The 71,957-nt window shown below is 44.5% G+C and overlaps 2 protein-coding genes and 1 pseudogene across 3 annotated transcripts in view; 1 reads left to right on the forward strand and 2 right to left on the reverse strand.

The window, feature by feature from the left end:
* The first annotated feature begins 10,309 nt into the window (after window positions 1–10,309).
* Window positions 10,310–10,960, forward strand: LOC135549119 (claudin-4-like; annotated as a pseudogene).
* A 31,231-nt stretch (window positions 10,961–42,191) lies between these two features.
* Window positions 42,192–56,313, reverse strand: LOC135550225 (uncharacterized). The gene is made up of 6 exons (XM_064980836.1): window positions 55,551–56,313; window positions 53,247–53,366; window positions 50,115–50,267; window positions 45,470–45,561; window positions 45,169–45,289; window positions 42,192–43,774 (listed from the first exon to the last, which is right to left on the reverse strand). Exons 1-6 carry the CDS (start codon window positions 56,109–56,111, stop codon window positions 43,424–43,426), a joined length of 1,398 nt encoding a protein of 465 aa, XP_064836908.1. The 5' UTR covers window positions 56,112–56,313; the 3' UTR covers window positions 42,192–43,423.
* An 11,840-nt stretch (window positions 56,314–68,153) lies between these two features.
* The window catches only part of LOC135550226 (RAC-beta serine/threonine-protein kinase-like), a 21,213-nt gene continuing 17,409 nt past the window's right edge, over window positions 68,154–71,957 (reverse strand). For both annotated transcript variants that reach the window (XM_064980837.1, XM_064980838.1), the window contains 2 exons: window positions 70,670–70,772; window positions 68,154–69,880 (listed from right to left, as the gene is read on the reverse strand). In XM_064980837.1, coding sequence (XP_064836909.1) covers window positions 69,801–69,880; window positions 70,670–70,772 — 183 coding nt within the window. In that variant the 3' untranslated portion in view covers window positions 68,154–69,800. The remainder of the gene's footprint in view (window positions 69,881–70,669; window positions 70,773–71,957) is intronic.

Raw genomic sequence — 71,957 nt, forward strand, 5'->3', positions numbered from 1 at the left:
GGGGGCAGTCCAGGAATTGGTAGGGGGGGGCAGTCACCAGTGCTAAGCTACGCTTCATCTCTTCTCCGGCCTGGGTCTGGCCACAATACTGTGTCCACATCACAAGATACGTTTTCTCTTGCCAAACATCGAGGGAAGTATCTCCTAGCATGGCGTATCCATCCTTGGACAGAGGCAACCATTGCCTGGAGAAGCGGCATGCGGGCATGGGGTTGGCGATCATACACTTTCCAGCGCCAGGCTGAGAAGAAGTCCTCTATGGGATTTAGAAAAGGTGAATATGGGGGTAGGTACAAAACTATACAAAATTGTGGATGGGTGGCAAACCAGTTTTGGACCAGAACAGCCTGGTGAAAACTAACATTGGCCCATAAAACCACAAATCTAGCAGGCTCCTGATCTGGATCAGGGACAAACATTGTGTCAGGATTTGGCCAGGGTTGTTCCGGTTTTTGGTCACTAGATGCCCCCATTGTGCTTTTTGACCTTTTGCTTTCCCTTGATCCCCATTATTATTTGCACCTGTGCCTCGTTTCCCCTGATTGTATTTAAACCCTTAGTTTCCCTCAGTTCTTTGCTCTGTGTTTGTATGTTAGCACCCAGCCCTAGTATTCTGTGTACTCTTGTTGATCCCGGTGGACGCTCTTGTGGAATTCTGTTTTTTGTTCTTGTTTATTTATTTTTGAGTATCTTTTGAGGCTTTTTATGCTTTACCTACCACCTTGTGGATTTACCTTTTTGTCTTGGAGGATTACCTTGTGGATTACCTTGTTCTTGTGGAATTCCTTTTGAGGTTGTGGAGTTACATGTTTTCCTGAAGGACTTCACTTTTTACTTTATTAAATACACCGTCTCAAGTACTGCTGTGTCTGCCTCATCTTCTGGGTTCTGCTGACTATTCGTGGCTCAGTTGGTTAAGTGACTGTTTCTCACTCCGGAGACCCGGGTTCGTAACCGGGTCCTGACAGAAACACAGAGCCAAAAATGAGCCCAGAGGCAGCCAGTTCCCAGGACCTTGTTGCCATGCTGTCCCACCACCAGGAGACTGTCCAACGCCACGAAGCCGCCCTGGTTCAGCAAGAGGCCTTAATGGCTAGACATTCTCATCTTCTGTCGGAGATGCTGACTTCCATAAAGCAGATATCTGATCGACTTACCCCGGCAACAGTTCCCGTCCCAGTACCTCAGATTCACGTACCCATGGCAGTTAACCCCCTGGCTGAACCTCATCTTCCACCTCCCCAACGGTTCTCAGGTGATCCAAGTGCTTGTAAAGGGTTTCTCACCTAATGTTCTCTCTCCTTCGAGCTGCAACCCTCGTCTTTTCCCACCGACCGGTCTAAGATCGCATATATCATCACCCTGCTGTCAGAAAAAGCACTGGCCTGGGCTACTGCTGTGTGGGATGCCCATAGTTCCTGCTGTGCCAGCTACTCTGCCTTTGCTGAGGAATTCAAACGAGTGTTTCAAGGCCCAAGCAGTGGTCCTGACTCAGCCAAACAGCTCCTGACTCTCCACCAAGGTCGGCGCAGCGTGACGGACTATGCCATCCAGTTCCGCACGGTGGCAGCAGCAAGTGGCTGGAACAACGAGGCGCTCACGGTGTGCTTTCTGAAAGGCCTTTCTGACACTATCCAAGATGAACTGGCCACTCGGGAACCACCGGACAATCTCGAGTCCCTGATCAAGTTGGCCTCACGCATTGACCAGCGTCTGAGAGAGAGAACTCAACCGTAGACCTCTAGCCCCTATCAGTCCCAGCTCCGAGTCCCCACCTTTATCCTCGCTGGCTCCACCGGAACCCATGCAGATTGGACGCATCTCCCAGGCTGAGAGAGACCGCCGGATGAGGGAGCGACGCTGTCTATATTGCGGCAAACCGGGCCATTTCCGTTCCACGTGTCCCGGGCTCCAGGGAAACGCTCTGTCCCGTACAGACCGGGAGGAACTGTAACGGGAAACATAACCTCCTCCCATCCGTCCAACTCCCGTCTGCTCATTCCAGTCACCCTTTGCTGGGACAACCACAAGCTTCACCTTCAAGCCTTGGTAGACTCTGGAGCCGCAGGTAACTTCATGGATGGTGTCTGGGCGAAGGAGAATGGCGTTCCCTCTGAACCTCTAAGTGACCCCATGAGGGTTACCACATTGGATGGAAGCCCTTTGGGATCTGGACTTGTCACTCATGTCACTACCTCCTTGCGACTTTCAGTTTCACAACACCAGGAATTGATGAACTTTCATTTGATCTCCTGTTCCGAGTTCCCTCTCGTCCTTGGATACCCCTGGCTTCACAGCCATAACCCTCACATCGACTGGTCTGTGGGCACTATCAAGCAGTGGGGTCCTACGTGCCAAGCTACTTGTATTTTCCCGAATTCCCCGAGTTCTACTCCCGAGTCTTTAGAATCCATCGACCTGACCCGAGTTCCCGAGTGTTACCATGACCTCAAACTGGTGTTTTGCAAACAGAGGGCCACCATGCTACCACCCCATAGACCTTATGATTGCCCCATCGACCTGTTTCCGGGCACTTGCCCCCCAGGGGTCGGATCTTTTCCCTATCTCCACCCGAACGAGCTGCTATGGATACCTACATCAAGGACGCTCTGGAAGCAGGCCTCATGCGTCCATCCACCTCCCCGGCGGGAGCAGGGTTTTTCTTTGTGGCCAAGAAAGACGGTGGATTACGTCCCTGCATCGACTACCGGGGACTCAATGCCATAACCGTCCGTAACCGTTACCCGCTACCCCTTATGGCCACAGCCTTCGAGCTGCTCCAGGAAGCAGTTGTTTTCACTAAGCTTGACCTGCGGAACGCATACCATCTTGTGCGGATCAGACCTGGTGACGAGTGGAAGACCGCTTTCAACACGCCTACTGGTCACTATGAATACTTGGTGATGCCCTTCGGCCTGACCAACGCCCCAGCGGTGTTCCAAGCGCTCATAAACGATGTGCTTAGGGATATGCTTAACATATTTGTTTTCGTTTACTTGGATGACATCCTCATCTTTTCGAGCTCCCTTCAAGAACACACAAAGCATGTCAGACAAGTACTCAAACGCCTCCTAGACAGCCATCTGTACGTTAACCTCTTACACTTATGGTGGCGCTATTTCATTTTTGGAAGAAAAACGTTCCCGTTTTAAACAAGATATTTTGTCACAAAAAGATGCTCGACTATGCATATAATTGCTACTGTTCGAAAGAAAACACTCTGACGTGTCCAGAAATACAAATATCTTCTCTGTGCGTGCCCTTTAACGTGAGCTTCAGGCAAAACCAAGATGACTTGGCATCCAGGAAATGACAAGGATTTTTGAGGCTCTGTCTTTCATGATCTCCTTATATGGCTGTGAACGCAAGTGGAATGAGTCTGCCCTTTCTGTCGTTTCCCCAAGGTGTCTGCAGCATTGTGACGTATTTGTAGGCAGATCGTTGGAAGATTGACCATAAGAGACCACATTTACCACGTGTCCGCCCGGTGTCCTGCGCCGAAATTGGTGCGCAAAAGTCACCTGCCAGTATTTTTCCATGGGAGAAAAGAGAGAGAAGCAAGCTTCCACGAACTGCATGTCAATGAAGAGATATGTGAAAAAACACCTTGAGGATTGATTCCAAACAACGTTTGCCATGTTTCGGTCGATATTATGTAGTTAATCCGGAAAAAGTTTCACGTTGTAGGTGACTGCATTTTCGGTTCGTTTCGGTAGCCAGGCGCAATGTAGAAAACGGAACGATTTCTCCTACACACAGACGCTTTCAGGAAACACTGCGCATCTGGTATGTGGCTGGGAGTCTCCTCATTGAAAACATCAGAAGCTCTTCAAAGGTAAATGATTTTATTTATTTGGTTATCTGGCTTTTGTGAAAATGTTGCGTGCTACATGCTACACAAAATGCTATGCTAGCTTTGCATACTCTTACACAAATTAGTCAATTTCTATGGTTCAAAAGCATATTTTGAAAATCTGAGATGACAGTGTTGTTAAGAAAAGGCTAAGCTTGAGAGCAAACGCATTATTTTAATTTCATTTGCGATTTTCAGAAATCGTTAACGTTGCGTTATGCTAATGAGCCTGAGGCTTAGTCACAATCCCGGATCCGGGATGGGGAGTTTCAAGAGGTTTAAGCCGGAAAAATGTGAATTCCATTCATCCCGAGTACAATTCCTGGGATTTGTAGTGGAACCCGGTCGAGTCCAAATGGACCCCAGGAAGGTAGGGGCGGTAGCGGATTGGCCCACTCCCAAATCCATTAAGGAAGTTCAGCATTTCCTGGGCTTCACAAACTTTTACCGCAAGTTCATCAAGAACTTCAGCTTGGTGGCAGCCCCTCTCTCAGCTTTAACCAAGGGTGGCAATGCAAGGTTTTTGTGGGGAAGAGAAGCTGAGACGGCCTTCCAAGGACTCAAGCAGCGCGTCCTCTCTGCTCCCATCCTGATACTACCGACTACGGATGAACCGTTTGTGGTGGAGGTAGACGCATCAGAGGTTGGTGTTGGAGCTGTCCTGTCTCAGAGGGGTGAAGACAAGAAGCTTCATCCGTGCTCTTTCTTCTCACACCGGCTTACCCCGGCTGAGAGGAACTACGATGTGGAGGATCGTGAACTCCTAGCGGTTAAGATGGCATTGAAGGAATGGAGACACTGGCTCGAGGGGGCTTCTCACCCGTTTCAAGTGCTTACGGACCACAAAAATCTGGAGTATATCCAGCAGGCGAAGCGGTTGAACTCTAGACAAGCTAGATGGTCTCTCTTCTTCAGTCGATTCCAGTTTATCCTCACCTATCGGCCCGGGTCGAAGAATCTCAAACCGGATGCCCTGTCCCGAGTCTACGCTCCTGCCATTCGAGATGACACGGACATGCCTGTCCTTCCTGCTGCTAAGATCGTCGCTCCGATCTCGTGGCAAGTTGAGGATACCGTGAGACGAGCTCAAGCTATCGAACCGGACCCGAAAGGAGGTCCTGCCAATCGGTTGTTTGTCCCCAAGGCAGTGAGGACTCAGGTCCTTCTGTGGGGGCACTCCTCTCGCCTCACCTGTCACCCGGGCGTAGGTCACACCTTGGAGTTCATCCAGCGTAAGTTCTGGTGGCCTACCATAAGAGAAGACGTTGCCACTTTCGTCAATGCCTGCCCCGTGTGCTGCCAGGGCAAATCTTCTCACCTCCGCCCTCAAGGACTCCTTCACCCTTTACCTGTTCCCCACAGACCCTGGTCCCATATCTCATTGGACTTTATTACTGGCCTTCCTCCATCCCATGGCAATACTACTATCCTAGTCATAATCGACAGGTTTTCAAAGGCGGCCAGGTTCGTCCCTCTGACTAAGTTACCTTCTGCCAAGGAAACGGCTGAGTTGGTAATTAATCATGTGTTTCGAGTCTTCGGCATTCCTCAAGATATGGTTTCTGACAGAGGTCCCCAGTTCGCCTCAAGGTTTTGGAAGGCCTTCTGCCAACTCATGGGAGCTTCTGCCAGTCTATCTTCAGGGTACCATCCGGAGTCCAACGGCCAAACAGAGAGGATGAATCAAGAGCTGGAAACCACCCTCCGATGTATGACTCGTAACAACCCGTCCACATGGTCGTCCTTTATTGTTTGGGCCGAATACGCGCACAACACCTTGCGCTCCTCCTCCACTGGTATGTCCCCGCACGAGTGTCAGTTTGGATATGCCCCTCCATTGTTCCCGGACCAGGAGGCAGAAGTCAGAGTGCCTTCAGCCTTGAAGTTCGTCAGATGCTGTCGGCTTATGTGGAGGAAGACCCGTCTTAATCTTATGTTCCTCACAGAGGTACCAACAACAAGCCAACAGACGTCGCCGTCCCGGGCCTACCCTGCGCCCGGCCAGAGAGTCTGGCTCTCCACAAGAGACTTACCACTACGGGTGGAGTCTCGCAAGTTGTCCCAAAGATACATCGGTCCCTTTAAGGTTGCCAGGAGAGTTAACCCAGTTTCTTATCGCCTACACTTACCCAGATCCCTTAAGATTAATCCCACGTTTCACATTTCCTTATTAAAACCTGTTGTTTTTTCTCCCTTGTCCCGGCAGACAGACCTCCCCCTCCGCCTCGTGTCATTGGAGGCCAGCCGGCTTATACCGTCCATCGGATACTGGATTCCCGCCGGGTGCAGCGGTCCTGGCAGTATCTGGTGGACTGGGAAGGCTACGGTCCCGAGGAGCGCTCCTGGGTTCCTGCCAAAGACATACTGGACCCTGACCTCATTCGTCAGTTCAGGGCCCTCCACCCCGAGAGAGCTGGTAGGAACGTCAGGAGCCGTTCCTAGGGGGGATTCTGTCAGGATTTGGCCAGGGTTGTTCCGGTTTTTGGTCACTAGATGCCCCCATTGTGCTTTTTGACCTTTTGCTTTCCCTTGATCCCCATTATTATTTGCACCTGTGCCTCGTTTCCCCTGATTGTATTTAAACCCTTAGTTTCCCTCAGTTCTTTGCTCTGTGTTTGTATGTTAGCACCCAGCCCTAGTATTCTGTGTACTCTTGTTGATCCCGGTGGACGCTCTTGTGGAATTCTGTTTTTTGTTATTGTTTATTTATTTTTGAGTATCTTTTGAGGCTTTTTATGCTTTACCTACCACCTTGTGGATTTACCTTTTTGTCTTGGAGGATTACCTTGTGGATTACCTTGTTCTTGTGGAATTCCTTTTGAGGTTGTGGAGTTACATGTTTTCCTGAAGGACTTCACTTTTTACTTTATTAAATACACCGTCTCAAGTACTGCTGTGTCTGCCTCATCTTCTGGGTTCTGCTGACTATTCGTGGCTCAGTTGGTTAAGTGACTGTTTCTCACTCCGGAGACCCGGGTTCGTAACCGGGTCCTGACACATTGTGTAAATTTCATCCAGAAAAGTGAGCATATGGCCGGTGTTGTACAGACGCAGTGTGGCATTGTGATGGAGGACCCCGTTTTGAGTGATGGCAGCACACATAGTTATATTACCCCCACGCTGTCCAGGGACATTGGTAATTGCCCTCTGTCCTATTACATTTCTTCCGCGGCGCCTGGTTTTGGTGAGGTTGAAGTCATCCACATAAATAAATTCATGACGAATTACATGGGCATCCAGCTCCAATACTCTCTGTAACAGACAAAAGAATAAAACAGATGAGTAAATATGGTATGTCTGAAGTACTGGAAGTAGTGTTGCATACATACCTCTACAAAGTCATGTCGAATATTCTTGACTCTGTCAGAGTTTTTCTCAAATGGCACCTTGTAAAGTTGTTTCATCGTCACTCGGTGCCGTTGGAGGATGCATTGTATGGTCGACAGGCGTACAGCATTGATGTTGTTAAATATGGTGTCATTATTCAAGATATGCTCTCTTATCTCTCGAATCCTAATTGCATTGTTGGCCAAAACCATATGTATAATTGCAGTCTCTTGTACATCTGTAAACAAGCGTCCTCATCCTCCATGACGTCTTTGCTTTTCCACTCTGTACAGAATTCAAGCACAGTATGTGTTCAGCATAGGAACTGTAAACAATGTACAAAAAAATGTAGTACAGCATGATAACCAACCTCATTCATTCAATGCAGTGCAGTAAATGGGTGGCTTAGAGTTACAAATGTTTATGCAATACTATGCAGTCATACGTATTTTACAGTACATTACTGTAATGCTAAAATAGTCATTAGATAGTTGCATACCTGTTCTCATTTCTGAATGTTTGAATTATGGACGCCACTGTAAATCGACTCAAGTTGGGCTGGACTCTCAGTCCAGCCTCTCTCATTGTCAAACCGTGGTTGATCACATGATCAACAAGTGTTGCCCTAATCTCATCAGAGATGGCTCTCCTTCCTTCTCTTCTTTGCCCTTGTCCTCTTCTTCCTCTTCCTCTTCCTCTCCCTCATACTCATCTTGCTCTCTGTCCATTGTTGGCATCCATTGTTCAAAACAGGTAATCTGACCTTTGACCTATTTATAGGCCTATACTACAGTAAAGCAGTGATTGGTTAGTGATCAGTTAAGCTATTAGTGTTTGGACATGTGAGGAGTGTGTGTGTGACCTGGTGAATAAGTGTAGCATTTTGATTGGTTGTGTTTGGAAAAGGAAAGCAAGTCACTTCCTGTTAGATTTTTGTGTTTTAGGTAGAGAATTGTGTGTAGTGTTTTGAAAAAAGTGTTTTATTCAATTGACAACTGAGTCAAAGGCTGAGAAATAGCTTATGGTTTTGGATATTTGGTGTGTAGTTTTGCACTTTGAGTGAGAGGTTTCAAAAATCGTGTGACATGAAAAGATTTTGTGTGTAAGCACTTGGAAAAAACTGTAATACAATCTAATTGGAATACAAACTAAGGAAGAATTATACAAACTATGGAATAATTACCATTAGAGTCAAGGGACCAAGAGACCGCTGTCAGAAATCACTATCATAAAATGTAATTGTGTACTTCGCTATATGTCTAGGGGGATCACAATGTAAGGCTTATTACTCTGTGTGTGTGTGTGTGCATGTTTGTGTGAGCGTGGCTATGACTGAGTGTATCTGCCTGCCTGTGTATTTGTGTGTCTGCCTAAGTGTGTTCGTGTGTGTGTGTATGTGTGTGTGTGTGTGTGTGTGTCTGTGTCTGTGTGTGTGTGTTTCCATGCAAATAAGTAGCCACAGGCCCAACCCAATTGACTGGCTGCCTAATGTTTGTCGCCAAACCAACATAACTGGTTTCCCCTCCTCCATGCTTTTTTTGTGTGAAATACACCTGTATTCAAACCATTATATGACACTTCCTGACTTGTTCCGCCAATTTGGTGCCTTTTGAGACAAAAAAATTATAATAAGAAATCCTTTTACTTAATTTGAACATGTTTAACTTCATAAAAATATGTTTTCTCGTCTCAAAAATGTTTAAAAATATAGTAACATTTTTGACCGTGCGAAGGTTGATGATTTCATTCTAAATCAGCAATCAATCCCCCTGTGACAGGAGAATGGAAGCTTGTTCTGTGCACCAAGAAGTGGCAATTTAATGCAAGCTTCACAAACAAAATGTAATTTGTTCAAACATTTCAAGCCTGTATATCTCTGAGTAACAGGATAACAGGGTTGACGTGTTAATGTATGCATGACCCACTCAGTTTTTATCCACACTATGATTTTACTTTCAGATGTTGAATGTTTCTTTTGAATTTGTATTTATTTAAATGAATAGTTTCACCATATTAAAATGAGAGTTCAGTTCACATAAAAGGGGTGATCTTAAAATGAGGGACAGACTTAAATGAATTGTTAATCACATGAAATAAATGATAATCTTCAGAAATGACTATGTCAAAGCCACAAAATAACTAGTGCTTTACAATGATGGTAAAAACTTGGATAAAGTGTGCGGTTAAGTGTGTTAAAATATTCCTAGAAGTCACAGAGGGTGCAAGGAGGGACATGTCAAATGCAGAATCTTGGCACGTTAGCAAGTCTTTATTCATAATAAAAAGGCACTCATTACGCAAAAGGAACTCATTTTGTGGAACGTCCCACCTATACCAGCCTGTACCTCAAATATACAGTGTAAATCCAGTCAGAAGACATGATTCAGCATACTTTCCCCCAACATTTAGAGGGCATTATTTCTTCTGAAAGGCATGAAAAAAGAGAGCAGGCAAGGCCAGGGTAATTGTCATTGTCCTTATGTTCCTGTAAGAAACAGTCAAATTACAGGTGAAACCCTCCCCTCTAGCTCCCTCCCTCCCTCCCTCCCTCCCTCCCTCCCTCCCTCCCCCTCCCTCCCTCCCTCCCTCCCTCCCTCCCTCCCTCCCTCCCTCCCTCCCTCACTTCTCTTCTCTTCTCTCATCTCTCCTGCTTCTCCTCCCTCCTCCATCCATCCACATCTCTCAGTAGCCTCTATGGGCAGGTCATTGTTTTTGTGAAGAGCTTGAAGACACCTGTTCTACCATACGGAGACATCATCACCAGGTGACTGCTCCCTTCCTTCTCTCCTGCCTACCCTGGGGTATAAAGGATCTCTGATTATGTGGCAGCATCACTTAGCTACATCACACCCCCACACACAGAGCGAGAAAGAGAGCGAGAGAGCGAGAGAGGAGTACAAGGAAGAACACTGAACACAAAGAACCACAAAGAAGCTCCAGTTTTGGAACAGAATCTTCTGTCTTTTATTAGAATCTCAGCTTGACTGAATCCTCTGTTAGTTCTAGAATTTGTGCGCTGGATTCTGGAAGTTGAGAATCTCAGCAGGTTCGAAGAACTTCTTAGTTAAGTCACTTCCTCGTTCCTCCAGGAAGGGCAGGTGTTGGAGAGAGCCAGTCCAGGGAGCCAGCATGTCGATGGGCATGGAGATTGTGGGGATTGCCCTGGGCGTCATAGGATTCATCCTGGGCATCGTGGTCTGTGCTTTTCCCTTGTGGAAGGTGACGGCCTATATCGGAGCCAACATTATCACATCCCAGACCATATGGGAGGGCCTGTGGATGAACTGTGTGATCCAGAGTACGGGCCAGATGCAGTGTAAGGTCTACGACTCCCTCCTGGCCTTGCCCCAGGACCTGCAGGCCGCCAGAGCCATGACAATCATCGCAATCATCCTGGGGATTCTAGGGGTGATGGTCTCCATCGTCGGAGCCAAGTGCACCAACTGCATCAATGATGAACCCTCCAAAGCTAAAGTCATGATCATCTCCCCGGAATTTTGTTCATCCTGGCCCGGGATCCTAGTTCTCATCCCTGTCTCCTGGTCGGCCAGCACCATCATCCAAGACTTCTACAACCCCCTTCTGATCAACGCACAGAAGAGGGAGCTGGGGCCTCTCTCTACATTGGCTGGGGGCTGCAGCCCTGCTACTGATCGGAGGGGCTATGCTGTGCAGCTCCTGCCCCCCAGAGAGGAGAAGAGGTACAAGCCCCCCGGCATGGCCTACTCCGCCCCTCACAGCGGGGGCACAGCGGGATACGTCAGGAAGGACTACGTCTGAGAGAGATTTCTTCACCTGCCTGATTGAATGGAGGGCAGAAAGAAATGAAGAAAAGAAGAGGAGAGGTATCGCTATCCTGAACATTAGCATGTTTGTTTGCTGTCTGACAAAAACTAGGAGAGGAATCTCCTAGAAAGACTCCAAGATGAAGAAATGTGTGCTTTGATGTTACTTCTTGGCTTTTCCTCCCCTGCGTATTTCTATTTAGTTTCGTTGTTTGGCTTTATAGTGTGCAGGCTTGTGTGACGTCTGGTAGAGGCTGTCAAGACCTAGATACTGTACATATAATTCCAAATGGCTAGGTTGACAACTGTTAATTATTTCACAACAGTTTCAATTATTCAGTTTTTATTCATTCACTTCAAGCTTGAGATGACAAACCAATGCCCTTTTGTTTCAGCACCGTACTGTAAATTTAAACTTGAAGGGTCTTGGTTTTCAAGTACTTGAGAAAAAAATCTATAGTTGCACAGTAAGTGGGCTCATATTTGTAGTGCAGTACTGAGGGCCTTATTGTTTCCATAGTATGCTATTGGCAAGGTAGGATTTTGTTACATTGAAACTTTTAGTTAAAATGTTGCACTGACACAGAGGAGTAACTAGCTCTCTCTGTTTTTACATGGATTTGATCATGAGATTCAGTTATATGTAGTGATGAGATTGAAAATGTTAATTTTGAAAATGTTGAAAATGTTAATTTTGTCTTTGTGTCTTAAAAGCAATCCTTGGTTCCTGCCAGTGCTGGGTAAAGATATGAGGGAGTCATGACCCTTTCCTTAGGACCATCTGGCAGAACGCCCAGAATATGTTCTATGAATTAAGATAGGAGATGGCGCCAGTCACATGCTGGAATCAATCCGATGAATCATGTTTATGTTGGTTTTTATGTGGCCGCATATAAGTCACTATGTATAGAGCTCACTTCAGACTGGTAATCTCTGCATCCAACTGACTGACCTCTCCAGCTTGCTGACAATGAAGAGTGATTCATGTAAAATTGACTTCAAGTGTATCGCGTTTCAGGTAAGACCCAAATGCAGTCAGTGTCAAAGTAATAAAAGTTTATTACTAGTACAGGGGCAGGCAAAATGACAGGTCAAGGGCAGGCAGAGGTCAGTAATCCAGATAGGGTGCAAAAGGTCCAGAACAGCAGGCAGTCTCAGGGGCAGTGTAGGCAGGGGTCAATAATCCTGTGTTGTGTGGCAAGGTACAGAACGGCAGGCAGGCAGGCTCAGGGTCAGGGTAGGCAGAATGGTCAAAACTGGGAAAAACTAGAAAACAGGAACTTGAACAAGACAAGAGCAAGGGGAAAAACTCTGGTAGGTTTCACGAAACAAAATTAACTGGCAATAGACAAACAGACAACACAGGTATAAATACACTGGGGATAATAGGGAAGATTGGCGACACCTGGATGGGGGTGAAGACAAGCACAAACACAGGTGAAACAGATCAGGGTGTGACAATACCCCTGCCCCTCTCTAGGGGTGTCACCTGGTGTCCTACCTGGGTGCATACCTGGCTGACCAATAGTGCCGGCTTTGGAAATCCGCGATGAGGCCTGGGTCCAGGATGTCCCTAGCGTGGACCCAGCACCTCTCCTCCAAGACATTACCCCCCCAGTCAACCAGGTACTGGAACCCCTGCCCCAAGGTTGAACTTTCATTAGACGGCTCACCGTGTACGCCAGTTGGCCGTCGATGAGACCGGGCAGAGGGGTGGTTCTGGAAACAGGAGACAAAGAGCTGTGAGACATTGGTTTAATTCTGGAAACATGAAAAGTGGGATGTATACGGAGGGTACATGGCAACAGAAGACAAACAGCAGAGGGTCTAATGACCTTGGAGATGGGGAAAGGGATGATAAACCAGGGGGAGTTTGCAGGATTCCACCCGTAGGGGTAGATCCCGGGTGGACAGCCATACTTTCTGCCCAAGACGATACCGGGGAGCCCGGGGTCCGGTGGCGGTGGAGGTGAACTTGAGAAGGGACGACCGGGCTCTCTTCCAGGTACGATGACAGTGGCGGACAAACATTTTGGCCGGCCGAAGGTATGCCAACCTCTTCCTCCTGCTCAGGGAAGAGTGGAGGCTGATACCCCAGGGAACATTCACAGGGCGATAGACCAGTGGCAGAGCAAGGAAGGGTGTTGTGGGCGCAGGCAGTGCAGAGTTGTCTCCAGGTCCTGGTTGGCTCGCTCCGACTAGCAGTTGAAATGGGGTGGAACCCAGAGGACAGGCTGGCTGATGACCCAAGAGTGGCAAGATTGCCTTCCAGAACCAGAACTGAGGACCCGGTTGAAGACCATGCCCACAGGCAGTCCATGTATCCGGAAGACAAGCTGCACCATGAGCTGGGCCACCTCTTTGGCAGAGTGAAGCTTGGGGAGAGGAATGAAGTGGGCAGATTTGGAAAACCGATCCACTATGGTCAGGATGCTGTCATCAGACGGGGGAGAAACATGTGACAAAGTCCAGTGATATATGAGACCAGGGACGGTAAGGGACAGGCAGAGGTTGAAGGAGACCAGCCGGAGCTTGCCGAGGAGTCTTGTTTTGTGCACAGATCGTGCATGCGGCGACGAACGCGGAGACGTCAGGAACCACCAAATGCTTTGTCGCACAAAGGCCAGGGTCCGCTGGGAGCCTTGGTGGCAGGCAAGCCTGGAGGAGTGGGCCAACTCCAGGATGAGGAGCAGACCCTGTCAGGGAACGAGACATCCGGTTATCTCCACTTCTCCAATGCTATCTTCACCGCGAGAAACTCACGATTCCCCACATCATAGTTCCTCTCTGTGGAGTTGAGGCGGTAGGAGAAGAAGGGCGCAGGGATGTAACTTGAGGTCCAGGGCAGAACGCTGGTACAAGACAGCCCCCACTCCGACATCTGAAGAATTGGCATCCACCACGAACTGGCGTGATGAACCAAGATGGGAGCTGTGCTGAAGCGGTGTTTGAGATTCCGGAATGTCCAGTCAGCAGCTTGGGACCACATGAACTGAGCCTTCGCAAAGGTGAGTGCAGACAGGGGAGAAACCAGGGTCCTGTAACCCCGGATAAAGCGGCAATAAAAATGGGTGAATCCCAGGAAACGTTACAGCTGCACTCTGGATGTAAGCTGGGGCCAATCCACCACCGCTCTCACCTTTTCGGGATCCATCTGTACACTCCCTGCAGCGATGATGTAACACATAAAGGAGATGGTGGAGCGATGGGCAATTAAAGTGTTGCCAAAAAACCTGGTACCAAGCAACACATGATGTCTGTGTAAGGTGTGGCTGGTTACTGTCGTCCATGGTTGAAATACTATGCAGAGATAGTTCAACTACTGCAGGATTGTATTTATGGGACATATTATCATTGCGTTTACCTGATAGCTACCTACACAAATAGCTAGCTAGAACAGTGTTAATAAGATAAATTCATTAAAAAGATTAAAAGCAATACAAATAAGTTCTCCAGTAGGCATCTACTGAAGTTGTGGTCTGGTCCGATGAGGCTTAGGTAGCATTGATAAAATTGAAACCAATTCTGATGTCCAACCCTTGCCTGGGCCTATCCGACCATAGGAAACCTTTTCATCTGTTTGTTTCTGAGACTGGTGAGTTTATGTCAGCACTTTTGACGGAGTATCATGGATCTGATCTGTTATAATTCTAAACGATTGGATAGTGTGATCAGAGGAATGGTTTCCTTTTTGAGATCGGTAGCGGCTGCTACTGAGGCTGTTTTGGCATGTTCTGATATTGTGGCTGTGTCTCCTCTAGCCCTCCATGTGCCCCATGCTGTGCACACAATTATAACACATGCAAGAACGGCTCATTTAAAGCCTGCGAGACTGCTAGACGATCAGAACATTCTGTTGACAATGTCCCATGTTACTCTGAAACGGTGTACAATTCCTTACCCTTTAACTGAACTCTCCCAATAGCAGATGCTGTTGAAGACCATGGCTGTGACTTAGCTATTGAAATTGACTGTAGCCCTAGGTTGGACATGAGCTACCCTGTTAGGAAATCCGGATTTGTAGATGGGTTTGCTCAGCGTAATGATAAAGGAGAGCTTTAAGTTGGTTATGTTGTTGTGACTAATTTGGAGACTGTGGAGAGTGCAAGGTTCCCATCTCACTTGTCAGCTCAATGAGCATAATTATATTTTGACTAGAGCTGGTATTTTGGATAAAGACAGCTCTGTTAACATCTACACCGACAGTAGGTATTCATTTGGTGTCGTGCATGATTTGGAACATTGTAGAAGAATAGAGGGTTTTTGACCTCCTCTGGAAAACAAATTACTCATGGTAAGCTTGTGTCCTCTCTGTTGGAGGCTGTTCAACTCCCTCGTCAATCTTGGTGATAAAGTGTCAGGCCCATACTCTAAAGATAACATTTCTCTGGGGAATGCCAAGGCTAACTGTGCAGCTAAACTGGCTACTACTTCTTCTGTTCCCTCCCTCCTACAGAGGGCAGCATTTCCAGCTCCCACCAACCCTTTCTCTGTTAATGATATTGTTGCTTTACAGGCCAAGGCTGACGCTTTAGAGACACCTCAAGTGGGCGGGGTGCTGTCATAAGGACATCTCGGTGTATGGCTTAACCTGTTGAAACTCTAGGGGTGCAATTTCATTTTTGGATGAAAAACGTTCCCGTTTTAAACAAGATATTTTGTCACAAAAAGATGCTCGACTATGCATATAATTGGTAGCTTTGGAAAGAAAACACTCTGACGTTTCCAGAACTGCAAAGATATTTTCTGTGCGTGCCCTAGAACGTGAGCTTCAGGCAAAACCAAGATGAGACAGCATCCAGGAAATGAGCAGGATTTTTGAGGCTCTGTTTTCCATTGTCTCCTTATATGGCTGTGAATGCGAGAGGAGTAAGTCTGCCCTTTCTGTCGTTTCCACAAGGTGTCTGCAGCATTGTGACGTATTTGTAGGCATATCATTGGAAGATTGACCATAAGAGACCACATTTACCAGGTGTCCGCCCGGTGTCCTGCGCCGAAATTGGTGCGCAAAAGTCAGCTGCAAGTATTTTTCCATAGAATTTATAGAAGAATGCAGGCTTCCACGAACGATATATCAATGAAGAGATATGTGAAAAAACACCTTGAGGATTGATTCCAAAAAACGTTTGCCATGTTTCGGTCGATATTATGGAGTTAATTCGGAAAAAGTTTGACGTTGTAGGTGACTGAATTTTCGGTTCGTTTCGGTAGCCAAATGTGATGTACAAAACGGAGCAATTTCTCCTACACACAGACGCTTTCAGGAAAAACTGCGCATTTGGTATGTAACTGAGAGTCTCCTCATTGAAAACATCCGAAGCTCTTCAAAGGTAAATGATTTTATTTATTTGGTTATCTGGTTTTTGTGAAAATGTTGCGTGCTAAATGCTACTCAAAATGCTAAGCTAGCTTAGCATACTCTTACACAAATTAGTCAATTGCTATGGTTCAAAAGCATATTTTGAAAATCTGAGATGACAGTGTTGTTAAGAAAAGGCTAAGCTTGAGAGCAGGCGCATTATTTTCATTTTATTTGCGATTTTCAGAAATCGTTAACGTTGCGTTATGCTAATGAGCCTGAGGCTTTAGTCACGATCCCGGATCCGGGATGGGGAGTTTCAAGAAGTTAATGAGCGGAGCAGACTTGCCATGTCCCATTGTACTTTCCAGTTCCTTGCAAAATTGTCAAAGGAGGGATGGTGGATATTGTAAATAAATGTTGGTGTAGAATACTGTGTTTGCAGATAATTTCTGCAAGAAATGTTTGATTTGCATGACTGACCAACATTTCAGTCAATCCAAGGCCCGAAGGAACTTTTGAGCGCTTAATGATGGACTTCATTGAGTTGACCCCTAGCAAGGGGAATAAGTATTGTATCGTGAGTGTTGACATGTTTTCTAAATGGATTGAATCTTTCCCTTGCAGGAGAGACACACAGGTTGCTGTGGCGAAAGCACTTGTGATAGAGATCATACCTAGAACAGCTTGTCCCTTCAAGGAATGGAGGAGGTCATATTGTGTCACCCTTAACAGTGTTCTTAAGACTCTTTTCCCCCAGGTGAAGGTGTCTTTGCCAAATTTAGCAGGTGGAGCTGAACACTGTTTGAACCAGGTGATTTCGTGGTGGTGAAACACTTCAGGAGAAAGAGTTGGAAGAGGCACTAACTGTTGGAGAGGCACTAAGCTCTTCTGACTTACTAATTAAATTAAACTGAAATTTCAATTCAAGAATTGACAAAATAGCATCTATTTTCAATGACAAACTGAAAAAGTAAAAAAATATATATTTAAAAAACTATTTTAAAAAGTTGTAAAAAAAATTGAAATTCAAATCATTCCTGATTCGACTGACTTGAATTCGGATTTACCAAAACCATGTATTGAAGTGTGCTGTAATGTGCTCTGGAGTGACCCTCTACGTATTTTTGCCTCAAAATGAGCATTGCCCCACCCCACCTCACCTGTAACACTGACACAGCTAAACCAGGGATAGCTATCTCTAGCTGGTATCAAACTGTCAACAGTTGGTTACTTCTCAAGGCTAGTGCGCACAGCATGTTACTGACATTTCAATTCATTACAACTCGTTTATCCCATTACGGACAATTAAGTGTTGTGAAATATTAGAAACATTTAATGAGTAATTGGACCGAAACATTTGGATTGGGTTTTGTGTGGTAAGCTAGACATACACAATAGTTTCCTTATGACACCTTCTTCTCCTCTTACATAATGACATATTATTATGGTTCTTATCTGAGGGAACATTTCATGTTAAAAGTTCAAAGACAGAGAGACAGAGGGACAGAGAGAAAAAAAAAGAGGGTGAGAGAGAGAGAGAGAGAGCAGGACATTTTTATTTACTGCGATTACAAATTGGGACTACAAATTATCATTTACAGGGAAAGTAGTTGCATAATTTGCATTCTGAAAAGTGACGGACTTTAAAGAAATATCATGTCACCAAAATGACTAGAAAAAAGGAACACAGCAGGTAGTTTGTCATTTACTCTAGGTTAGTGTGCCATTCACAGTCAATTAGTAACGATCCTTTAATTTCTTTATGGTGTTACAGCACTTTAATTGACTGCAGCCATTAGTGTGTATGTCATACTGTATGTGTGTCACTGTGTGCATGCTTGCCTTCTTTTTTAACAGGCTACCACTGTGTAAGCAGTTTGTGTTGTGTCCAGATATTGTATCTAATTCATTTCCATGTAAAAGGGCCGATGAGCACCAACGTGAAGTTCGTAGGACCATGTCAAAGCTGGTGTCACAATCAAATCAAATCAAATCACATTCTATTTGTCACATGCGCCGAATACAACAGGTGTACCCCTTACTGTGAAATGCTTAACTTGTTGAAGATGAACGGGTCTGTAGGGGAACGCATCCCCCAAGCTCAACTCAAAAGATGACGCACACAATTCAAAAATATTCTTACCAATATTTAACCTCCACACATTAACAAGTCCAATAGATTAAATGAAAGATAAACACCTTGTTCATCTACCCAGTGAGTCAGATTTCTAAAATGTTTTACGGTGAAAACATAGCACCTATGTATATCAAACCACCACTAGGAAAACATACAATATGTAGCCACATTGTGCTATTTGCATAGCAATCACAAACGCAGGATTATAAGAAAAATAATTCACTATCCTTTTGAAAATCTTCATCAGATGACAGTAATAGCACATGTTACACAGTACATTTATGTTTTTTTCAATAATATGCCATTTATATCCATAAATCTCCATTTACATTGAGCCATGTTCAAAAAATGCAACAGAAATGTCCGGAGAAATTATAAATAGCTCCGGCAGCTAACGCCAGATAACAGCAATAAACATCATAAACTTTGACTAAATATACATGTTCTACATATATTTAGAAAGATACACTTCTTCTTAATGCAAACGCTGTGTTACATTTATTTTTAACGTTACAGAATTCGTTCACTATTCAATAATCTAAGACGGCGCTCAGACATCAGTGAGCGTTTCATGGCATTCTGAGAATTTGATTTGATGAGTCTATATATATATACTTTAATTAAGGCATATATACATTTTCCAAACATTTTTCTCCTAAATACTAGGAATAAGCAATTGCTGTGATTTCTGGTCAAACAGATATAAAACAGGTCTTAGAAAACATTTACAAGAAATAAGTATTAAAATGTATTAGACATACATCAAAATACAATAATGTTGAAGTAAAGGACTCTGCCTATTAATATTAACACTTACACTACCATTCAAAAGTGTGGGGTCACAGAAATGTCCTTGTTTTTGAAAGAAAGCAAATGTTTTGTCCATTAAAATAACTTCAAATTGATCAGAAATACAGTGTGGATATTGTTAATGTTGTAAATGACTATTGTAGCTGGAAAGGCAGATTTTTTATTGACTATCTACATGGCGTACAGAGGCCCATTATCAGCAACAATCACTCCTGTGTTCCAATGGAACGTTGTGTTAGCTAATCAAAGTTTATCATTTTAATGTTGCTAATTGATCATTATAAAACCCTTTTTGCAATTATGTTAGCACAGCTGAAAACTGTTGTTCTGATTAAAGAAGCAATAAAACTGGCCTTTTTTAGACGTGTTGAGTATCTTGAGTATCAGCATTTGTGGGTTTGATTACAAGCTCAAAATGGCCAGAAACAAAGGATTAAAATTATAGCCAGTGTGTAGACTAATACCAAATTAGGAAAGGAGGATATTGCATCACCATGAAGAGAATGACATTCATATCCATAATTATGCAATTCTGTGTAGTACAGATCAAGGACCCATGATGAAATTACGTTACTGTAATTCCGTTACTGGGTGTAAATCCACTTCACTTACTGTAGTTCAATAATCATCTGAACACCCCATTATTTCTGCAGACATCTTAATTCGCAGCAGATATTTAGGGCTAGGCCGCGCAATTCAAATAGATAATTATAAAAATGATGGATATTAAACATTTAGGTATATATATATATGTATCTTAAATTGGTTGAAAACGTACATTTTTGTTAATCTAACTGCACTGATCGATTTACAGTAGCTATTACAGCGAAAACATGCCATGTGATTGTTTGAGGACGGCGCCCCACATCAAAATATTTTTCCACCGGCACAGGTTTCATAAATTCACAAAGAGCGATTAAATATTCAATTACTGTTTGAAACTCTTCCTCTGATTTGTCATCCAAAGGCACCCATCTATAAAATGTAGTGTTGTTTTGTTAGATAAAATCCTTCTTTATATCCCAAAAAGTTTGTTTAGTTGGCGCCATCAATTTTAGTAATCCATTCGTTCAACATGCAGAGAAAGGAATCCGAAACTCTACCCCTGAACTTTGTTTCAACAAGTCAAAATATGCTTCTGTTAACTCCTCAGATACCCTAAAATGTAATCAAACTATAATATTTCTTATGGAAAGAAGTATGTTTAATAGGAAACCGATTTTAGCAGGTGCGCCCTGTCTTCATAGGCCGCACAAACACGAGTTTCCAAGACACGAGTTTCCAACATAGACTGCTGACACCCTGTGGAAGCCATGGGAATTGCATCCTGGGAGCTAATTTCCAGTATGCCCTTATACTTGCCATTGTAAGAGCATGGTCTCCCCCCAAAAAAGTCTGGTTGGTTTTTCTTTGGATTTTCTCCTACCATATCTATTGTGTTATATTCTACTACATTATTTTAACATTTCTACAAACCTCAAAGTGTTTTCTTTCCAATGGTACCAATTATATGCATATCCTGGCTTCAGGGCTTGAGCAACAGGTAGTTTACTTTGGGCACGTCATTCTTTCGGAAATTGAGAAGAAAAAAAGGGGCCTAGCCCTAACAGAGTTTTTGGAAAATGTGAGGGAGATTTTATTGTAATTCTGTTACCATAATTTGCATGTGCACAGTTCTTCCAGTAAATGTGTTTTGTAAGATGTTCTGCATAAAGAGTGCATAGATTTGTATGGTTTGTTACTCTTTGAAATCATTGGTTTTTGTTTGGCATACATTTTAAAGTGAAAAATCTCAGTGCAATTCTGTGAACTTCTCTGTCCTTCCCTACACTTAGAAAAAAGAGGATTCAAAAAGGGTTCTTCAGCTGTCCCCATAGGAAAACCCTTTTTTGCTTCCATGTAGAACCCTCTGTGTAAAATGTTCAACTTGGAACCAAGAAGGATTCTTCAAAGGGTTCTCCTATGGGGACAGCGAAGAACCCTTTATAGCGCTTCTTTCCCCAAGAGTGTATCAGGAAATAGCCTGACTCACTGGAAAAAAGAAAAAGCAAAAAATGTAGGTTGAAACTGTGGATCAGTTTTACTTTTTACGGACATAGATTAAGTAAAACCAAAGGACCCCTCATTTATTTTTCATATATCAGTCGCCAATAAACTTTCTTTCAAACATTTGTCATCTCGTCCAAAAATATGGTTATAGTATGTGTGTGTGAGTGTGTGTAAGATCAGGTGCTGGTGGAAGGAACAGACAAGGCCTTGAGTGGTCATGCTCTGTGTAACATGGAGAGACAGACAGAGGGAGGGAGGGAGGGAGGGAGGGAGGGAGGGAGGGGGAGGGAGGGAGGGAGGGAGGGGGAGGGAGGGAGGGAGAGATGGGGAGGGATGGGGAGGGGAGGATGAAAAATGACACAGAGGAAGCGCGAGAGAGAGGGAAGGAGGGAGGGGAGAGGGAGAATGACAGAGGAAGAGGGAGGGAGGGGAGAGGGAGAATGACACAGAGGAAGAGTGAGAGAGAGGAAGGTGAGAGGGAGGGGAGAGGGAGAATGACACAGAGGGAGGGAGGGAGGGAGGGAGGGGAGGGAGGGAGGGAGGGAGGGAGGGAGGGAGGGAGGGAGGAGGGAGAATGACACAGAGGAAGAGAGAGAGGAGAGGGAGGGAGGGAGGGAGGGAGGGAGGGAGGGAGGGAGGGAGGGAGGGAGGGAGGGAGGGAGGGAGGGAGGAGAGGGAGGGAGGGAGGGAGGGAGGGAGGGAGGGAGGGAGGGAGGGAGGGGGAGAGGGAGAATGACACAGAGGAAGAGAGAGAGAGAGAGGGAGGGAGGGAGGGAGGGAGGGAGGGGAGAGGGAGAACGACACAGAGGAAGAGAAAGAGAGCGAGAGGGAGGGGAGAGGGAGAACGACACAGAGGAAGAGAAAGAGAGCAAGAGGGAGGGGAGAGGAGAATGACACAGAGGAAGAGAGAGAGACATTATTTAACATTATCGCATGTCAGCTGCATGAAAATGAGTGAATTGGCATATAAATGGGCGGTATACCCTCAAAATTGCACTGTCGTTCAAAAGGTAAACACTAATATTTTGCCACAGCGGAGATAAGTAAGTGTCTGAGATGCCGTACAATTCAGGCTAAAAGTGTAGTGGGCCTAATGACAATTGCCGAATTGTTAGTTTAATTCGTTTTTTTTGTAGGCTTTCCATTCATCAAATTGTGGGGGCACAGTGCACTGTTTGGAAGCTGGAATTATTTTGTGAGTGGACAAACGTGACTGGTTGTGTTAAGGCCACATTATACATGATACAAGTTATATGGCACATCTTTACTAGGCCCACTAGAACCACAGAGATTATACTAACCACGGAGATTCTATATGTCATTCTATGATTAGACCCTGTGGCAAAGAAGGGGGTCGAGTGATAAATGGCAGATATGTGAGAGCAGAACTAATAAATGGGCTCTGCCCGATCACTAAAATGGCCACCCAGTTCAGAACTACAGATCACAAAATGGCCGACTGCCAAAACTTCAAGTCCCAGAAGCAAGGGAACCCTCAGAAGGTGGAGCCGACCCACAGATAAAGGGTCAAGAAAAACCAGGAAGATGCAGAGAGAGGGCTGGAAGGGTCTATGAACAATAGAGAAAGAGACTATAGAGGTTGGCTGGATTTACTGTGAATGAGCTGGACTGTTTTGGACTTACCTGTTGGTGTTTGGACCTGGACCTACCGAGAACATGATTTGTGTACCGAATCCTGCTATCCTTGACCTTGCCTACGGCCTGGGTGAACCAGGACGGAGAAACAAACACACAGGTACTGTCCTGTTTGAAAGAACTCTCAATCTTGGGTGATTTGGTGACAGTTTCCCACTTAATTTGTGAGAAACACCCGGGAGTTAAGAGAAGGCCTAAAGGGGCTAGCGGACCAAATTGGGGCTCAATTACCAGCTACAAATACCCAGAGGCGGGCCAATCATTTTCTTCAAAAAATGATAGCACAGGATGATGTGGAAGCATATCTTACCACCTTCGAAAGGACGGCAGAGAGGGAGAAGTGGCCAAAAGAAGAATGGGCAGGGTTTCTGACACCATACCTGGCAGGGGACGCTCAAAATGCGTATTTCGACCTGGAGTTGAAAGATGCACAGGATTACAATAAACTAAAGGGAGAGATTCTGACTAGACTGGGAGTGACCAATACCGTGAGGGCACACCGCTTCCACCAGTGGTCCTACCGACCTGGACACACCCCCACGAACACAGATGTTCGACTTGATTCACCTGGCACGGAAATGGTTGCGACCGGAGACCCGTTCAGCCGCCGAGATCGTTGAGACCATCCAAGAAGTGAGATGATGGGTTGGCCAGAACGAGGTACTTCCTGCCGACCATCTCGTGGGCCTGGTTGAACGGTAGTGTACGGCAGGAACAGCTGAGCAGGCACAGGAGGAAAGATTCCCGTTCCCCAGGCCTGGGCGAACCCGCGGACAGGGTAAGGCTGTCCCAACATATGGAGGGGGAAGAGAGCAGCGTGGGGCCATGAGGAAAGAATCAGAATCAGGCCGAGACACTAAGGGAAAAAATGAAAACTGGGACCGGGTGTCGAGGGGGTCTCCCCTCGAACCCCTATTATCTGTTACAAGTGTAATCGATCGGGACGGCCCAAAACCAGGATCCAACCCTGCAGCAAGCCAGAGCAGACGTGCAGGTCGTAGATGGTACTCTCATAAATGATGGGTTGATGCCTAATAGTTTTCCCACTTCACCATGAAAAAGGGTTTGGTGTACAGAGTCTCGAAAATAGGAGTTGATGTGGTGGAACAGTTGTTGGTCCCCACCCGGTACCGGAGGACAGTACTGGATCTAGCTCATGGGCACATTCTGGGTGGACACCTTGATATCGATAAAACCTGAGACCGGATTGTAAGGAGGTTTTACTGGCCAGGAATTCAGACTGAAGTGGCTCGGCATTGTGGAGAATGCCCGGAGGACCAGTTAACAGCTCCCTGACCAGCTGTTAGAAGCCCGTTAGTGTCACTCCCCATAATCGAAACGCCATTTGAGAGGATATCGATGGATATAGTGGGCCCACTACCCAAATCCACCAGAAGGCACCAATACATTCTGGTCATTCTAGATTATGCCACTCACTACCCAGAAGCCATTCCCCTTCGGACGATGGCTTCCACAAATATTGCAAAGGAATTAGTGCTCTTGTTCACCAGGGTAGGGGTTCCAAAGGAGATCCTTACCAACCAGGGGACCCCTTTATGTCCCGCCTTATGGCGGACCTTTGTAAACTGTGGCAGGGGAAACAGTTGACGACATCGGTTTACCATCCTCAGGCGGACGGGCTGGTTGAACCAGACACTGAAGTGAATGCTCAGGAAGGTAATCGATAAGGATGGGAAAAACTGGGATTGCATGTTGCCGTATCTGATGTTTACCATTAGAGAGGTTCCTCAAGCCTCGCTGGGGTTTTCTCCCTTTGAGTTGATATATTGGAGGCATCCCCGGGGAGTCTTAGACATCACCCGGGAAACCTGGGAGCACCAATCCACCCCGTATACTAGTGTCATAGAGCACGTCACGGCAATGCAAGACAGGATAGCCACAGTCATGCCCATCGTCAGAGAGCACATGAGACAAGCACAGGAGCACCAGCGGCACACTTATAACCGGCAGGCTACCCTGAGGGAAATTCAACCGGGAGATAAGGTGTTAGTGCTGATATCCACGGTAGAGTGCAAACTACTAGCCACATGGAAAGGACCATATGAAGTACTGTAGAGTAGGAGAAGTTAATTATTGGATCCGACAGCCAGGTCGATGGCCCCAGGAACAGATCTAGCACATAAACCTGTTAAAAGCATGGAGAGAGAGAAAACACTAATGGTCACATACCCCACACACACTCAGGAGACAGCCAAAGTAAATATTTCACCCACTCTGTCCCCAGCACAAGTACAGGAAGTAAAGACCCTGATCCAGAAAAACAGATGTGTTTTCAGCGGTACCTGGCCGAACTGAGGTTACGGCTCATGATATCGTTTCCCTACCAGAGAGAAAAGTGAGCATGAGACCATATCGGGTACCCGAGGCTCGACAGGCCTCATGAGAGCAGAGACTAAGAAAATGTTGACAGCTGGAGTGATCGAAGAGTCACATAGTGAGTGGTCTAGCTCAATTGTGATGGTCTCCAAGCCTGATGGGTCTTTGCGGTTCTGTAACGATTTTCGGAAGGTAAATGAAATCTCCAAGTTTGATGCCTGACATGGGTATCTATAGCCCAGACTGCGAATCCCACTTACACCGGGTACAGGCAGTGCTAGATGCCCTTAGAAAGGCAGGGCTCACGGCGAACCCTGCCAGGTGTCATGTGGGGTTAGAGGAAACAGAATATCTGGGATACACCGTGGGAAGAGGGTTAATCAAACCCCAACGTAAGAAGGTGAAGGCAATTAGAGAATGGCCGAAACCAGTAAATAAGAAGCAGGTTCGAGCCTTCCAAGGGCTGACCGGTTACTGCCGGAAGTTCATCCCAAGTTATACCACAGTGGCCGCCCCACTTACCACCATGACTAGAGCCAGAGGGCCAAACATGTTCAAATGGGATGAAAGGGGTCAACAAAGCATTTAGGACATTTCAGGAGGCTCTCTGCTGTAGTCCAGTGCTGGTGGTACCAGACTTTGAGAGAGAGTTTGTGGTGCCTCAGAGGCCGACTTGGGAGCAGTGCTATCCCAAGAGGTAGAAGGGGTGGAACACCCCATCCTGTTTTTAAGCAGGAAGCTGGCACCACGGAAACCAACTACTCAGTCATTGAGAAAGAGGCGCTGGCAGTAAAGTGGGCTCTAGAAAGCCTGAAATACTACCTGCTGGGGCGCCACTTCACCCTCATCAGTGACCATGCCCCACTCACCTGGATGCATAGAGCGAAAGAGAAGAACGCTCGGGTGATGCGATGGTTTTTGAGTCTCCAACTGTTTCACTTTGACTTGAAACACAGAGCAGGGAAGGAAATGGGGAACGTGGATAGGTTATCCCGCATGCACGCACATTTTGCTGTGGTAGCCCGACCTAGGGGGTCGGATCTAGGGGGGAGATGTGTGGCAAAGAAGGGGGTTGAGTGATAAATGGCAGATATGTGAGAGCAGAACTAATAAACGGGCTCTGCCCGATCACTAAAATGGCCACCCCGATCAGAACTACAGATCACAAAATGGCCGACCGCCAAAACTACAAGTCCCAGAAGCAAGGGGAACCCTCAGAAAGTGGAGCCGACCCACAGATAAAGGGTAAAAAAAACAGGAAGAGGAAGAGAGAGGGCTGGAAGGACTATGAACAATAGAGAAAGAGACTATAGAGATTGGCTGGATTTACCGTGTATGAGCTGGACTGTTTTGGACCTGGACCTAACGAGAACCCGATTCGTGTACCAAACCCTGCTATCCTTGACCTCGCCTACGGCCTGGGTGGACCAGAACGGAGAAACAAACACACAGGTACTGTCCTGTTCGAAAGAACTCTCATTCTTGGGTGATTTGGTGACAGTTTCCCACTTAATTTGTGACAAACGCTCCTAACCTTGAAGAGGTCTGCCACAACCCATAAAACATTTCCACATTAAATGTCTTTACCTGTACTGGTAAGAAATTAATCTACTTTCCCAGATACAAAACAAAATCAGCATTTGGTCTGCTTATAGCTGTATTCTCGTGTGAACAGATTTTGACAGGAGTGGAGCATCTCGTGTTGCCTCTTCCTCTCTGTATATGCACAAGTGGTAAAGGTGCTGAGGCTGCACTGCCTTACAGGCTGATGTTTATGTAACTCATCAGCCAATCACGTTCATATTGTGGACGAAGGGAGAGCAAGAACCATTTTGAAATATTTCATGCATTGGTGCCTAACTGATGCAGAAAGAACATTGCGACCTGGCCAAGATAAAGCAAAGCAGTTCGACACATACAACAACACAGTTACACATGGAGTAAAACAAACATACAGTCAATAATACAGTAGAAAAATAAGTCTATATACAATGTGAGCAAATGAGGTGAGATAAGGAGGTAAAGGCAACAAAAAAAGGCCATGGTGGCGAAGTAAATACAATATAGCAAGTAAAACACTGGAATGGTAGATTTGCAGTGGAAGAATGTGCAAGGTAGAGATATAAATAATGGGTTCAAAGGAGCAAAGAGAACTGGAAGGAGAGGCGGAAGAATTGGTTTTGGGGTGAGCAGAGAGATATACCTGCTGGAGCGAGTGCTACTGGTGGGTTCTGCTAAGCAGAAGAATGCCAAGAGCGTGCAAAGCTGTCATCGAGGAAAAGGGTAGCTACTTTGAAGAATCTCAAATATAAAGAAAAACTCTGAATGAGTAAGTGTGTCTAAAATTTTGACTGGTACTGTATATTCAAATTAGCTAACATAGGTAGCTGCATATGTCTGGCTATTTGGCTAATGTTTTTTCATCTAAATACATAATGCAGCAAGTACAGCTACAACTGTTATGAACTGCTTACCTACCTATATCCTCAGAAATAATTAGCTAATCGCAAGCTGTAACTTAGCTGGCTGCGAATATATACAGAGCAAAAATATAAACTCAACTTGTAAAATGTTTATCCCATGTTTCATGAGCTGTAATCAAAGATCTGAGAATTTTTAAACAGCATTAAATAGCATGATCATTACACAGGTGCACTCTGTCCTGGGCACAATAAAAGGCCACTTTAAAATGTGCAGTATTGTCACAATGCCACAGATGTCAAAGATTTTGAAGGAGCATGTAACTGGCATGCTGACTGCAGGAATGTCTAACAGAGCTGTTGCCAGATAATTTAATGTTCATTTCTCTCCCATAAGCCGCCTCCAAACTTATTTAACCTCTAGTGACACCCCATCCCGTGAACGGGACCGTTGTCATCATCTGACACTAATTAGCATAACGCAACGGACATAAATCTTCCTAGAAAATATTCCTATTCATGAAAATCACAAGTGAAATATATTGGAACACAGCTTAGCCTTTTGTTAATCACCCTGTCATCTCAGATTTTCAAAATATGCTTTACAGCCAAAGCTAGAAAAGCATTTGTGTAAGTGTATCGATAGCCTAGCATAGCATTATGCCTTGCTAGCAGCAGGCAACCTTGTCACGAAAAACAGAAAAGCAATCAAATTAAATCGTTTACCTTTGATGAACTTCGGATGCTTTCACTCACGGGACTCCCAGGTAGATAGCCAAAGTTCATTTTTTCCCAAAATGTTATTTTTTAGGAAAAATAGCTCCGTTTTTTTTCACGTTTGGCTGAGAAATCGACAGGAAATTGAGGTCACGACAACGCCGAAAAATATTCCAAATTAGCTCCATAATATCGACAGAAACATGGCAAACGTTGTTTAGAATCAATCCTCAAGGTGTTTTTCAAATATCTATTCGATAATATATCCACCGGGACAATTGGTTTCTCAGTAGAAGCGATTGGAATAATGGCTACCTCTGTACATTACGTGAGATTTTCTCTCCGGGAGCATCATGTGACCACTTGCGCAATGTAGCCCCCTACGGGTATTCTTCAACATAAATGCGTAAAACTACGTCACAATGCTGTAGACACCTTGGGGAATACGTAGCTAGCGTGAGCTGGTTCATAGCACATTCACAGCTGAATGGGAGTCATTGGAATGCAGCGCTTTCAAAACCTGGGGTGCATCCGGATTGATTTTTTCTCAGGCTTTCGCCTGCAACATCAGTTCTGTTATACTCCCAGACAATATCTTTACAGTTTTGGAAACGTTAGTGTTTTCTATCCAAAGCTGTCAATTATATGCATATTCTAGCATCTTGTCCTGACAAAATATTAAAACGGAAACATTTTTGTTTTTTTTCAAAAAATGAAAATACTGCCCCTAGAGTCTCAACAGGTTAAATTTAAACCTCTTAGGGATGTGGAGACGCTAGCGTCTCGTGTGGCCAATAGCTTGGGGAAATGCATAGCGCCAAATTCAAATAATACGCGATAAAACTGAAACTTTCATGAAATCACACATGCAGGGTACTCAATTAAAGCTACACTCGTTGTGAATCCAGCCAACATGTCAGATTTTAAAAATCCATTTCGGCGAAATCATGAGAAGCTATTATCTGATAGCATGCACCCCCCTGAACCACCTGAACGAGATGTAAACAAAATAATTAGCGTAGCCGGCGCTACACAAAACGCTGAAATAAAATATACAACATGCATTACCTTTGACGAACTTCTTTGTTGGCACTCCAATATGTCCCATAAACATCACAATTGGTCCTTTTTTTCCGATTAATTCCGTCCATGTATACCCAAAATGTCCATTTATAAAGTCCGTTTGATCCAGAAAAAAACAGCTTTCCAAAACGCAACGTCATTACAAAACATTTCAAAAGTTGCCTATAAACTTTGCCAAAATATTTCAAACTACTTTTGTAATCCAACTTTAGGTATTTATAAACGTTAATAATCGATCAAATTGTTGACGGGGCGATCTGTATTCAATAACAGCAAGTCAACAATACATGCACGATTTTCTCTCTTTCATAACTATCCACAGTGTAACCTCTGCCAGGAAGTGCCTCTTCTTCATTTCACCAATGATTAACTTCAACCCAATTCCAAAGACTGGTGACATCCCATGGAAGTTGTAGGAACTGTAAACTGGGCGCTATCTAATTTCCCTTGACAAAGACAATACAGGGAACTGCCAGAGGGATTTTTCTTTCTTTTTTCTGAACAGTTTTTCCTTGGGCTTTTGCCTGCTACACAGGTTTTGTTATAGTCACAGACATGATTGAACCAGTTTTAGAAACTTCAGAGTGTTTTCTATCCACACATACTAATCATATGCATATACTATATTCCTGGCATGAGTAGCAGGAAGTTGAAATTTTGCACGCTTTTTATCAAAAAGTAGAAATAATGCACCCTAACCTTTAAGAGGTTTTAACCTCTTGGTTTTAGGGGGCGCTATTTTAATTTTTGGATGAAAAACGTTCCCGTTTTAAACAAGATATTTTGTCACGAAAAGATGCTTGACTATGCATATAATTGACAGCTTTGGAAAGAAGACACTCTGATGTTTCCAAAACTGCAGAGATATTGTCTGTGAGTGCCACAGAACTGATGTTACCCAGATAAAAATCCAACCAGGAAGTGCCGCATTTTTTGAAACCGCCTCATGCCAATGACTCCTTTATATGGCTGTGAATGAGCTAGGAATGAGTTTACGTATTCCACGTATTCCCCAAGGTGAACATTTGCTATCTAATTGGGAGTCTCCTGAGTGAAAGCATTCAAAGTTATTCAAAGGTAAATGATTTAATTTGGTTGCTTTTCTTATTTTCGTGAAAATGTTGCCTGCTGCCAGCAGAGCCTAGAATAGCATTATGCCATGATAAACTTACACAAATGCTTGTCTAGCTTTGGCTGTAACGCATATTTTGAAAATCTGAGATGACAGTGTTGTTAACAAAAGGCTAAGCTTGTGTTTGAATATATTTATTTCATTTCATTTGCGATTTTCATGAATAGGAAAAGTTTCTAGGGGTATTTATGTCCGTTGCGTTATGCTAATGCGTTTGAGGCTATGATTAAGCTGCCGGATACGGGTTTGCTCGTCGCAAGAGGTTAAGAGAATTTGGCAGTACGTGTAACTGGCCTCACAACCGCAGACCACGCGTAAGTACGCCGACCGAGGACCTCCACAACTGGCTTCTTCAAATACGGGATGGTCTGTGATGAGCCCCCCGGACAATTGATGAAACTTTGGGTGTGCACAACCAAAGTATTTCTGCACAAACCATCAGAAACCATTTCAGGGAAGCTCATCTGCATGCTCATTGTCCCCATCTGGGTCTTGACCTGGCTACAGTTTGGCGTTGTAACCGACTTCAGTGGGCAAATGCTCACCTTCATTGGCCACTGGCACGCTGGAGAAATGTAATAATAATCTACGGACAACGAACACAATTGCATCTTATCAATGGCGATTTGAATGCACAGAGATACGTGAAAAGATCCTGAGGCCAATTGTCGTGGCTTTCATCCACCACCATCACCTCATGTTTCAGCATGATAATGCACAGTCCCATGTCACAAGGATCTGTACACAATTCCTGGAAGCTGAAAATGTCCCAGTTCTTCCATGGCCTGCATATGGATCAGACATGTCACCAATTGAGCATGTTTGGGAGGCTCTGGATTGACGGTTACGGCAGTGTGTTCCAGTTCCTGCCAAGTTGCAACAGGCATTGAAGGGGAGCGGGACTATATTCAACAGGTCACAATCAACAGCCTAATCAACTCTATGCAAAGGAGGCATGTTGCTCTACATGAGAAAAATGGTGGTCACACCAGATACTAACTGGTTTCTGATCCACGTCCCTACCTTTGTATCTGTGACCAACAAACTTGGATTTTTCAGCAGGGACATCTACAGGATGCTACCCTCTAGAGCATAACCTTCACTCCAGATCAAAACTGCAATCCTACAAACTAATTTTGGACAAAATTACCTAGAAGGATTAGTACTACCAAGGATATATTTTTACAAGATTTACAGAGGGTGCTCTGGCAAACAAACAGCAGAGACCTGAGGACACCATCCAACTTGGAACTGAGACAGACCAGATACAACTTCAATTAAAGCTGAGGTGTGAAGTGAGAGATGTCAAAGCCATTGAGCCCAACAAATGGCAGGAGTCTCACAGGCTACCCCGCTCAAATCCAGAGGGCTTTGAAGCCCTCTCCCGGTGTTCAGAGACCCTCCACTGGCATTTTCTACAAGAAATCTGGCTCCAGAAATATAAGCTTCTCCCAAGTGGGTGTGACACCTACTCCCGTTGCCTGCTGCACTGCTGCTTGGATTGCACTGCACCTGGTGAACTGTTCACCGTCTGCCCTGGCTTGTCTCCCCCTGTCTGGTACAGGTACCCCCACCACACTCCCCCCTCTCTCCTGAACTTTTGCCCGCCTCCAGCCAGCACACAGGTATTGTTGGGACGTGTGACACTGAACTTACAATGGCTAGCCCCAAGTAATTATATATTGTTTTCTTGTGCATTTTGCTATTTGCCTCATGACTCCTGCATGCTTTGTTGACTATGAACTTCCTTGTTTACCCAACCGTGGGACAGACTAGGTTTGTTCCCCCACTCGGGACTCTATTGGTTACACTGACTTTTGGCCTCCCATCCTATTCTAACCACCTCTCGCCGGCTTTGTATTCATGTTACCTGATGGAATTGCTGTACAATATGATCTTGTTGCCATCTAATGCACATTCAAATGTTATAAATCAACACTGCAGAGCTCTCCCTGTCCTCTGCCATGCCTTGATTGTATTACTGTTGATGATATCTGGAAATGTACACCCTGGCCCATCTATTGTTTCTATCCCCAATTCTGACTTGTGCTCCATCTGTTTCACTGATTTTTGCTCTCGTAAAAGCCTGTGTTTTCTGCACGTTAACACTAGAAGCTTATAACTGTACCTAACATTGATCAATTGAAAGTGTGGGTTCACAGCTCCAATCCAGCTGTGTTTGTCATTACTGAAACGTGGTTAAGGAAGAGTGTTTTGAATAGTGATGCTAACATTTCTGGTGATAACCTTTTTCAGAAAGACCGATTTTACAAAGGTGGGGAAGTTGCAATCTTTACCAGGGATCACCATTAGTGCTTGATTGTCTCCACCAAGTCTGTCCCCAAACAATTTGATTTGCTGGCTTTAAGAACCAAACTTTCAAATAGCTCTTCGTTGACTGTTTCTGGATGTTATCGTCCTACATCAGCACCGGCCTGTACCATACCTGTCCTAAGCTCTCTCCTGGCCACTTACACTAAGTCTGAATTTGTCCTGCTAGGTGACCTAAACTGGGACATGCTTAAACCACCTGACCACATCCTAAAATAATGATACTCTCTAAATCGTTCTCTGATTATTACTAATCCCACAAGGTATGACTCCAAACACCCAGAAAAGTCTACTCTCCTATATGTTATTTTCACAAATAATCCCGATAGGTATCAGTCTGGTGTTTACTGTAATAACCTTAGTGATCGCTGTTTTACAGCCTTTGTTTGTAATGGCTGCTCAATGAAACACTTGGTAGAAAACTTTAATGCGCAAGCCTTCCTTCATGACCTGGCGTCTGTAAAATTGTATAGAATCAGCATGATCTCCTCTGTTGAAGACGCATGGACCTTCTTGTATTATATTTCCAGTGGTATTGTTAACAAACACGTCCCCATTACAAAAATGAGAATGAAAAACAGGTTGCGCCCCTGGTTCGACCTTGATCGTGCAGAGTTACTACACCTCAAGTATTGCATTTGGGGAAAGGCTCGGCACACGCATATTCAGGCTGACTGGCTCTCATTCAGGTAAATGAGAAATAAGTGCACTCAGGCTATCTGGAAGGCCAAAGTTAGTTACTTTAAAGAGCTGTTCTCTCTCTCTCTCTCTCTCTCTCTCTGTGGATCTAAGCCCAAGAAGTTCTGGAAAACGGCTAAAGACCTGGAGAATAAACCCTCCTCCTCACATCAGCCCATAAAGTTGATGATGTGGTTGTTACTGACAAGAAGCTCATGGCTGAGCTCTTTAATCACCACTTCATTAAGTCAGGACTCTTATTTGACTCAGCCATGCCTCATTGCCCGTCCAACATTTCCTCATCTCCCACCCCTTCTAATGAGACTCGCCCCGATGCTCCTCCCGCTTTCTTCCCTGCAGGCGGTCACTGAGTCCGAGGTGCTAAAGGAGCTCCTTAAACTTGACCCCCCAAAAAACATCTGGGTCAGATGATTTAGACCCTTTGTTCTTTAACCTCTTGAAACTCTAGGGGCGCTATATCATTTTTGGATAAAAAGACGTTCCCGTTTTAAGCACAATATTTTGTCACAAAAAGATGCTCGACTATGCATATAATTGGTAGCTTTGGAAAGAAAACACTCTGACGTTTCCAGAACTGCAAAGATATTTTCTGTGCGTGCCCTAGAACGTGAGCTACAGGCAAAACCAAGATGAAACGGCATCCAGGAAATGAGCAGGATTTTTGAGGCTCCATTTTCCATTGTCTCCTTATATGGCTGTGAATGCGAGAGGAATGAGTCTGCCCTTTCTGTCGTTTCCCCAAGGTGTCTGCAGCATTGTGACGTATTTGTCGGCATATCATTGGAAGATTGACCATAAGAGACCACATTTACCAGGTGTCCGCCCGGTGTCCTGCGCCGAAATTGGTGCGCAAACCTCAGCTGCAAGTATTTTTCCATGGAATTCAGAGAAGAAAGCAGGCTTCCACGAACGATATATCAATGAAGAGATATGTGAAAAAACACCTTGAGGATTGATTCCAAACAACGTTTGCCATGTTTTGGTCGATATTATGGAGTTAATTCGGAAAAAGTTTGACGTTGTTGGTGACTGAATTTTCGTTTCGTTTCGGTAGCCAAATGTGATGTACAAAACGGAGCGATTTCTCCTACACAAAGATGCTTTCAGGAAAAACTGAACATTTGCTATGTAACTGAGAGTCTCCTCATTGAAAACATCCGAAGCTCTTCAAAGGTAAATGATTGTATTTATTTGGTTATCTGGTTTTTGTGAAAATGTTGCGTGCTAAATGCTACTCAAAATGCTAAGCTATCTTAGCATACTCTTACACAAATTGGTGAATAGCGATGGTTCAAAAGCATATTTTGAAAATCTGAGATGACAGTGTTGTTAAGAAAAGGCTAAGCTTTAGAGCAGGCGCATTATTTTCATTTTATTTGCGATTTTCAGAAATCGTTAACGTTACATTATGCTAATGAGCTTGAGGCTATAACTTTTTTCATAGCCAAACGTGAACAAAACGGAGCGATTTGTCCTACACAATATTTTTTTGAAAAACTGAACATTTGCTATCTAACTGAGAGTCTCCTCATTGAAAACATCTGAAGTTCTTCAAAGGTAAATGATTTTTTGAATTATTTTCTTGTTTTTGTGAAAATGTTGCTGGCTGAATTCTAGGCTTATAGCTATGTTAGCAATCAATACTCTTACACAAATGCTTGTTTAGCTATGGTTGAAAAGCATATTTTGAAAATCTGAGATGACAGTGTTGTTAACAAAAGTCTAAGCTTGAGAGCAAATATATTTATTTCATTTCATTTGCGATTTTCATGAATAGTTAACGTTGCGTTATGCTAATGAGCTTGAGGCTATAAATAGAATCCCGGATCCGGGATTGCGCGACGCAACAGGTTAAGGTTGCTACCCCTATAATCGCCAAGCCAATCTCTGACCTTTTTAACCTGTCTCTCCCCTCTTCGGGAGGTTCCCATTGCTTGGAATGCAGCCAAGGGTTCGTCCTTTATTTAAATATAAACTGTTATAGGCCTATTTCTATTTTGCACTGTTTATCAGAAGTGTTGGAAAAACTTGTCAATAATCAACTGACTGGCTTTCTTTATGTTTATAGTATTCTCTCTGGTATGCAATCTGGTTTTCGTTCGGGTTATAGATGTGTCACTGCAACCTTAAAGCTCCTCAATGATATTACCATTGCCCTTGTTGTGCTGCTATTTTTTTATTAACTTGGCCAAAGATTTTGATACAGTAGACCATTCCATTCTTGTGGGCTGGCTAAAGAGTATTGGTGTCTTCCGTAAAGTCTTTTTGAAATCTGACACAGCGGTTGCATTAAGGAGAAGTCTATCTATATTTCCATGTATAATACTTGTATTTTCAACCACATTTATAATGAGTATTTCTGTAAATTGACATGGCTCTCTGCAAAATCACTGGATATTTTTGGAACTACTTAACATAATGCGCCAATGTATACTGAGATTTTTTGAAAAAATATTAACTTTATCGAACAAAACATACATGTATTGTGTAACATGAAGTCCTATGAGTGTCATCTGATGAAGATCATCAAAGGTTAGTGATGAATTCTATTTCTGATTTTTGTGACTCCACTCTTTGCCTGGAAAAATGGCTGTGTTTTTCTGTGACTTGGCTCTGACCTAACAATAGTTTGTAGTGCTTTTGCTGTAAAGCCTATTTGAAATCGGACACTGTGGTGGGATTAACAACAAGATTGCCTTTAAAATGGTTTAAGATACTTGTATGTTTTGAGGAATTTTAATTATGAGATTTCTGTTGTTTTGAATTTGGCGCCCTGCACTTTCACTGGCTGTTGTCATATCGATCCTGTTGACGGGATTTCAGCCCTAAGACGTTTTAAGCACACAGCCAAGACAACGCAGGAGTGGCTTCGGCCCAAGTCTATGAATGTCCTTGAGTGTCTCAGCCAGAGCCAGGACATGAACCCGATCGGACATCTATGGAGAGACCTGAAAATAGCTGTGCAGCGACACTCCCCATCCAACCTGACAGAGTTTGAGAGGATCTGCAGAGAGGAAAGGGAGAAACTCCCCAAATACTGGTTTTCCTAGCTTGCAGCCGCATACCCAAGAAGAATCAAGGCTGTAATCGCTGCCTGAAGTGGTTAAACAAAGTATTGAGTAATGGGTCTGAATCCGTATGTAAATGTGATAATTCATTTTAGTATTTTTTTATACTTTTGCAAACATTTCTAAAAAGCTGTTTTTGCTTTGTCATTATGGGGTATACTGTAATTTTCAGTGGAGGCCTCTCAGAGGAGGAAGGAGAGGACCCTCCTCAGTGAATTTTAGAAAAATGTAAATAGTGAAACATAAAACCATAATAAATATATTAACATGTCACCAAATAATTGATTAAAACATCCTGTTTTGCAATGAAGGTCAACAGCACTCTGTATGGTAGCATCATGGTGTGGCCGGATGACAGCTAGTGTCCATGCTCCTCTGGAAACTAGCTGTTTTCAACCCCTTCCATAGACGTACACAGTAATTATGAAATTTTCCGGGGGAACATCCTCCAACCTAACTAACATGTTGTCCACCCAATCAACAGATCAAAGAATGAATATAGTACTGAAAGCATACGCTGAAGATAGCTAGCACTACAGTGCATATAATATGGTAAGTAGTTGAGAAGCAGAATAGCAGAACAGTTTTTAACAAATACATTTCTTAAAAAATGTAAGAGAAGCGAGATAAATATATATATATATATATATAAATATATAAATACTTTCACCTTCACTTACCAGCTAATGCAGTTAATTAGTTTAGCCTACTCCAACACCCAGCACAAAACAGAGATGAATGCTATGTTACCTATGGCTATCCAACATTTACATTACATTTAAGTCATTTAGCAGACGCTCTTATCCAGAGCGACTTACAAATTGGTGAATTCACCTTCTGACATCCAGTGGAACAGCCACTTTACAATAGTGCATCTAAATCATTTAAGGGGGGTGAGAAGGATTACTTTATCCTATCCTAGGTATTCCTTGAAGAGGTGGGGTTTCAGGTGTCTCCGGAAGGTGGTGATTGACTCCGCTGTCCTGGCGTCGTGAGGGAGTTTGTTCCACCATTGGGGGGCCAGAGCAGCGAACAGTTTTGACTGGGCTGAGCGGGAACTGTACTTCCTCAGTGGTAGGGAGGCGAGCAGGCCAGAGGTGGATGAACGCAGTGCCCTTGTTTGGGTGTAGGGCCTGATCAGAGCCTGGAGGTACTGCGGTGCCGTTCCCCTCACAGCTCCGTAGGCAAGCACCATGGTCTTGTAGCGGATGCGAGCTTCAACTGGAAGCCAGTGGAGAGAGCGGAGGAGCGGGGTGACGTGAGAGAACTTGGGAAGGTTGAACACCAGACGGGCTGCGGCGTTCTGGATGAGTTGTAGGGGTTTGATGGCACAGGCAGGGAGCCCAGCCAACAGCGAGTTGCAGTAATCCAGACGGGAGATGACAAGTGCCTGGATTAGGACCTGCGCCGCTTCCTGTGTGAGGCAGGGGCGTACTCTGCGGATGTTGTAGAGCATGAACCTACAGGAACGGGCCACCGGCTTGATGTTAGTTGAGAACGACAGGGTGTTGTCCAGGATCACGCCAAGGTTCTTAGCGCTCTGGGAGGAGGACACAATGGAGTTGTCAACCGTGATGGCGAGATCATGGAACGGGCAGTCCTTCCCCGGGAGGAAGAGCAGCTCTTGCCGAGGTTCAGCTTGAGGTGGTGATCCGTCATCCACACTGATATGTCTGCCAGACATGCAGAGATGCGATTCGCCACCTGGTCATCAGAAGGGGGAAAGGAGAAGATTAATTGTGTGTCGTCTGCATAGCAATGATAGGAGAGACCATGTGAGGTTATGACAGAGCCAAGTGACTTGGTGTATAGCGAGAATAGGAGAGGGCCTAGAACAGAGCCCTGGGGGACACCAGTGGTGAGAGCGCGTGGCGAGGAGACAGATTCTCGCCACGCCACCTGGTAGGAGCGACCTGTCAGGTAGGACGCAATCCAAGCGTGGGCCGCGCCGGAGATGCCCAACTCGGAGAGGGTGGAGAGGAGGATCTGATGGTTCACAGTATCGAAGGCAGCCGATAGGTCTAGAAGGATGAGAGCAGAGGAGAGAGAGTTAGCTTTAGCAGTGCGGAGCGCCTCCGTGATACAGAGAAGAGCAGTCTCAGTTGAATGACTAGTCTTGAAACCTGACTGATTTGGATCAAGAAGGTCATTCTGAGAGAGATAGCGGGAGAGCTGGCCAAGGACGGCACGTTCAAGAGTTTTGGAGAGAAAAGAAAGAAGGGATACTGGTCTGTAGTTGTTGACATCGGAGGGGTCGAGTGTAGGTTTTTTCAGAAGGGGTGCAACTCTCGCTCTCTTGAAGACGGAAGGGACGTAGCCACTCATCAGGGATGAGTTGATGAGCGAGGTGAGGTAAGGGAGAAGGTCTCCGGAAATGGTCTGGAGAAGAGAGGAGGGGATAGGGTCAAGAGGGCAGGTTGTTGGGCGGCCGGCCGTCACAAGAAGCGAGATTTCATCTGGAGAGAGAGGGGAGAAAGAGGTCAGAGCACAGGGTAGGGCAGTGTGAGCAGAACCAGCGGTGTCGTTTGACTTAGCAAACGAGGATCGGATGTCGTCGACCTTCTTTTCAAAATGGTTGACGAAGTCATCTGCAGAGAGGGAGGGGGGGGGGGGGCGGAGGATTCAGGAGGGAGGAGAAGGTGGCAAAGAGCTTCCTAGGGTTAGAAGCAGATGCTTGGAATTTAGAGTGGTAGAAAGTGGCTTTAGCAGCAGAGACAGAGGAGGATAATGTAGAGAGGAGGGAGTGAAAGGATGCCAGGTCCGCAGGGAGGCGAGTTTTCCTCCATTTCCGCTCGGCTGCCCGTAGCACTGTTCTGTGAGCTCGCAATGAGTCGTCGAGCCACGGAGCGGGAGGGGAGGACCGAGCCGGCCTGGAGGATAGGGGACATAGAGAGTCAAAGGATGCAGAAAGGGAAGAGAGGAGGGTTGAGGAGGCAGAATCAGGAGATAGGTTGGAGAAGGTATGAGCAGAGGGAAGAGATGATAGGATGGAAGAGGAGAGAGTAGTGGGGGAGAGAGAGCGAAGGTTGGGACGGCGCGATACCATCCGAGTAGGGGCAGTGTGGGAAGTGTTGGATGAGAGCGAGAGGGAAAAGGATACAAGGTAGTGGTCGGAGACTTGGAGGGGAGTTGCAATGAGGTTAGTGGAAGAACAGCATCTAGTAAAGATGAGGTCGAGCGTATTGCCTGCCTTGTGAGTAGGGGGAAGGTGAGAGGGTGAGGTCAAAAGAGGAGAGGAGTGGAAAGAAGGAGGCAGAGAGGAATGAGTCAAAGGTAGACGTGGGGAGGTTAAAGTCGCCCAGGACTGTGAGAGGTGAGCCGTCCTCAGGAAAGGAGCTTATCAAGGCATCAAGCTCATTGATGAACTCTCCGAGGGAACCTGGAGGGCGATAAATGATAAGGATGTTAAGCTTGAAAGGGCTGGTAACTGTGACAGCATAGACAGATGGGTAAGGGGAGAAAGAGAGAATGACCACTTGGGAGAGATGAGGATCCCGGTGCCACCACCCCGCTGACCAGAAGCTCTCGGGGTGTGCGAGAACACGTGGGCGGATGAAGAGAGAGCAGTGGGAGTAGCAGTGTTATCTGTGGTGATCCATGTTTCCGTCAGTGCCAAGAAGTTGAGGGACTGGAGGGAGGCGTAGGCTGAGATGAACTCTGCCTTGTTGGCCGCAGATCGGCAGTTCCAGAGGCTACCGGAGACCTGGAACTCCACGTGGGTCGTGCGCGCTGGGACCACCAGATTAGGGTGGCATACCACGCGGTGTGGAGCGTTTGTATGGTCTGTGCAGAGAGGAGAGAACAGGGATAGATAGACACATAGTTGACAGGCTACAGAAGAGGCTACGCTAATGCAAAGGAGATTGGAATGACAAGTGGACTACACGTCTCGAATGTTCAGAAAGTTAAGCTTACGTAGCAAGAATCTTATTGACTAAAATGATTGAAATGATACAGTACTGCTGGAGTAGGCTAGCTGGCAGTGGCTGCGTTGTTGACACTACACTAATCAAGTCGTCCCGTCGAGTGTAATAGTTTCTACAGTGCTGCTATTCGGGGGCTAGCTGGCTAGCTAGCGGTGTTGATTACGTTACGTTACATTAAAAGAACGACAATAGCTGGCTAGCTAACCTAGAAAATTGCTCTAGACTACACAATTGTCTTAGATACAAAGACGGCTATGTAGCTAGCTAGCTACGATCAAACAAATCAAACCGTTGTACTGTAATGAAGTGAAATGAAAATGTGATACTACCTGTGGAGCGAAGCGGAATGTTGACCGGGTTGTTGAAGTTAATCCAACACGGGAACTCTTCCAAGTCAAGGAAAGCTTTTGGTTTTACTCATTTATTGCCACTGGTGCCCACTGGTGTAACTGCTAAACTACTTGCTAACTGTACACTACTGTATGTACAATGTACAGTTACCATGCAGTTTAGCAGTTACACCCGAGGGACATGTACCTACATTGTAAACTTTCATTCATAGGCTAGGTTGAGTATCATGTAGTAGCCTAAACCTATCAATGTTACATTGAGCTGGGTGAATGGAATATGAATGACAGTCATCCAATATGCTGAAATAGAAATAAGGCCCTGCTAATAAAACAAAAATATTGTCCTCCCTCATCTTAAATGGCACCAACTGCCACTGATGTATATACTATACATAATTGGATAGGGGCTCATGAGATTAACATGGAGGGGGAAAACAGCGTCTCCAACAAACGCATGCTGGACTGTGGTTGTCATGCCAGGCAGGTCTTGAGGTGTCAACTCTAGCTTCCCCTTAAAGGAGTCGAGACCCAAAGGTGCTCTCCTGAAACACTCCTCCAACGCTTTGCCGACCGTATTTCCCCCATTTACCATAGTGAAACGATGGTGGCCATCACATACTCCACATACTATGGAGTGTGTGCCCCTATAATTTAAATATTCACTACCCGCTGAAGTAGGTGCCATGTATTTTCTGCACAAGTAGGATGAACTCTCCCTCTTGGTGTTTGAGGTCACACTGACCATCTTCTCCTGCATTCTCTGTCGTTCCTCCATCTCCACTCCAACATAAGACACAGCAACTATTCCTCCTCTTCATACGTGTCTCTTTATCATATGTTGCCATTTTGCAATGTTGTGTTGTTTGTATTGTATCATCCCTATCCTCTTCTTGTACAGATATTCAGAAATGTTCTGCTGAATTGTACATTGATCGTCTATGCTGCCACCTACTCATTTGGATGCGTATGCTACTCTCTGCTCTGCTCCCCGAAGCGCAAGAAGTATGAATGCTCTGACTTCTGCAGAGGCCCCATTGTAGTAAATGCTGTACAGCCACTGCAGACATCAGATTGACCAAGTAGAGCCTTTACGTGTGCAAGGACTGACATGACAACAGGACAACTGATGATGCACGACCCAATTTTGAAATGGCACCTTATGCATTCTACTATTGCAACATTCAAGAGTAAGTTGAAAGCTGGACTGGGTTCCTTAAAAAAATAAAATATATAATTTGGTTTGATTTAATGATTGACAATATGAATTTTACAGGCAATCAGTTCCAACAGTGAGAAGCAGGGATCCAACCTCTGGTGGCCCAGATGGAGACCAGGACAATGACACAAGGTTAGTGTTTTTATGACTTGCACATTAAAAAAAACATTGTTACAAATTCTACTGTGTATAATATTAAATGTAACCCTGCCTTGTTACAAATTATACTGTGTATAGTGCTAAATGTAACTCTGCCATACATAAAGGCTTCAGAATGAACAATAACAAGGTTTGTAGGAGTTTGAAAGGGTTTGATTCACCTTAGGCCAGGAGTGTTTCTAATTCACATGTCCTGACAAGAAAAACTCCAGCCCTATTCATAGAACAGATGAAAAAGGGAGCTATCTATAATAATAATATTTTATCATAGCCTACGAATAGGGCACAGAGTTTTACCTGACCAGTGCCACACCACTTTTGAACCTGCGGTGCCACCTCTCAATTTCACCCTCTGGTTAGATACACAGTCACAAGCAGATTCATTCTCCAATCTCTTAGTCTGATTAAAGGGTCAATCCTTATTTGCTACAGCAACATACATTTTAGCATGTATTGATGGTTTAACGAGAGATCGGCTGGCGATAGTCTAGTGGCCATCAGTGGTTGCAATTGGCCCTGTTTGTTTACATTTATGTTTACAAACATTGGAGTAAAACAAGCTTATATTTTGGGTTCTGATGGAGTATGACAGTTGAACTAAGCTCATTAGGCATTGATATGCATTCATATGTTATATTCTTCAAGAATCAATGGGTAGGTATCATTCATTTCTAAGTCCAAAAATGTATGTTGCCCTAGCAGCTAAGGATTGCCCCTTTAAACAGAGACACGTGTTACAGTCAACATGACTGCTTGTCATTACAATAGCTAATGTATGCCTAGAGTTGGAGGGAAAATCTCCAACCCAAATGTAGTATCCAGGCACCAATAGACAGAATTCTTTGAAAAATAGTCTCCTAAAGCCAAACAGATCAGAGCGGTGCACAGTACTAGTAGATTGGAGAATGAATCTGCTTGTGACTCTGTATCTAACTATCAGCTCAATGTATCTCTCACAGTAAGAATCCACAGTTAGACAGATTGATTAAGTAGCCACCAGTAAATACAGTACATAGATATGAGTTGTATCCTTCCCTTAAATGCATATGATTTTGTGTATGTGTTATTATAAGTCTATGGTATGAAACCCCTCCTCCAGTCTGCTGCCGCTCGATGACCGCGATGCCTGCAATGCCTGCTCTGCATCCTGGCCACTATGACGACCCACCTTCCCCCTTTTCAGCCTGTCCCTCCAGGTGACAGGGGTACATTGGGGGGTGGGAGAGGGGGAAGGGACGCGGGTACTAACGGGAACCTTTCCAGTGGTGTAGGTCAAGGGGGTAGAGGCTGGCCTCTGGAGGAGGGGTCTGTTGGTCCTCCTCAGCAGCCCCAGACGGGACGGCTTCCTCTGGGCTTGTTCTGCTGCCTGTTGTTGCTGGCTCCGGAGCTGTTGCTGGAGGATCATCTGGACATCGTCCTGATAAAGGGACATTTTTATTAATCTCATCATGGTATTCCAGTATTGTAATTGTATTTATATTGTTTATCATTTTTTGCCCAACGCTGCAACTTCTACCCCTTAAACACCAAACTTGGTACAACTTGGTATATATTCTGACTACTTGTCTTTTTAGTTTATTCTGACCTAGAATCAGCTCTGTCCCCTAATTCATAAGTGGTTATGGTCATTAGAAGGAATAAGACCGCTGTTGCTAGATCAGTGGTCTACTGTCCCCAAGAGGGTAATATAATATCATGTTCTATTGCACCACTAGAGGGAGCTGGTCTCTCACCAGATGGCCCCTGAGGCCCCAGGCTCTATTACTACAGTGTCATGCTAGAACACCAGCTGGTGATATGTACCAGCTGGATGCACTACACCGTGTAAATAATGTACGTGTATTTCATACCCATGCAGGACAGTGCACAGGGACAGGTGCTTTATCTTCAATGCTCTTGAATTCTTAAATAATAACTCCCGCTGAAGGAGGGATGGACTAGAGTCGGAGGGTTGTTGACGCAGCCGCTCCCCTCGTGTGTGTGTGTGTGTGTGTTGGGGAAGCTACTCTGAAAATATACCGTATTTACCAAGCCACCCATTAATTACGTCACACTAAAAGAAGTCAATGTCAACAGAATGTCATTTAGCCTACTGAACTCAAAAAGTGAGAAATAGGCACACAAAAAGTGTTTCAAGCGAGATGCCAAAAGAGAAAGGACATTCTTGCCTAGTTCACCCATACATTTTTTTTGCAAAAAAAGTTGTCTTGTTCCAGTATTTAACTACACCACTACATGGCAAAAAAAGTTATTAACCACTGAAAACACTAATATTAGAATTATAAAATCGTATGAAATTACTTGTTGAACTAAATGTAGTTCACCACTCCCCAACACTGGTGTTAAACCATGGGTAATTTGCTATTTTCCCCTGATTAGTCAGAGCTTGTTTTCCACAGTAACATGTTCGTACTGTATGTCTCAGACATATCCCTTTTTCCCTTCCCATAGACTGTGACTCTCTCTCTACTCTCTCTCTGCTCACATTACTCAAGCGCTCCTTTACCTTTTTCTTTCAATTATCTCTCTCATCTTTCCTCTTCACTCTACAGTATATCCACTCTATCTACAGTACGATACCCAGAACTCCATCCCCTCTCTGGCTCTTCTGCTCTCTCCCTTCCCTTCCTCCCCTTGCTTCTCCTCCCTCTCTCCCCTTCTTACTCATTATTTCCCCTCTTCACTCGTCCATCTCCCTCCCTCTCTCCCTCCATCTCTCTCAGTACCTTCTTCTCCCCCTCCCTCATCACTCTCTCTCTCTCTCAGTACCTCCCTCTCCCTTTCCCTCCCACTCTCTCTCTCTCTAAGTACCTTCCAGTCCTCTACTTCCAAAGCGAGCTCCAGTCTTTTCTGCACAGCCTCCAGCAGCTGGTTGTTAAGTAACATCATCTCTGTCTTACTGCGAAGAAGCTCCGCCTCCATGGCCTTCTTCCTGTTCAACAGGAAGTGGAAAAAAACAAAAACATCAACGTCTCATTCCTCTACTGGAAAGATGCAGATCCCTCTTTTAGACGAGCAGTGTTGACAACTCTCTTTGCTGTGGTGTGTGTGTTAAGTGTGTGAGCCATGTGTGTCTGCATGCATGCACATTCGTGTGTATGTGTACACTCACTTCTCCAAGGCATCGTCTCTGTCCTGTAGTGCCTGTTGTAGAACAGCACTGCCATCCACATCATTTTCTCTACGACCCCCGGACTTGGAATCCTTGTTAAACCAAAAGGAAAGAGTGGTAGGGAAAGAAAGGAAGTTTGTTTAATTGACATTCATATGGTCATTGAGATAAAAAAAAATTTGCAGTGGAGGTCGGTGCCTTTTAAGACAATGGAGGACAATTTATTCATTTTTTGAGCGTGGCTTTATTTCTATTACAGCAAATGTGATGACTGTCATTCATATTCCATTCACCCAGTTCAATATAACATTGAATGGTTTAGGTTACTACATGATACTCCAATTTTCCCTATGCCCATCATGAGGTTGCTACAACCTAGCCTATGAATAAAAGTTTACAACGTAGATACACACAGGTCGAGAGAAACATTTGAAGTGACACATTCAGGACCACCTTGCACACTCTTGCCTGCATCTATCTAGGGTGTAATCATTATTCCAACAGTTGCAAACGAGTGCAGATGCAGCTATGTTTATCCCAGTTTCATTCTGTTTACTTTTGTTTAAGACATTTTTTTTCAACAGCAAAATGAATACACCCCTGATCACACGTAAACACAGCTCACTTTCATAGGAGCCCCATTGTATTCATTCTTGCATCTATGAGCTCTACTCCTCTCACCTTTTCCCTTAATTTGTGGACTTCAATGGACAACACATCAGCTCTGTGACCAGGCAAAAATAACTTTCCAAGCCAAATCATATCATAACCGCTACACACAGCCTACATCGTCGTTACCATATTAGCTAAAGTAACGTCATAGTCAACATAGCTAATATAACTAACGTGTTAATAAACCCACTACAATTATGTAGTAACGTTGCAGTCTATAGTCAGTAAGCAGTTCAGCAGTAACACTATCAAATAGTGTCCCCCGGCCAAATTGTGTCCCCCTCTGCGTCACAATAGAATTCGATAAGTTCAAGCTTCTGTTGCTAGGGCTGTTACTAGAACTTGAAACATTTTGACCGGATTACGTAATGAACCAAGAGTCCACTGCTATGCTAGTTGCTTGGCTCTATTTTATCTCGTAGTGGTCGCGAAGGAAGGAGGGTTCGGGCAGTTCTAGTTCTATTTCACTGCATAAATGCTCGCTCAGTCCGAACAAAATTATTAGCTCAGAATTGTTCTCCAAGGACGGTATTTTTGACGGTGACGACCTGCTGACTACCTGCTGCTTCAGAGGACACCAAACGACTGAAAAGAAAACACTTTGTTTACCATGTATTTGTCTTTATATAAGCAAATATTGTTATATAGGAATAAATATATTAAGCTGTTTTTAGATTGACGTTGCTAGCTACTGTACTTATATACCTCAGCCTGCCTAGTCAGCTAGCCAGCTACAGTAGCCAGCTAGCTAGCCAGACAGTTTTATTTAACTAACATTAGCTAGCTAGCTTGCAAGCTACTGTAACTGTTATTGCAGCTTTCTGTTTGTATGTAGTTGCACTTCAATGGCATCCCTTGAGGAGATTTTCTTTTATCTTTCCAACCAGGCAAAGTACTATGAAGACAGCACTGATCTCAGCAAGAGGCGCAACATGCAGAGAAATTCACAATTCAGGGTAACGTTAAGCAGTTAACTTCTATTAGATAACTGGACGGATTTCGTATGGACAACCATATTCCATCTACCGTTAGCTAGTTGCTAGCTATACATATAGTTCAGTGGAGGCTGCTGAGGGGAGGATGACTCATAATAATGTTTTAAATGGAATGGTATCAAACGTGGTTTCCATGTGGTTGATACCATTCAATTGACTCCATTCCAGCCATTATTATGAGCCATCCTCCCCTCAGCAGCCTCCACTGATATAGTTATATGTCTGTCATATTGAGGTGTCTAGCTGTAAGTTAAACCCGGGGGGGGGAAAGAAAAGATGAAAGAGGGCGAGAGAGGTGGAAAGAGAGTGGAAGACAGAGAGAAAGACAGCAGTGCAAATGTACTTAGACTTGAGTATTTCAACAACTCTTCTCTTCAAACTTGTTAGGCAATCACATGTACCTACGGAGGAAGGATGGCCAGCCACACAGGAGGGTGATTTTTACTAAGGAGGAGAAGGACGCCACTGACCGTGCTAACCGAGATGCATGGTGGCCATTTCAGAGTGAAGCGCATGATTGCCAAAATCAACCTACGCTTCTTCTGACGGGGAATTGTCAAGGAGGTGGACAGCTGGGCAAGTGAAATAACCTTTTGTTTATCAATCACATTCTATTATATCAGAAATTATTATGATTTCAATGAATGTCATATCAGAGAGCACACAATGTTTCAATTTGTCACGTTTTGCTTAAAGGTCAGTACCCTGTCTAGCCTGCCAGAAGTTTGAGAGAACAAAGACTGTGGCACCGGAGTTGAAGCCCATCAAAGTTTTTTCACCATGGCACATGATCAGTAAGTGTCCTTTTTTCATTACATCATCTACAGCTACTGTTGTTGTCATTATCTGCTAAGAAGGTTTTCTTGCTCTATCATACTGGGCACATAAAATTTGAGATGCACAGAGTAACTAAAAACACTAGCACTGCAAACACTCAGAACAAAGAGGGCAGCATTGCCTGGACTTTGCAGTCTCCCTCTTCAAGACCCCCTTCTGAGACTGGCTGCCTGTTGAGAACAAGTGACAGGCAGAACTTCCCACCCACACAGCAACCACCTCCTCTACATTCCACACACCAGAATTTAGTATTTTAGTCTATCATTGCCATGTGAGTGCACAACAAATCTGTGAAAATAAATTAATGACACAACTGTACCAAAAACGATGTAAGTTTATGTATTAAAATCTTAAATAATGCCAGGTTGGTTTTCACAGCTGTTTCACAAGGTGTTCATTATTTATTGTAAGTTGTAAGGTATCCTTTGGTGGTATTTATTTGTTCCACGTTATTCATTGTTGTATCATAGGACCTGCAAAAGTTACATATATATTCAACCACAAGGGTGTACTAATGAGCTATGCGAGATATATATCATAATAGAGGATTACTGAAATTATATTATTTCAGTGTAGATAAGGGAAGGTTAAAATAAACATGACAGCCAGACAAGCCAGTGTATGAATCAAACAGATTTGCATATGAATGGAGTGGAAATTAGCTGTTTTCCTGATGTGTAAAGTAAATAACTTTAATGTGTCACGCAGATTACACGTTGTCTTTCCCATTTCCAAAATGTAGCAATGTTTAAGACATGGATTTCGTGTTATTATGTTAGGAAGGTACCCAAAATAAGTGTTAAATGTATTGGCTAATCATAACTTGTTTAAACAGCGACATTGTCGCGGAAATCAGCCTTGTTCGCCTAGCGATGATGAAAATAACATATTTTACGCTGTAATGATCTCCAAACGTCCAATCATTAGGTCATCACACCGTTGATATAGCAACGGACGATAATAGTTTATCGAATCCCATTGTCAATCAGAGGGGGGTACTATTTGGCTGGGGAACATTATTTGTCATAACAAGCCCCGGTGGCCATAAATTAATAAAACCAGAAGGTTACTTTGACTTGGAAGAGTTCCAGTGATGTGTTAGCTTGTCATAGTCAGCTAGTTAACATAGGCTTATTAACTAGAAAGCTGCATTTGTAAAACTGAAACAAAATGACTCTCTCTCTCACTCTTACTTCTCCTTTATTTTTTAAGAAATTAATTTGTTAAAAACTGTTCAACTATTGTCTTTCTATCTCTTAGAGTCAACTACTCACCACATTTTATGAAATGTCCTAGCTAGCTGTAGCTTATGCTTTCAGTACTACAGTATACTTATTCTTTGATCCTTCGATTGGGTGGACAACATGTCAGTCCATGCTGCAAGAGCTCTCATACGTTTTGTTTTTAGGTATTTTCTTGTTGGTTAAGTGCTTGTAAGTAAGCATTTCAATGTAAGGTCTACACACCTGTTGTATTCCAAATAAAATGTTACTTGATCGGTTGGAGGACATACTCTGGAAGATGTAATAATTTCTGTGTAAGTCGATAGAAGAGGGTGAGAACCACGAGCCTTCATTGGTTTTGTATTGAAGTCAATGTACCCAGAGGAGGAGCTAGCTGTCCTCCGGCTACACCATGGTTCTACCCTACAGAGTGCTGTTGAGGCTACTGTAGACCTTCATTGCAAAACAATGTGTTTTTATCAATTATTTGGTGACGTGAACATATTTAGTATAGCTTTATCTAAAAAAGGATAACTTTAGAAATGTTTTCCCATTTGTATGAAATTCACTGAGGAGACGGTCCTCCCCTTCCTCTGAGCAGCCACCACTGGTTTCTTGGTATCGATGGTTCTTCTGCCTAAATTGTTTGCTGATATATTCTGATGCGATTTAAACTCCCCTGGGAGGTATGACTGTATGAGCGCAAGACTGTGTCATAAGCCTGGGACACATTCACTAAGAACAAATTGGAGGAAATATTTTGGAACCCAAAAACTTATAATAAATGTTATTGTTTTGACAATCAGGTTTCAACTCCTCAAAATATAGTCTGAGCTCAACTGTACGTGTGTGGCTGAGACTTGTGAGCTAGTTTAGACTCACCCTGTGCTATGTGACTCAGTGCTAGTTAAGACTCACCTGTGCTGTGTGGTTCAATGCTAGTTTGCGTGCCACGTTCTGCAGCAGAACCAGTGCTGTATCCAGACTGTTCTCCTGACCAGAGGGTTCTACTGGGCTGGACTCTGTCAAAGGAAGCAACAACCTCAGAATGGAGTGAACCTCCTTTGTAACCTGCAGAGATAGGGGTGGTGGGTAGAGAGAGGGGGGAGAGAGAGAGAGAGAGAGAGAGGGGTCAGATAGAAAGATGTGTCGGCATTGAGTAATTGTCTCTGGCCCGCTCTCAGTTAAGGGGAGTGATGAGCTCTACAGTGGAGTCTCATAACTCAATCGCCGGTTGAAAACTTTTTTCTGCCCCTCCCAAAAGATAGAATTTGTAGATAATTGGCATTCTTTCTGGGATTCACCCACAAACAGGACCACGCCTGGCCTGTTGAGGAGTGACGGACTCTATTTTAGCTGGAGGGGTGCTCTCATCTTATCTACGAACATAGACAGCGTTCTAACTCCACTAGTTTCACAATGAGAGGGTGCAGGCCAGGCAGCAGGCTGTTTGCCTCTTAGTGGAGTCTGCCACAAGTACAGTCAGTGTAGTCAGCTCAGCTATCCCCATTGAGACCGTGTCTCTGCGTCGATCCAGGTTGGGCAAAACTAAACATGGTGGTGTTCGCCTTAGCAATCTCACTGGAATAAAGACCTCCTCCATTCCTACCATTATTGAAAGATATTGTGATATCTCACATCTCAAAATAGGGCTACATTAATCTTAGATCCCTCACTTCCAAGGCAGCTAGTCAATGAACTAATCACTAATTATAATGTTGATGTAATTGGCCTGAATGAAACATGGCTTAAGCCTGATGAATATACTGTGCTAAATGAGGCCTCTCCTCCTGGTTACACTAATGTCCATATCCCCCACACATCTCGCAAAGGCAGAGGTGTTGCTAACATTTACTATAGCAAATTTCAATTTACATAAAAAATACGTTTTTTGTCTTTTGAGCTTCTAGTCATGAAATCTATGCAGCCTACAGGCCTCCTGGGCCATATACAGCGTTCTTCGCTGAGTTCCCTGAATTCCTATCGGACCTTGTAGTCATGGCAGATAATATTCTCATTTTTGGTGACTTTAATATTCACTTGGAAAAGTCCACAGACCCACTCCAAAAGGCTTTCAGAGCCATCACCATCATGTTTCTGGACCTACTCACTGCCACAGTCATACCTAGTTTTGTCCCGTGGAATTAATGTGGTGGATCTTAATGTTTTTCCTCATAATCCTGAACTATCGGACCACCATTTTATTACTTTTCAATCGCAACAAATAATCTGCTCAGACCCCAACCAAGGATCATCAAAAGCCGTGCTATAAATTATTTTATGACCACTGTTGTATTGACTATATATTTTACCTCTTGGTGGATGTTTTTTATTTCAATATTTTTTATTTTATTTCACCTTTTATTTAACCAGCTAGGCTAGTTGAGAACAAGTTGTCATTTACAACTGCGACCTGGCCAAGAATAAAGCAAAGCAGTTCGACACATACAACAACATAGAGTTACACATGGAATAAATAAACATACAGTCAATAATACAGTAGAAAAAGTCTATGCAGTGTGTACAAATGAGGTAAGATAAGGGAGGTCCATTTGCACACATTGTATATAGATTTTTCTACTGTGTCATTGACTGTATTTTTGTTTATCCCACTCTGTGTTTTTGTTTATTGTCGCACTGCTTTGCTTCATCTTGGCCAGGTCGCAGTTGTAAATTACAACTTGTTCTCAACTGGCCTACCTGGTTAAATAAAGGTGAAATAAATAAAAAATCCCTAGGAGGGGTGTGTCACTTCAGTGGGTCGAGTCACTGACGTGATCTTCCTGTCCGGTTTGGCGCCTCCCCTTTGGTTGTGCTGTGGGGGAGATCTTTGTGGGCTATGCTCGGCCTTGTCTCAGGATGGTAAGTTTGTGGTTGAAGATATCCCTCTAGTGGTGTGGGGGCTGTGCTTTGGAGAAGTGGGTGGGGATATATCCTGCCTGCTTGGCCCTGTCCAGGGGTATCGTCGGACGGGGCCACAGTGTCTACCGACCCCTCCTGTCTCAGCCTCTATTATTTATGCTGCTGTTTGTGTCGGGGGGCTAGGGTCAGTCTGTTATATCTGGAGTATTTCTCCTGTATTATCCAGAGTCCTGTGTGAATTTAAGTATGCTCTCTCTAACTCTCTCTTTTTTTTCTCTCTCTCTCTCTCTCTCTCTCTCTCTCTCTCTCTCTCTCTCTCTCTCTCTCGGAGGACCTGATCACTAGGACCATGCCTCAGGACTACCTGGCCTGATGACTCCTTGCTGTCCCAAGTCCACCTGGTCGTGCTGCTGCTCCAGTTTCAACTGTTCTGCCTGCAGCTATGGAATCCTGACCTGTTCACCGGACGTGTTACCTTGTCCCAGACCTGCTGTTTTCAACTCTCTAGAGACAGCAGGAGCGGTAGAGATACTCTGAATGATCAGCTATGAAAAGCTGACATTTACTCCTAAGGTGCTGACCTGTTGCAACCTCTACAACCACTGTGATTATTATTATTTGACCCTGCTGGTCATCTATGAACATTTGAACATCTTGGCCATGTTCTGTTATAATCTCCACCCGGCACATGCAGAAGAGGACTGGCCACCCCTCATAGCCTGGTTCCTTTTTCAGGTTTCTTCCTAGGTTCTGGCCTTTCTAGGGAGTTTTTCCTAGACACTGTGCTTCTACACCTGCATTGCTTGCTGTTTGGGGTTTTAAGCTGGGTTTCTGTACAGCACTTTGTGACATCAGCTGATGTAAGAAGGGCTTTCTAAATACATTTGATTGAAAGAGGGGAAGATAGTTCAACATACACAGAGACTTCTAAAGGTGATGTGCTCCACAGAAACCAAAATGATTCATTCCTTGTGTGCAGTAAGACATACTCCTTTCCCATACAGTTATCAGCATAATCCATTCAAGCCCTATTGTTGTGTGTGTCTTGTTGTTATATAACACTGTTTTTGTTTCTGTTTCAATGATTGTATGACCAGGCCTTATGCCTTTGAAATTACCTTTGAAATATCTTGTTCTGCTTGAATGCTCTGAAAGCTTGACTGTATCTGAAATGTGTGTGCGCGTTACCTTCGCTCTGTGTTGACTCCATCCCGGTCCCTCTCTGTTCTCTTGTAGTTTATCCACCTGAGCCTTCAGCTTCAGACTGCGCCTCCGAGATAGCTCCACCTCCCGACGCACCTCCTTCAACTAAACACACAGAAGCACATATGTAAAGAAGCACGTTAATCAACTTCCTACAAGAATATCACTTTTCACTTCAACTAGACATACACAGACACAGTGTTACATGCAAACACACAGACATATGCACAAACCACCTCCCGAGACACTACCTTTAACAATGCACACACATGCACACAACCTTTCTCTTAAAAAAACTCGGACACAGTGGTAAAAAGAAACCCTGCTAATCCAGATTCCTGAGTGAAATATCAGAGATTGAGAAATCCTGTTGTACTGGATACGCGTATACAAGCTCATCACACACACACACACACACACGCACACGCACACGCACGCACGCACACATTTGCATACAAACATACAGTACCAGTCAAAAGTTGGACACACTCCTTCCAGGGTTTTTCTTAATTTTTACTATGTTCTACATTGTATAATAATAGTGAAGACATCAAAACTATGAAATAACACATATGGAATCATGTAGTAACTAAAAAAGTGTTACGCAAATCAAAATATATTTTACATTTGAGATTCTTCAAATAGCCACCCTTTGCCTTGATGACAGCTTTGCACACTCTCGGCATTCTCTCAACCAGCTTCATGAGGTTGCCACTTAGAATGCATTTCAATTAACAGGTATTAACAGGTTCCAACCGTCATGTCTTTGTGAGACTCAGAGTAGATGAACGGATTACCTCTGCATGTGTGGTTCCCACCGTGAAGCATGGAGGAGGAGGTGTGATGGTGTGGGGGTGCTTTGCTGGTGACACTGTCAATTCAAGGCACAATTAACCAGCATGGTTACCAAAGGATTCTGCATGGATACACCATCCCATCTGGTTTGTCCTTAGTGGGACTATCATTTGTTTTTCAATGTCCCAACTCACCTAAAGGGCTATTTGACCAAGAAGAAGAGTGATGGAGTGCTGCATCAGATGACCTGGCCTCCACAATCACCCAACCTCAACCCAATTAAGATGGTTTGCGATGATTTGGACCGCAGAGTGAAGGAAAAGCAGCCAACAGGTGCACAGCAAATGTGGGAACTCCTTCAAGAAAGTTGGAAAAGCATTCCTCATGAAGCTGGTTGAGAGAATGCCAAGAGTGTGACACTTTCTTGGTTACATGTCTTTTTTCATAGTTTTGATGTCTTCACTATTATTCAACAATGTAAAAAAAAATCTTGAATTAGTAGATGTGTCCAAACTTTTGATTGGTACTGTGTATATATACATGCAACCCGTCAGGAGTGAGGCCCCTGGTGTGTGTGCATCACTGCCTGGTATGATAACTGCTCCGACTGGAAGGCACGACAGAGGGTAGTGTGTACGGCCCAGTACATTACTGGGGCCAAGTTACCTGCCATTCAGGACCTCTATACCAGACGGTGTCAGAGGAGGGCACTGAATATTGTCAAAGACTCCAGCCACCCTAGTCATAGACCGTTTCCTCTGCTACCACACGGCAAGCGGAACCGGAGCACCAAGTCTAGGTCCAAGAAGCTTCTAAACAGCTTCTACCCCCAAGCCATAAGACTCCTGAACATCTAATCAAAAGGCTACCCAGACTGTTTGCATTGCCCCCCCCCCTCCCCCCCTCTTTTACGCTGCTGCTACTCTCTGTTATTATCTATGCATAGTCACTTTAATAACTCTACCTACATGTACATATTACTACAATTACCTCCACTAAACGGTGCCCCTGCACATTGACTCTGCACCGGTACACCCTGTATATAGCTTCGCTATTGTTATTTTATTACTGCTCTTATTTTTGGGGGGTATTTGTCTTAAAACTGCATTGTTGGTTAAGGGCTTGTAGGTCAGCATTTCACTACACCTGTTGTATTTGGCGCATGTGACTAATATTTTGATTTGATTTTGATTTGATAAGGGCTCAAAGAGAGGCAACAATATTCCCACATATCTCCTTTAGCAACCATACACAGCCACAAATCAAACCTGTTTCCATGAGCTGATAGCATTATATAGCACCGTATCATACCGTATTGCACGCTATAGTACTGAACAAGGTGCATTGTATTTTAGTGCAAGATATTTTAATTCCATCACATTTACTGCATCGAATGACATTGAATGCACATTTCTGGCCTCACAGCACACACAAACATAATCTCTCCTTTTTGTTCTCTTGCTCACTCTCTCTCTCTCTCTCTCTCTCTCTCACCGTGTCTGAGACTGGCCCTAGTGTCCTGCGTCTGTTGAGCGGTCGTCCACTCCTGATGAGGTCGGGTAACATTCCATCTATGTAGCTTTGTCTGGACGTGCTCCTATCTTCACTGACCGCATCAGAACCGTCTCCGTCTCCCTCAATGACCACGGTCAAACCATCTGGACCGTCACTCGCTACGGTCAAACTGTCCCTGACCACGGCCAGCTCACCAGACCCATCAGGACCAGCATCTACTGTCAGGAACAGCATTGAACTATCCTTGATCATAGGCATGGCCAACGTTTCAGGACCAATGTCCCCCTCTTCAGCAAGGGAAATCAACCCTTCTGTTACCACATCCTCCTGCTCTGGTTTGGTAGTGGTCGAGCTTGAATCGTCCTGTGTTTGTGATACATCCCTCAGTATTGTAGACCGTGCGGTTGAATCACCCCTGACCGTGCCAGGCCGCTGTGGTCCATCTTCCAGTGTGTCCAGGGAGTAGCAGAGGCGTTCCATGGCAGTGAACTGTGGTCTCAGTCTCTTGTTTAGGACGGAGAAAGCTATTGGATCTCCCATGGTCTAACACAGGGGTCACCACCACCAAAACAGCAAACCAACAAGAGAAGAGAGTTATAGAGACAGAATGGAAGAGGAGCTCACAATCTCACTCAGACATCAAAAACGGACTGCCAGTGAGAAGAGGATATGACAGAGTGAGAAAAAGAAGAAGAGAGAAAAAGACAGAATGTCTAATAACTTGTTTTTCCTGAACACTGAGGGACATGAATAGGACAAAAACATCTTATGTGTGATGATGTAATTGTGTGATGTCAGAAAAGGCTGCACCCTCACCCTACTTTCCTTCAACTTCTGCTTCTATTGCTACAGTGAAGGTGTCGCCTGGATACGGATATGTCAACATGTCAGGGCTTGAGGGAAGTGGCCCTTTGATTTCTTAACACAATCAGACACAGATTACAGGGCATCAAGTACAATATCTACATGTTTATACTGCCCTATTGTCATATAGCAACGTTGTGCTATACAGATACCCGTTGCAGAGGGAGGAGAAGAAAGTGTGTGTGTGAGAGAAGAGTAAAGGGAGGGGTAGGGACAGAAATAACAAAAGAAGGGGACAGAGAAAGAGAGTGAAAAACATTAGGGAGTGGATTGGAGTTAAAATCAGTCTCAGATAAAAATCTGTTTCAGTACAGACTGACTTTCTTTGGACATGGTAAAATGTGTTGAAAGAAGAAGAATAAGGAGAAGTGCAAACCATGACTACATCATTTCCCTAATGTGTGTCCAACTAGGAATGCAGAACCACCACTTTCTCACTGATACTCCTGATAAATAATAATTTTGACACAGTGGAAGGAGGCAAAGAATGTGGGATCTGTTTAGCCCCTGTAGAAGAATGCCCAGTGTGTATACAGCAATGCTCTGTGACATTATTCTCATTTGTTCCGTCCCAGTAACCCCCTCTGTCTCACAATGAAACCAGAAAACCCCTCTGCAGCCATTCCCTCCACAGAGAGTAAACAAGATTGATTTTATTTAACCTTTATTTTATCAGGGAGTCATACTGAGACCAAGGTATCTTTTACCAAAGAGCCCTGAATTACATAAATTACACAAAATACACATCAAAATATAAATACAAAATGCAAGCAGAAAGAAAAACACTGTCATAAAAAACAAACACATTCATCAGTAATAAAGTCCTCAGTCAGCTTTCTGAAAAGCCCTAGAGGCACCAGAACATCAAATGTAAGTTTTTTTTGAAGATTGTTCCACAAATAAGGTGCGAGACAACTTAGAGCCGATTTACCTAACTCCGTAGATACCAGGGGAATTCCCAGAGTTAACCCTCCCTGAGACTGGGTGTGGTAACTCGTATGTCTAAAGTTTAGTAATGATGTTAGGTGCAGTGAGAATGTTGCACATAGTCAATTGAAATCATCTCAAAAGGAGCTGCAGCCCGTACATGTTGCATCGGGGCCCTAGTTATTACACTGGGTATATTTTGTTTGATACACTTACACACTTTAGTGATAAAGTATTCAATGTCATGTTGCATGCGCGGCCAATAAAAAGCTTTCTAGTTCCGTACTTTTTCTGTTCCTAGATGGGCCATTTCAGTGTGTAAGTACTTGTAAATTAGTGTTCTGTACGGTCTTGGTACCACAATTTGTGTCCATTTTGATGTTTTCCTTTGTAATAATCCCTCTGGTGAGACTTCACATGACTCTTGATGACATTCTGTTGGTTTTGGCTTAGTCCTTTGCCTTTTTAGTTCCAAGATTCTGGATACAGTTGCATCTTTTAACATTACCTTTGACTGAGCATGCATGAGACAGTCGGTCTGTAACTGTCCCCCCCCTCAACACACACACACACCTTGACAGCTTCTCTTGCACTGATGGCCTTAGCGTGACCGCAGATATCCCAGTTACACAATCATGCTGTTGTTGCTTTTACCGACTCAGGTGATTGTTTCTCCGTGCATTCTTTCATGTAATGTTCAGCATGCAAAGGAGAACGTGACAGAAACTCTGCGTCAGTGTTTACCTTTCCAGGACGATACTTTAGTGTGAGATTGAAGTCAGACAGCTACGCCACCCAGAGATTACCGGTGGCATTCAGTCTTGCTGTAGTTAGTACGTATGTCAAGGGGTTATTATCACTGTACACTGTCACAGAGGGAGCATAAAAGAGATCATCTCGGAACCGCTCAGTCACTGCCCATTTGAGGGCCAAGAATTCCAGTTTCCCCGAGTGCAGGTAATAGTATCTCTCTGCTTGTGTCAGTATGAGGAGACATATCCAATGACTCTCAGTTGCCACTTTTTCGTTGGTATAACGCACCTCCCAATCCCTCTTCAGAGGCATCAACATGCAGGATAAAATGGTCCTATAAATCTGGGTAAGCAAGCACAGGGGGATTAGTCAACACACTCTAATGCTCTCTGGTGAGCATCATCCCATTTAACTTTCTGGTGGGGTGGAGCCTATCCCAACGGCATAGCTATCTTGGTCCTTCTCTTCCCAGATGCTGAAGTTCTGTACATAATCCCTGTAGTACCCTAGAAACCCCAGTAGGTCCCCCAGCTCTCTCACGTTTGTTGGTGGCCTGTTTACCAGATCTTGCATGACTACAATTTATTTAAGATCCATTCTGTAACACTCAGAATGAATGATTTATCAGAAATAACTGACCTCATTCTTGAATAGGTCACACTTATCAGCGGTGAGTTTAATATCCCATTTATTTAGCTGCCTGAGTACCTGACGGATATCGCCCACCGCTCCCGAGTATACTACTCACCAATGTCCAGTCTCTTGACCGTCCCGGGAAGCTCCGGGCCGATGACCGTCACAGAAGGCTCCGGACCATTCACCCTCGCTGGAGGTTCCGGACTGTTATATATATATATATATATATATATATATTTATTTATTTTTACCCCCTTTTTTCTCCCCAATTTCGTGTTATCCAATTATTTTTAGTAGCTACTATCTTGTCTCATCGCTACAACTCCCGTACGGGCTCGGGAGAGACGAAGGTTGAAAGTCGTGCGTCCTCCGATACACATCCCAACCAAGCCACACTGCATCTTAACACAGCGCGCATCCAACCCGGAAGCCAGCCGCACTAATGTGTCGGAGGAAACACCGTGCACCTGGCAACCTTGGTAAGTGTGCACTGCGCCCGGCCCGCCACAGGAGTCGCTGGTGCGCGATGAGACAAGGATTTCCCTACCGGCCAAACCCTCCCTAACCCGGACGACGCTATGCCAATTGTGCGTCGCCCCACGAACCTCCCGGTCGCGGCCGTTTACAACAGAGCCGGTTACGACAGAGCCTTACGACAGTCTCTGGTGGCACAGCTGCCCTTAACCACTGCGCCACCTGGGAGGCCGGTTCCGGACTGTTGACCGTCACCGGAGGCTCCGGACTGTTGACCGTCGCCGGTACAGATGGCACCGGACTGATGACACGCTCCTCACGTCGAGTGCGTGGAGCCGGCACAGGACGCTCCGGGCTGGGGAGGCGCACTGGGGGCCTAGTGCGTGGAGCCGGTACAGGTTTCACCGGACTGATGACACACACTTCAGGGCGAGTGCGGGGAGCCGGCACAAGACGTACCGGGCTGGGGTGGCGCACTGGGCGCCTGATGTGTGGAGCCGGCACAGGTTGCACCAGACTTGTACACGCTCTTCAGGTCGAGCGCAGGGAGCAGGCACAGGAAGTATAGGACTGGGGAGGCGCACTGGCGGCCTGGTGCGTGGTGCCGGCACAGGTGGCACTGGACTGTTGACACACACTTCTGGGAGGGTACGGAGAGCTGGCACAGGACGTAGCAAACTGGGGAGGCGCAATGAAGGCCTGATGCGTGGAGCCGGCACAGGTTGCACCGGACTGATGACATGCTCCTCAGGTCGAGTGCTTGGAGCCGGAACAGGACGCTCCGGGCTGGGGAGGCGCACTGGAGGCCAGATGCGTGAAGCCGGCACAGACTTCACCAGACTGCTGACTGGCTCTTCAGGTCGAATGTTGAGCAGAACACACTTGACCAACATCTCTCTCCTCTCTCTCTCCCCCAACTTCTCCATCGCCTCCCTGACGGCCTCTGGCTCTTCCCTCTGCTCAGCCGCCAGCTCCATGTGCCCCCCCCCCCAAAAAAATATCTTGGGGTTTCTGTGGCCGCAGTCCCCGGCATCGTCACTGCCCCCCAATGCTCCTCGGCGACTCCCCCCAAGGAAGGGTCTCGTGTCCTCCCATTATCTCTTCCCAGGTCCAACTCACTTTATCCTCCACCTCACGCTGCTTGGTCCTTTCTTGGTGGGATATTCTGTCACGTTCGTGGTAAGAGACGAACCAAGGCGCAGCGTGTGTTGAGTTCCACATCTTTTAATAAAATGAAACTTCTTCAAAAAACAATAAAAAAAACAATGAATACTTGAAAGTGGTGGTGCCACATGCACATACACAAAACAATATCCCACAAACACAGGTGGGAAAAATGGCTACCTAAATATGATCCCCAATCAGAGGCAACGATTACCAGCTGCCTCTAATTGGGAACCATACAATACACCAACATAGAAATATTGAACTAGAACACCCCTAGTCACGCCCTGACCTACAACACCATAGGGAACCAAGGGCTCTCTATTGTCAGGGCATGACAACCACATATCCTAAGGCTGCATTTATTGTAGCTGGTGAAGGCTAATCTGAAAACAAGGCTCCCTAAATTTTATCAGCATATCGATGCGCAACCCGGGCTGGCAAAATTCTGGATCATTGTTACTCTAACTTCCGCGACGCATACAAATCGCTCCCTCGCCCTCCTTTTGGCAAATCTGACCACGACTCCATTTTGTTACTCCCAGCCTATAGACAGAAACTAACACAGCAAACACCCATGCTCAGGTCTGTTCAACGCTGGTCCGACCAATCTGATTCCACGCTTCAAGATTGCTTTGATCACGTGGACTGGGATATGTTCCGGATAGCGTCGAACAACAACATTGATGTATATGCTGATTCGGTGAATGAGTTTATTAGCAAGTGCATCGATGATGTTTTACCCACGGCGACTATTATAACCTTCCCCAACCAGAAACCGTGGATTGATGGCAGCATTCGAGCAAAACTGAAAGTGGGAACCACTGCTTTTAATCAGGGCAAGGCGACCGGGAACACGACCGAATACAAACAGTGTAGCTATTACCTCCGCAAGGCAATCAAACAAGCTAAGTGTCAGTATAGAGACAAAGTAGAGTCGCAATTCAACGGCTCAGTCACGAGGTATGTGGCAGGGTCTACAGTCAATCACGGACTACAAAAAGAAAGCCAGTCCCACCGAGGACCCCGACGTCTTGCTTCCAGACAAACTAAACAACTTCTTTGCTCGCTTTGAGGACAATACAGTGCCACCGACACGGCCCGCTACCAAACGACACGGCCCGCTACCATCCCAGATGGCATCCCTAGCTCGTCCTTAGTGCGTGCGCAGACCAGCTGGCTGGTGTGTTGATGGAAATATTCAACCAATCCCTATCCCAGTCTGCTGTTCCCACATGCTTCAAGAGAGCCACCATTGTTCCTGTTCCCAAGAAAGCTAAGGTAACTGAGCTAAACGACTACCGCCCTGTAGCACTCACTTCCATCATCATGAAGTGCTTTGAGAGACTAATCAAGGATCATATCACCTCCACCCTACCTGACATCCTAGACCCACTCCAATTTGCTTTACCACCCCAATGGGTCCACAGACAACGCAATCGCAATCACACTGCCCTAACCCATCTGGACAAGAGGAATACCTGTGTAAGAATGCTGTTCATTGACTACAGCTCAGCATTTAACACTATAGTACACTCCAAACTCATCACTAAGCTCGAGACCCTGGGTCCTGGACTTTCTGACCGGACGCCCCCAGGTGGTGAGGGTAAGATACAACATCTCCACCCCGCTGATCCTCAACACTGGGGCCCCACAGGGGTGCGTTCTCAACCCTCTCCTGTTCTCCCTGTTCACGCATGACTGCATGGCCATGGACGCCTCTAACTCAATCATCAAGTTTGCAGACGACACTACAGTGGTAGGCTTGATTACCAACAACGACGAGATGGCCTACAGGGAGGAGGTGAGGGCGTGTGGGGTCAGGAAAATAACCTCACACTGAGCGTCAACAAAACAAAGAAGATGATCGTGGACTTCAGGAAACAGCAGAGGAAGCACCCCCTATCCACATCGAGGAGACAGTAGTAGAGAAGGTGGAAAGTTTTAAGTTCCTCGGCATACACATCACGGACAAACTGAAATGGTCCACCCACACAGACTGCGTGGTGAAGAAGGCACAACGGCGCCTTTTCAAACTCAGGAGGCTGAAGAAATGTAGCTTGTCACCAAAAACACTCACAAACAGATGCATAATCGAGAGCATCCTGTCGGGATGTATCACCGCCGGGTACGGCAACGGCTCCGCCCACAACCGTAAGGATCTTCAGAGGGTAGTGAGGTCTGCACAACGCATCATCACCGCAAACTACCTGCCCTCCAGGACACCTACACCACCCGATGTCACAGAAAGGCCAAAAAGATCATCCAGGACAACAACCACCCGAGCCATGGACTGTTCACCTCGCTATCATCCAGAAGGCGAGGTCAGTACAGGTGCATCAAAGCTGGGACCGAGAGACTGAAAAACAGCTTCTATCTCAAAGCCATCAGACTGTTAAACAGCCATCACTAACATTGAGTGGCTGCTGCCAACATACTGACTCAAATCTCTAGCCACTTTAATAATAAAAAATTGGATGTAGTAAATGTATCACTAGTCACTTTAAACAATGCCACTTTATATAATCATTACATACCCTACATTACTCATCTCATCTGTATATACTGTACTCTATACCATCTACTGCATCTTGCCTATGCCGTTCAGCCATTGCTCATTCATATATTTATATGTACATATTCTTATTCATTCCTTTACACTTGTAAAAGGTAGCTGTTGTGAAATTGTTAGATTACTTGTTAGATATTACTGCACGGTCGGAACTAGAAGCGCAAGCATTTAGGCACGCTCGCATTAACATCTGCTAACCACGTGCATGTGACCAATAACATTTGATTTGATTGGACATCTTCCACGTGTTGTTCAAATGACTGGCTAAAAAAAGCACATCATCCAAATATGGTATACAGATTCTCTTGTACCTTCTGAACTTTCCTCCCTGCTTCGTTGGAAGGCAGAGGGACTGTTTGATAAGGAATTCTGTTCCATATGTATAAGGCTCAAGGCGTGCTAAGGGCAGTGTGTTATCTGGACATACAAAGCCTTGGTGGTCTGCCTTCCCTTGATCTAAAACTGTAAACCACGAGTTTCCTCCCAAACCATCAAGTATTTTGTGAATACGTGGGTAAGGGATGCCCCGATGTACATGTCATCTTTGGCAAACAAAATGGCTAATTCCTCTCTGAGCATCTGTTTGACTAGTTCTTGTTGTTCTTGGCTCAAGTGCTGTAAATCTACAGGTGCCTCCCACCCACCCTGTGTGACCCATGTCAGGTCCAGTCTCTGGTGGGGATATGTCATGAACCTGTGCTACAGTAACCTTTTCTCCACTAGGCACAGGAACAGGGTTATACTCTGTAATGTCCCTAGCATTGTTTGTCTTGGTAAGGTAATGTCATGTTTGGTAGCATTCACTACTGCAATGTCAACTTTTCGAGATGGGGTTTTTGATGTTTTCACAACCTGACATTGTAGGTCAAAAATCGCTGAAGTTGGAGACTTTTATCTCGCTCACCAACTTCAAACATCTGCTATCTGAGCAGCTAACCATTCTCTGCAGCTGTACATAGTCCATCGGTAAATAGCCCACCCATTTTTATCTACCTCATCCCCATACTGTTTTTATTTATTTACCTTTCTGCTCTTTTGCACACCTATATCTCTACCTGTACTTGACCATCTGATCCATTTATCACTCCAGTGTTAATCTGCAAAATTGTAATTATTCTCCGACCTCCTCATGCCTTTTGCACACAATGTATATAGACTTTTTTCTACTGTGTTATTGACTTGTTAATTGTTTACTCCATGTGTAACTCTGTGTTGTCTATTCACACTGCTATGCTTTATCTTGGCCAGGTCGCAGTTACAAATGAGAACTTGTTCCCAACTAGCCTAACTGGTTAAATAAAGGTGAAATGAGAAAAAAAAGGCCCCAGATCACTCTGCGTTCGGTTCAAATAACACCATTTCATCATTGAAGGGGCCCCACCTGGAATGACAATGTCACATCTGCCTGCTGTATGCAAGCATTCCTCCGTGTACTCTGAGTGCTAAAGCAGATAGAGTAGAGTCTTTGCCTACTCTATCCTAGTAAATAATGCCGGTCTTAGGTCAGTTAGGATCCCAACTTTATTTTATGAATGTGAAATGTCAGAATAATACTAGAGAGAATGATTTATTTCAGCTTTTATTTCTTACATCACATTCCCAGTGGGTCAGAAGTTTACATACACTCAATTAGTATTTGGTAGCATTGCCTTGAAATTGTTTAACTTGGGTCAAACGTTTTGGGTAGCCTTCCACAAGCTTCCCACAATAAGTTGGGTGTATTTTGGCCCATTCCTCCTGACAGGGCTGGTTTGTAGGTTTGTAGGCCTCCTTGCTCACACAAATGTTCTATAGGATTGAGGTCAGGGCTTTGTGATGGCCACTCCAATACCTTGACTTTGTTTTGCCACAACTTTGGAAGTATGCTTGGGGTCATTGTCCATTTGGAAGACCCATTTGCGAGTAAGCCTTAACTTCCTGACTGATGTCTTGAGATGTTGCTTCAATATATCCACATACTTTTCCTACCTCATGATGCCATCTATTTTGTGAAGTGCACCAGTCCCTCCTGCAGCAAAGCACCCCCACAACATGATGCTGCCACCCCCGTGCTTCACGGTTGGGATGGTGTTCTTCGGCTTGCAAGCCTCCCCTTTTTTCCCTCCAAACATAACGATGGTCATTACGGCCAAACAGTTCTATGTTTGTGTCATCAGACCATGCTTTTGTACCGAGTTCCTCCAGCATCTTCACAAGGTCCTTTACTGTTGTTCTGGGATTGATTTGCACTTTTCGCACCAAAGTACATTCATCTCTAGGAGACAGAACGCGTCTCCTTCCTGAGCGGTATGACGGCTGCTTGATCCCATGCTGTTTATACTTGAGTACTATTGTTTGTACAGATGGACAAAAAAGCATAATGAAATTCTTGCAGGCAGCACAGTTACAGTCATCAACGCTCTGGACAACATGAAAACAACCTAACCAGCTCTGCTAGGGTGAGTAAAATGGTCAGAGTGGGGTGTTCTCTCATTTGTGTCTGGAAGCTGCTTGCAAGCTAGCCAGTGTGGATGCTTGGATGCTTGACTGTGAGGTCAGAATGTTCGGATCAACCGTACTCATCGCCCAGTGTGCGCTCGGAATGCTCCGCAAAGCGAAACGCCCTGAATTTACGACTGGACAATCTGACAGCACAGTTGCAGTCACCAACGCTCTGGATAACATAACAGCCTAACCATCTCTGCTCGGGCGAGTAATGTACAGTGAGCTGTTCACTCATTTGTGTCTGGAAGTAGTTAGCAAGTTAGCTTTGGTGCTTGACTGCTGTTGTTAGTACAGAACCCTTGGATCAACCCTTAAAGAGATGTGTGGGGCTAATGCTTAACTTCTTGAAACTCCCCATCCCGGATCCGGGATCGTGACTAAAGCCTCAGGCTCATTAGCATAACGCAACGTTAACGATTTCTGAAAATCGCAAATAAAATGAAAATAATGCATCTGCTCTCAAGCTCTGCAACACTGTCATCTCAGATTTTCAAAATATGCCTTTGAACCATAGAAATTGACTAATTTGTGTACAAAGCTACAGCATTTTGAGTAGCATTTAGCACGCAACATCACAAAAACCAGATCAAATAAATAAAATCATTTACCTTTGTGTGTTTTCAATGAGGAGACTCTCAGTTACATACCAAATGCGCAGTTTTTCCTGAACCTGCTTCCGTTTTCTACATTGCGTCTGCTTTCAGTCACCTACAACGTAAAACTTTTTCCGAATTAACTACATAATATCGCAAACATGGCAAACGTTGTTTGGAATCAATCCTCAAGGTGTTTTTTCACATATCTCTTCATTGATATGCAGTTCTGGGAAGCTTGCTTTCCTCTCTGTATCCCATGGAAAAATACTGGCAGCTGGCTTTTGCTTTCGAGCTGTTCTCTTAGTAATGATCTGAACCCTTGGATCAACCCTTAAAGAATGATGTGGATGCCGTCTCATCTTGGTTTTGCCTGAAGGGGCTTGGTAGTTCTGGACATGCTTATCAATTATATGAGGGTGTATCTTGTTTAAAATGCTGAATGCGTAGCGCCCCAGACAACAGGTTAAGAGGGTGTGAACGATGCTGAATGCGTGTAGACAGGAGGTCTCTCCAATAGTAGTACCAAAACATTTTCTCAAAAGTGAGTTTACAAGTTTATCAACTTTCAAAGCAAAATGACTTTCCCATTGTTCCTCAACTGTAGTGTATGATATACCTTTTTCTAGCTGAGTCTCAAATTTAAAATGTTGCTACATAATACCAATTTGAGCTGGTCGGTCACAGATACGGCCTACAGTAGCCTATATGTGGTGTTCAATGCAGGGCTACATTACATGAGACTATTAAACATGTTTTGCCATTATGAAGCGCTTGACATTAATAATTTGTTTTATTTGATCTAACTCTATGGGCCAAATAGGTGACTGTCAATTGCATTGTATTTTGTTGTATGACGCAAGAAACCACCGTAGAAAATAAAATGAATGATTAACACCATACAGAGAATTAGTCAATGTAAGCTACCCTCTGCCTATTTGTTAATTTGAATATTCAAGCCTGTCTCAAAATACAACAGTGCTCCTTTTAATTAAGACATAAGCATTTTACCTAACTGGCTTTCAAAGACATTTTGAAATGTAGCCTGCATGTTTTGTCCTCTTGTGGGAAGCAGTAAATCTCTATTGCCGACATATACGTATCTATAACTGGGCTAATAACTCAAAGAATATCCACAAATGTTCACACGTGTGGCTCTGATCTGAAAAGAGCATTCACTTGCAGATGATTGAAAGACCAGCTTGTGGGCTACCTGCCAACAGAATTCCACTCCGCTGCACACTGTCTTTGCCTACAACAAAATCACAGACTCAATCTTGCAAAGTTAGATTTGTTTTGTTGTATTGAAAAGGGGCTGACATGTTGATTAGATCACAGAAAAAACATTGATCTATGTATTGCAAACGCATGTGGCCAACTCAGTGAAGTTCAATGTCTTGCGACTGTGCAGCCTGGTATTTCTTCTGCGTGGCAGTCCTGGAAGAGGTGCACAGCCCCGCACACACACGCAGTTTAGAGGGAACATTGTTTAGACTCTTTATGTGCAATCATAGTTCCTACATGATAGTGTGCTTGCTTTTTTTATATAACAAAGTTGCATATCCAACTGATAGTGTCCTTTGTCATTCTGTGAACCCTGTTCATTGCTACTCACAGCTATATTTGTGATTCTTGGTCTGTGTTATTTAATCTGTGTGTTTGTAGGAAGTTGTGAGTGGGCCCATGTAGAAGAAAGTGTTGACAGTAGTGACAGATTTTGTTTTAATTTTGCATAGACTAAATAACTTAAAACAGGATCCTTTACCCGTTGCAACAATTTACACAATTGACCATCGAGACGGCAGGCCTAGAGCAGGTTCACAAAAATCATTCCTGGGGCCACGTTTTGTTTTTTTGCAGTAGCGCTACACAGCTGATTCAAATAATCAGAAGTGGGATGGCGACCATGGGGAATGCACGGTCTGGACGTGTGAGGGGCTGAGCAGTCTGTGCCATGAAGTGATCCTCGCTATCTGAGCCTTGTTACAGTTCCCGCCAAGTGAGTATGTTACGTGTGTGTGGGAGGGGGGAGTATACAATACACATGCAAGACTGAACAGACGGGTGTGACATGCATACAGGTGTCTCACACACACACGGTATACAACTAAAAAATACATACAATGAGATCCTTTAATTGAAATAAGTCAGGCGGAAACAGACTTTCATTTAGACATTTATGAATGGTTTTCTTAAACGAGAGTAGTAATGTCTTCAAAGGGGTCAGGGAAACAGCAAGGTGGAAAAGAGAAAAGTTCCTCTCAGAAATTATTTCAAAATGGCACACAATGGACACAAGGCTCACATGACTAACAGAACATTTGAGAACAACCTGAATCTCCTTGTCTCGACCAGCAACCGTCAGCAGTGAGACCAGGCAACGAGGAGCAGGCGTGATTACATTCAACACACACCTGGTGTTGTGACCAGAACGGCAACTCTTCGCTGATCCACTCATCAATACCTGTGTGGCCATTTCTGATAGTACAGCAGATGTTTATGACAATTGAAAAAAATAAAATACTTGCGAAGCAACAAGATAACAATAAAACATACAAATCTTATAATTAGAGTAAAAGGAGATCTGCTTAAGTATATAAGGCTTCGTTTACACAGGTAGAACAATTCTGATCTTTTCACTAATTGGTCTTTTGACTGAGTAACCGCAGCCCCAGTGCTCGTCGACCCTTGTAAATCATATGGCTGGTGTGTCTCAGAGCAGAGGTGTTGAGACCATTAAAAACAGGGTTTTACAAAATGTACATACACACCTTGTACAGTGATTCCCTAAATCCCATTCCTTTTCTCTGTAGCACTTGCTGTTCTATTCACAATGAGCAGTCAGAAACAAGAACGTAATACTAGTTCATTGGATTACAGTTAAAATGGTAGTACTCTGTCCTGCATCTTCTCATATTCCAGAGTAGGTTCTTGAGTGTCGGAAACATCCGTGTAGTGTGACGTGGCAAATTAATCTACTTATACTCGCCAGGCAAGTTAACGTCAATCAGCTAGCTCACACACAAACACGACCGCACTCTGACACACAAAATGCAGACATTCAATTTTGTATCGCTTTTCTCCAAGCATAGTCAAACACATTGAGGGAGAAACATCTTAATTGTTACCACCACCACAAATGTATCCCCCCCCACCCTCTCCCAGTAGAACCACTTCAACACTATTGGTAACAGCTAGGTTCAAGATAAAAACCATAAATAAATCACAGAAATATGACTCCTTATCAACTGTAACAATTGGAGGGGGGGGTGGTGGTGGTGTAATATTTTTTCTCATTTTTGAAAATAATCAGATGGTTGACTTTTTTCCCCGCTTCTACCCAGCTGTGAGAGTTACTGGGTTAGTGTGAGGGGCAAGGGGAGAAAGAAAGAGCGAGAGAAGAACGAAATGAGAAATCAGTGCCTCAAATCCGAGGAGCAGTAGTGTCCTATAGCGCCACCTATAGGTTCTAGTCCTCACTGTGCATGGCTGATGTGCTACTGCTGCTGCTGCTGACGACGTGAGGTACTGAGGTCCTGTGCGGTTCACAGGCTGCATTTGTGCATGACCATAGTGTAGGCGAAGTTTGAGAAGACAAGATGGCTGCAAGCCTAGGCACTTAGATCCCCGCTGAAACCAGAGATCCATCAGCCTGTGGTGTCTCAAGACTGCAGTCTTTTTTATTTTTTTTTAACAAGTGTGGACGCGAGTGTGTGAGCTGATGCGGTATGGGTCTCTCCAGTGTGTGTATGGTGGAGACTGTCACTCTCGTATGCTGGCGGAGTAAGAGAACTGGGGGAAGTGCGCTGGCTGGTTGGGGTCCTCACAGTCCAGATTGTCATCTGGAAAACAGAAAACAGTGTCAGCGCCGTAACGTCGTCCCTGCTGGTGGCATAAAGTGGCACAAATCAGGTTTCCATCCAACCTTTTTATGCGAGTAAAGTATATGGTCGGATAAATAAAATATCTATAGTTACATAATCGGGATACTATTTGACGATATATTGTAAAGACAATATCGCTAGTTGGCTGTACCTGCACCAAAAAGTATTTTTCATTCATAGCGTGTTCTCGATCTTTTTAAATAGCAAGACATTTTGTTTTCAGCACTTATTTACCGGACTGAAAAAAAAAAAAAAAAACTTGTTTTCGCATGAGCGTGCGCCTGCTAATGTTTTTTTATTCGAGCAATATGTTTGGAAAATCAAATCGCAATGCGTATAGAATCATGAGAATCACAATACATATTGGCACCTAAGTATCGTGATGTCCCTGGCAATTTCCTGCATCTTTTTGTGTCAGCAAAATGAATAATGCAAGAAATGGCAGTGGAAATGCCTTTATGCTCAAATACCCATATCAAAACAAACTTGTGAGTCAATGATTTGGTGTGTGGTCCACCCAGTACGACTCGGGAAAGCATGCCCTATTTTAGGCTATAGATAAAATAAGTTCTGAACTTCACAGGGTGGTGATAGTGCACAGTGATAAGCTTGATGCTCCTTTTGTTTATATGTACATTTTAGAATACTCACGTAAACATCTATCGCCAATTGGATGAAAATCTAGCTACACACTAATAAAAACACTTGCAAACTCACATGCACGCATAAACACACACACAAACTCACACTTGTCTGGAGGTGTGACTGTGATGGTCTGTGCCGTGAACTCATCGTCAAAGTAGCGGGTGTCGGTCTCCGACGTCACCTGAGGCTTGAAAGGCGGAGTCAGCTGAAGTAGAGAGCAGAGATTGGCTAAATGGTCCAGAAGTAGACATCACAGCCATCACAGTACCAACCCTTCCTCTGCCATCTCAGAAGACTTGTAAAACATATTGATATTGGCTGAGTTCGAGAGCATCAAATGTGTGATGCGTTGTGGGTAAATTCTGATTGACTGCCATCTACAAATAATAACGATCTATGATGCAACCAACTCTGTGGCCTTATGGTTAAAGTGTCCGCCTGGAGATTGATAGGTTGAGTCATACCAAAGACTGCTTGGCACTAGTTTCAAGTTTTAATGTCACATTCACAAGACATTTGTGGCATTGAGACAAAAGTGCCCATTTTAGAGTGGCCTTTTATTGTCCCCAGCACAAGGTGCTCCTGTGTAATTATCACATTGTTTTACCAGCTTATTGATATGCCACACCTGTCAAGTGGATGGATTATCTTGGCAAAGGACAAATGCTCACTAACAGTCAAAAAAAAGGTTGCAACATTTTAGAGAGATGTTTTATTTCAGCTCATAAAACATGGAACCAACACTTTACATGTTGAGTTCATATTTTTGTTCAGTATAGGTGGGTGAGGGCAGTGTGACATGCAATTGAGATTGCGTTGTCTGTTATGGCAGTATGCAAATTAGATTGGGTCTAGGGTGTCTGGGATGATGGAGTTGATGTGTGCCATAACCAGCCTTTCAAAGCACTTCATGATTACAGATGTGAGTGCTACAGGGTGGTAGTCATTGGGGAATGAAGCCTTAGAGTTCTTGGGAACAGGAATGACGGTCACCTTAAAACATGTGGATTACAGACTCCGACAAAGAGAATATGCCTGCAATCTGATCTGATCTCTGAGAACATGCCCTGGAATACAGTCAGGCCCTGCGAGTGTTTACCTGATTAAAGACCTTACTCACATCGGCCTCAGAGAGATCACCCAGTGGTGGCCTTCACGTACGATATGGTGGTGTTATTGTTGAAGTGTGCATAAAATGGGTTGAGTTCAACTGGTAGAGAGGCATAGTTGGGCAGATCACAGCTGGGTCTTCCTTTGTAATCCGTAATGGACTGTAGCCCCTCCCACAGGCGACAGGGCCGGAGCCTGTGTATTATAGCTCCACTTTATTCAAACATGGTCCCGTTGCTCGTTTGATGACTCTGCGGAGGTCATAGCAGGAGTTCTTGTA

Source organism: Oncorhynchus masou, chromosome 12, assembly GCF_036934945.1.
Source record: "Oncorhynchus masou masou isolate Uvic2021 chromosome 12, UVic_Omas_1.1, whole genome shotgun sequence".
NCBI classification, from domain to species: Eukaryota; Metazoa; Chordata; class Actinopteri; order Salmoniformes; family Salmonidae; genus Oncorhynchus; species Oncorhynchus masou.

Coding starts and splice junctions, on each gene's coding strand:
- LOC135550225 (XM_064980836.1), bottom strand. CDS start 56,111: ATGGGAGATCCAATAGCTTTCTCCGTCCTAAACAAGAGACTGAGACCA. Junction 50,268..53,246: donor GGAGTCAACACAGAGCGAAG/GTAACGCGCACA, acceptor CTATCTCTGCAG/GTTACAAAGGAGGTTCACTC. Junction 45,290..45,469: donor AGAGACGATGCCTTGGAGAA/GTGAGTGTACAC, acceptor CCTGTTGAACAG/GAAGAAGGCCATGGAGGCGG.